General features: G+C 34.8%; 2 protein-coding genes and 2 long non-coding RNA genes across 6 annotated transcripts in view; 2 read left to right on the top strand and 2 right to left on the bottom strand.

Moving 5' to 3' along the window:
* Positions 1-26,836: 26,836 nt before the first annotated feature.
* On the top strand, positions 26,837-38,467 carry LOC114305653 (Protein kinase superfamily protein). 2 transcript variants are annotated; one of them, XM_028250781.2, is made up of 17 exons: positions 26,837-27,326; positions 27,711-27,805; positions 27,895-28,107; positions 28,347-29,591; positions 30,550-30,722; positions 30,807-31,059; positions 31,287-31,379; positions 31,685-31,825; positions 31,902-31,994; positions 32,693-32,885; positions 32,962-33,047; positions 33,997-34,085; positions 35,892-35,943; positions 36,095-36,151; positions 36,243-36,389; positions 37,423-37,497; positions 37,982-38,467. In XM_028250781.2, exons 1-17 carry the CDS (start codon positions 27,143-27,145, stop codon positions 38,048-38,050), a joined length of 3,258 nt encoding a protein of 1,085 aa, XP_028106582.1. In that variant the 5' UTR covers positions 26,837-27,142; the 3' UTR covers positions 38,051-38,467. The 2 variants fall into 2 exon arrangements, with proteins under 2 accessions (XP_028106582.1, XP_028106583.1); XM_028250782.2 differs by having other exon boundaries at positions 26,858-27,326; positions 37,426-37,497.
* An 866-nt stretch (positions 38,468-39,333) lies between these two features.
* On the bottom strand, positions 39,334-47,271 carry COP8 (Proteasome component (PCI) domain protein). 2 transcript variants are annotated; one of them, XM_028250785.2, is made up of 15 exons: positions 45,416-47,271; positions 45,176-45,327; positions 44,452-44,555; positions 44,276-44,336; positions 43,869-43,961; positions 43,670-43,770; positions 43,285-43,393; positions 41,631-41,675; positions 41,433-41,501; positions 41,239-41,330; positions 41,093-41,135; positions 40,850-40,909; positions 40,250-40,309; positions 39,652-39,767; positions 39,334-39,525 (listed from the first exon to the last, which is right to left on the bottom strand). In XM_028250785.2, exons 1-14 carry the CDS (start codon positions 45,543-45,545, stop codon positions 39,693-39,695), a joined length of 1,194 nt encoding a protein of 397 aa, XP_028106586.1. In that variant the 5' UTR covers positions 45,546-47,271; the 3' UTR covers positions 39,334-39,525; positions 39,652-39,692. The 2 variants fall into 2 exon arrangements, with proteins under 2 accessions (XP_028106586.1, XP_028106584.1); XM_028250783.2 differs by having other exon boundaries at positions 39,334-39,767.
* On the top strand, positions 39,764-41,134 carry LOC145823084 (uncharacterized). Its single transcript, XR_014365207.1, has 2 exons — positions 39,764-39,998; positions 40,231-41,134. It is a non-coding gene; the product is annotated as an uncharacterized LOC145823084 (long non-coding RNA).
* A 21,031-nt stretch (positions 47,272-68,302) lies between the features above and the next one.
* LOC114319607 (uncharacterized) overlaps positions 68,303-72,089 on the bottom strand; it is a 4,221-nt gene continuing 434 nt past the window's right edge. The window contains exons 2-4 of the long non-coding RNA XR_014365205.1: positions 71,017-71,108; positions 70,666-70,728; positions 68,303-68,555 (exon numbers count right to left, since the gene is read on the bottom strand). This is a non-coding gene — a long non-coding RNA (uncharacterized LOC114319607). The remainder of the gene's footprint in view (positions 68,556-70,665; positions 70,729-71,016; positions 71,109-72,089) is intronic.

The following is a 72,089-nucleotide window of genomic DNA, read 5'->3' as shown; positions in this document are numbered from 1 at the left end:
AAGTGGTAGAGGTGATAGTACAGTGATATTTATAAAATGTTAAAAATTATGAAAAATATTTCAGAGCACAAGTCTCTCAAGTGTGCGTGGAGAGCGAAAATGTATCATTTATGGATCTGAAAATTTTGAGTTGCTTTTGGAAAAGGGAAAATGGGGAAAAAGAGTGGTGGGAAAATAAAGAGAGGCTGCTACAGAAAGCTATCTTATCTGCCTTCTAGGAAGGAGTGTAGATTAGCATCAACCCCACCCTCCATGATGATATGAACATCGCCTATGTGGGAAGATGGAGACACTAAGGGCTTGTTTGGTTTGTTTTTGGAAAAAAAAATTGGAAAAAATTTTTTATAAACAAATTTTTAAGAGTAATTAAATCAAATAAATTTTTTCAAAAAAAATCTCAAAATTTTGTTTGGTTTGCTTCTTTCCAAAATCACTCTCTCTTTCATACACATCAAATCAATCACTTTTTTTAAAACTCTCTCTCCCAAAATAATTTTCCAAAATAATTTTAAAAAAAAGGCAAACCAAATAAGTTTTTATACTTTTTATTTCAAAAACTACTCTACAAATACAAACCAAACAAGCCCTAAATTTGCCGTCCCACTTTAAAAAAAAAATGGATAAATTATATTTTGTTCCTTTAAATTTTTATCAATTTTTTGTTTTGGCTTTTTAAGTTAGATTTTTTTTTTCATTTTAATCTTTATGTTTATAATCATTTTCACTTTAACTCTTTTAATTTGATTGTTTTCACTTTGGCTCTTCATGTTTGTAATCATTCTCATTTTATTCCTAAATTAACTTTTATTCAAAAAATTAACAGAATTTGTCACATCACCAACACATCAACTCATGTGATGTAAAAAATTCACTAAAGATGCAAAGAATGAAAAATAGAAAACAAAAAAATTGAAATTTTTTTTTAGTCTTTAGTGAGCGTTTTTTTTTCAAATTTATTCATAAATATTATTATATTGTAGATGGATCTACATTAGATGCACCTAAAAAAATAAAAACAAATTTAACTAAAAAAATATAAAAAATTACCAAAGATGAAAACAAAAATGAAAATATACTAACTTAAACACATGTATTGTCAATTCTGAAATGAAAAGTTTATTATTATTATTTTTTTGTATTTTGTTAACTTTTTTTTTAAATTAAATTTGTTTTTATCTTTTTAGATGCATCTTAGCTAGATGCCTCTATAATGTAATAATATTTATGAATAAATTTGAAAAAAAAATCACTAAAGACTAAAAAAAATTTCAATTTTTTGTTTTCAATTTTTTATTTTTTCGTCTTTAGTGAATTTTTTACATTATACATGAAGCTGGTGTATTGGTGATGTGGCAGATTCGGTTAGTTTTTTTAGATGGAAAATAGTTTAGGAATAAAGTAGGAAAAATTATAAACATTAAGGGTTAAAGTGAAAAAAATTATAAACATAAAGAATTAAAGTGAAAAAAATCAAATTTATAAGATCAAAATAAAAAATGAGTGAAATTTTAGGACGCAAGGTGTAATTTATCCAAATAAAAAAAGGACCAAAGGAATTGCAAGGGGATGAATGGATGGATGTCCTCCGAGAAAGGAAGCTACCTTTTCCTCGTTTTTACTCGAGAGGAGGGGTATCAAATTTTATGATTTAATAATTTAAATTTGTGGATATAATTCTTATGTCTTGACAGTACCAAATTGTTTGTGTACTCGCAGGACCTGTGTGATCTAATACAACGAGACAGAAGGTAATAATGGATTAAGACAAAAAGAGATACCATAATATAAATAAATGTAATTTGTCTTTGGAGTGAACTGAGTGGTGCAGTTAAGGCTATGGGCACACCACATGTTTCGTTTTGGTGTTTTCATAACCACAAAAAAAAAAAAAAAAAAAAAGATTAGATTAATTTAATAATTAATTATATATTACCTAAAAAAATAATTAATTATATGTTTTTATCATATTTTAGGCGGTTTATTTTTCAAAAAATATTTATTATTTATTTTTTCGTACACAAATTTATTAAAATATAAAATTTTACAAGATAAACAATTTAAATTTTTGAAATGAGAATAGTTTAATGCACTTAAATGGAGTAGAAACAAGTTATTTCTTAAAAATTAGTGGAATAAAACTAATAATTGATTGATTTTTTGTTTTTATTTTTTTTTAACTGCTAAGAATTGATTGATGACCTAACAAACAAATTTTTAAAGATTTAAACTGGGTCTTACACAGTGGTGGAGGACATGGGGACTAGAGAGTCACGTGCTCCTAGATTTTTCATTTTTTTTTAATTTTTTTTATATATGTATATAAATAAAATTTTAAACAAAAATAATATTTAGAATAAAATATTAAGGACATTTTAAATTTATGAAAATAATAGTGATTGTTTTATTAAAAATGAAGTGAGTACAACAAATTATATTTTTATGTATGAAAATTTTGTGAAAAAATCTCAATATAAAGGTTATATTTATTATTATTGATATGCAAATATAATTAATTTCACTATATATATATATATGTAAAAATTACTAGAGTGTTAGTTTTATTTGCATGTAGAGTTCACCCTTTATATATTGTTTTATTATTGGTTGGTAATATCATATGTCAATAATGACGTAATATTACTATTATATGAAATTTTTATTTAATTTTTGTAAAAAATTGATTTATCTTACCGTTATATGATTTATTTTACGACTTAAATATATGAATTTTTTACATTGTCCATGATATACTAGTTACACGCAATACTTTCTTTTCAATTTTACTCGAAATTAATTATAAAATTTTATGTGAAATACATTTGTAACAATTTATTTAATTTTTTGTACTTAATATTAATTCAAAAATTATTATTATCTTATTTTTGTTGGTTATGAAAAAAAAAATTATAATTAATGTCCTTCCTAATTTAATTTCTTAACTCCACCACTTGTCTTACATGACTTCATTGAGGGAATAATGAACTTAGGCAAGGATGTTTAACTCGACTTTTTATTTTTATTTTTTTTATTATGTTAAATGTTACGGTGGTGTTACATATATTAATTAATGTATTAATTAGTATACCAATTAATATTATAATATTATTACTGACCACATTTATTATACACATTACAAATATCCAAAACTTCTAAAATGATACCACATTACCTATTAATACATTAGTTAGTGTACTAATTGATATATATAATATTATTCTAAGGCCCCGTTTGTTTGGGTTTATAGGGAGGGGATTGGGATTAATAGTGAAGTGAGACTACTATATAGGGTGTTTGTTTTGAGAGATGGGGAGGGGACTCCTAATCCCTTGGTATTAGTAAAGGCCTTGGAAGGGGGATTGGAATAGAGGAGGTAGAGATGGTATTAGAAAAATAGTGAGGGGATTAGAAATTTTTTTATTTTTTTTATTTTTTATATATTGAGAATTTTTTTTAAATATTAATGTTTAATTTTTTATATTTTTTTATTTATTTTATTATTTTATATAAAAATAATTTAACAATTCCTATACTAAGGCCCCGTTTGTTTGGGGTTATAGGAAGGGGATTGGGACTACTAATACCTTGATATTACTAATACCTTGTAATCCCGTTTATTTGAATTTATAAGAAGGAAATTAAAATTAATAGTGAGTTGGGACTATTATAATATTAACCAATGCCCCACGCTTGAGGTGAAGATATTTTAAAACTAGTGAAAATATTAAAAGATGCTCAACCACCCATGGGCCTGGCACATCACTAGGAATATCAACCATACGAAATCTACCTTTCCTTATCGTTTTCCATAAGCTTAGTCCGTTTTTAGAATGAAATAAATAGAGTGGAAAAAAAAAAATTTAAAAATTAATTTTATTGTACAATGTATATTAGTATTATAACTAATTTTTAATTTCTTACAAAAAATATATATGTAAGAAAACACAAGAAAATTTTAATGTATGAATTATCCATAATTAAACTTTTAAATTTTTTTATCTTTTTTTTGCAAAATTTTCATTTTAATCAAATACTTACAAGAAAATATGTTTTATTTTCTATTTCCATTTCTTTTATTTTGCTTTCACTTTTTATCAAATTTTCTTTTTAATCAAAAGTAGCCTCATGTATCATTTGTGAAACACCACTCATATCCAAGAGAAGGCTAGCACATAAGTTATTTTTTCATTTTTATTTTTTGGGTTGTTATATATATATATATATATCTTATATTTTGTAACTTGAGATGAGGTGACTTCATATATTCCTAGGAGTGTGGTCGCGGTTGTCATCACAGACAAATAATAGAAAAATAAAAATATATATAATTTCTTAAACGGGTTAAATATCAATAATGTTAAAAATAGATAAATTAAATACATAATGAGATATAGATGGGATCCACCTAATGTAAGAGGGTTGCCTTCAATTATGTGTTTGGTTTCTATGCACATAAATTTACTCGTTAAATATATGTAAGTGTTACAATTATTAGGCACTAGTGAGATTTAAACTGTTAGATAAATATATAATTTTATTTTTATAAATTAATAAATTTTACAAACTCCGCCAGGGTTGTTAACAACTCCGCCGATCCCAAACCCGAGTTAAGGAGGAGGGTTGTGTGTTAGGTAGCCGATAGCCAACACGTAAAAAAAGTTGCTCGGACCCCTTATGACAACGAATCCTACTTTGAATCATTTAAATGCTAGGTCGTTACCCTCAAGTGACGCGTTGCACTTGCTTCCGGGTGTTTCAAAAAGTGAGCAAGAAGCGCCGCATCGACGCCTGGGCGAGGTGAAAAATGGGCAAAGGTATCCGTGTTTTCCTAGACGTGCGCGGATAAATAAGCTAGTCAAAGACTATAGGTTTAGGGTAGCCACTTGGAATATAAGAACCATAACTGGTAAGACGATGGAGTTGGTAGATGTTATGATTAAAAGGAGAGTTAGTATAGCTTGCGTACAAGAAACTAAGTGGACGGGTGAGAAAGTTAGGAAAATTGAGGATTCCAATTTAAACCGTATTATAGTAGTAAGGATAGACGCAGGAATGGGGTATGAATCTTAATTGCCAAGGGTGTTATGGAGAATGTAGTGGCGGTCATTAGGAAAGTGGATAGGATTATGTTAGTTAAACTAGTTTTTTGAGAGAATATAGTGAACGTTATTAGTGCATACGCCCCTCAAGTAGGATTAGATGATCAGACTAAGAGGGATTTTTGGGAGCAAATGGATGAGATCTTACAAGAGATACCCGTAGGAGAGAACCTGGTTATAAATAGAGATTTTAATGGCCATGTAAGCATAGATAAACTAGGCTATGAAAGAGTGCATGGTGGATACGATTTTGGTGACAGAAATGAGGCTGGAGAGAGTATCTTAGATTTTGCGTTGGCTTCTGACCTGGTAATGGCCAATACTATGTATAAGAAGAGGGAGGAGCATTTAATAACCTTTAAGAGTGGATTAAATAAGAGCCAAATAGATTACTTCTTAGTGAAAAAAGTGGACTGTCTAAAATGCAATGATTGTAAGGTGATTCTTGGAGAAAGCCTGACCTCTCAACATAGGATTTTGGTACTAAATTTATGCCTTAGAAGGCAATACCAAGCTAGGAAGGATGGTGGGTGTCGTAGGACGAGATAGTGGGACCTAAAAGGGGATAAATTAGAAATATTTAAGAATAGAATGAATAAGTGTAGACGTCCCCCGAACGCCCCGGGAGGGAATCTCGTTTTGTTTATTTGGGCTCACTACAGTTCAGGACTCAAATTGTCACGGTTCTAAATCTGAACCAAAGAGTCCAAATCCGGCAAATCGTTTTTGAAAACAGATTTTTTATAAAGAAGTGCCAAACATGGACTGTTTTGCCAGATACAGAGTCACCACCTAAATATTTTTTATAGGGAAATTTAGGAAACCCTGACTCGTTTGCCTAAGGCCACGTGTCCGTCATCACCAAAGTTGCTTCGGTTCGGAAACTTAGATACGATTGGGGAAGGTCAGCTATGAGCACCCCCCACTCGTCCAATCCGAAGATCGGCCTTTACTAACCATGATATCTTGTTTTGAAAACATTATGCGTTCTTAAACCGGTTATTAGCCTAGATTTACTACATGATGCGCACAACATACAAGTATAGACTGAATTCCCTGAATTGGAACAAAACATCGCATATCCCTTTGTTTTGAAAATGGATTGAAATTTGCTACTCGCAATGTAGGCTAAAACACAGGTTTCGACAAATTATTCCAACTCAAGCAACCCAACCTTCACCCACAGGCATTCAGGCAGTTATAACACATAAGTACATAGCCTCATGGTAAGCATGCTATCATGGCAACACTTACACTCATGCAAGGATGCTAAAACATAAATGCTTGCCGAGTACTCCAAGCCAAAACAGAAACTAGTTAATAATCATATGCATGATCCTAGTTCATGTTAAGATGGCTAATGCAACACATGCAAGATGCAACTACAATAGGCTCGGCTATTCTAAGATGGCATATGATGATGCTACAACTAACACGTATTCAACTTGGAATTGAAATACAATGCAATTAGTATGATGCGCCGAGCTCGGTGCATGCAAGACAAATGTATGGATGCACGCATGCATAGCATAGCATAAGGTATGCTAATTTAAATATGCCCTAATACTAACCATTGAAAGCAGGTAAGTAAAATGGAGAAAAAAGTGGGGGTTGGAAGACATACACACACTTACACACACTTATTACACAATTACCCTCGCTCGGAGGGTCCGAATAAATATTACAAAACAAGTAGATAATTAACTCTTCTAACTAATAAAGTATTACATATCTTTTATTTAATTAACAAATTAAATGCGAAAAGAGGATGGCCGTAGCCGCGCCTCGGAATGCTAGGATGATGCATGCTCGACTCGTCCCGCCCGGAAACCCATGCCATGCCACTGTTGTCTCTGTTTACACTGTCTTGCCCCTCCAAAAATTATGAAAGTTCCCAGGACTGCTTTGAACTTCCTCCTGAATGCTATGGAGTGCCACCGGCCAGAACAAAAGGTCACCGGCCATGGGAACAAGCTTATCGACCAAAGATTGTGTCATCGGCTGGACACTTCTGGCCGGTCGGCACTGGAGATGGCCGGTCGGCCATTTATTCCTGCAGAATCCTGCAATTGACAGCAGCAGCGGGCAAGTAGTGTATGGCATGGAATTTTCAAGCAAATGTGTGCATGGCCACTCTCCCAATCACGTTATGGACTCAAGGGAGTGTGGCCTTTGGTACTCGGGCCACCAATCACGCATTTCGATGCATGATGGCCAAAGGTACCAAGTTTGCAATTTAATGTAAATGCATGCAACAAACAAATGAATGCCAATGCCCTATCATGTTGAGATCAAGGGTATTGGCGACCGAGGATTGAGACGTGTTTCGTCACTTTAAGTATGAACGGCCCTCAATCCTCATGCTTGGTTTGACACCCCAAACCAAGTAAAATGTAGTGCACGTATGCAATGTGACTCAAATATGCAACATGAGGCTAAGTTACAAGACATGCCAAATGCAAGGTAACCTATCATGCAAGTATGTAATGTGCCAAATGCAAGTGTGTAATGTGCCAAGTATGCAATGCTACAATGCGATGCAACCTAACATGTGATGCAAACATGGTATAATGTAAGCATGTAATTAGAGGCAATATATCAAACATGCAACTATACACAAGGAAGGACTTAAACTGAAATGGGAGGCCTCGGCCACACCCCAAAACAGTGGCCAGAGCGATGGGTGAAGGCAACTAAATGCAAAGTATTCAAGCATGCTAATTGGTCCATTACCTAGGCCGCAATGTCCAACTTTCAAATATAAGTGAGGGGTGGTAAGCATGAGAACATGGCATCATAATAGGCTCTGAAATCACATGAAGAATCATGCCAAATCCAACAAAATATGCAAGCAAGGCATGCAATAGGGCCCAAATCTTGAAGCTAGCAAAGGGGTCATAGCTATACCAACCAAACCCCACCAGACCAAAATGGCTTAAAACAGTCCCTTAGCATTCCAAAACAAGACTAAAGTATGCATAGATCATGGTCAAATCATGCTAAGGAATGGATGCAAAACAAGGGTGGATTCAAGAACAACAAGAGGGCATTGTACCACAACCACCTCAACCACTCATGGCATGGGCTACACAACCAAAAACAGAGTTTCAACATGCAAAATAAGCCGCCAAAACCCACTGATATGGCAGCCTAAAGCCTTAAACCAAGAGGCATGCATTAAGACCTATTTCAAGGCATAAAAGAACAACACTTCAAGGCATGAAAGGGATGATGAATACAGGCATACAAGCATGGATTAGGGGCCAAAATGACATGAGAAATGACTCCAAATCATTGAAACAACCCAACTAAAGCATGCTAATGACTCACATACTCAAGGCTCACAAGCCAAAATACAAAGGGGCTTTACCAAACATGGAAAATATGATCGAATAAGCTCCCAACAGACCTTAAGCATGGTAAGACATGGCTAAGAACTTCACAAAGTTAGGCCAAAACATGAGAGCATAGTAGGCTAAATGCATGATGCACTTCTAGGCAAAACGGGAGAATACAAAGCAAGTATATTATGTATGCAAGGGACCTTTAATCCGACCAAAAACAGAGGTAAGATATGCCTAAATAACACCCAAAAACTTCTGAAATGGAGTCAAGAACAGTTAATCATGCATGCTGCCCTTATGAGCCAAAAATGTAAACAAAAGAGAGACAAAGGGAGAGGGGTGTCCCTCCCCTATACAAGACTTCAAAACCCCTTCTTCACCACTGAAAATCCACCGGATTTCAGTGGTGAGAAGGCCAATACACAAAAGTCCCCAAAGCTTATCAAAAAGAGCACAAAATGGCCAAACAAGGCCTAAGAGGGGGAGGTCGACCCCCAACACCAAAAGGACCTTGAATAAAGCTTTGGACCCCCAGTGGGGGTACTGGGGGTCCCTTCCCATTGGTCCAAAAAAACAATTTTTTTTTTTTTTTTTTTTGAGTTTCCAGCCACCCCAGGCCGACACGTGGCACTGGGGGTCACCCCAACTGGGGGTTTGTAGCATTATTGAAGGACCTTAATGAAAAATCTTAAGCATGCAAATACAAGACTTTTTTTTGTTATACACAAAGCTTGAATCAGTATGCAAGATAGGTTAAAAACTAGTGCAAGATTGGGGAATATAAAGTAAATAGTGTTACCCTTGAAGAATACTTCAAGAACAGCAAGCTCAGGCCTCTTCTTTTGATCAAAACAGACCCAAAGCTCCAAGAACAAACCCTCAAGACCTCCAAAGTTGAAGTATGGTGTAATAGTAGGTGACTTAGTGCAAAACTAAGAACTAAATACACTTTTAGGCCCTCAAAAACACACAAATGAAGAGAGAGGGAGAGATACATAGAGAGAGAGAGAGAGTGATATATATCAAATATATATCATATATGGTCTGGTTTTGCTGAACCCCTCTAATGGAGAAGAGAGGTCTCCTTATATAGACAAGGGGAAAGGCCAAGTTTCCAAGAGAAGCTATCCTAAAGGGGTCAAGTCTTCCAAGGGAAACTAAGCTAAGGGTGCAAGCTTCTTGAGGAAGCTAAGATAAAGGGTCAAGCTTCCTCAAGAAGCTTGAGCAAAGGGTGCAATCTTCTCTAGGAAGCTTGGACCTAAAAGGGTGCAAAGGTTCAAAACAGCCACACCCGTGCATGGGGGGCAGGGTCCGTGCATTCCAGCTGGCATAGCTGGCATGCACCATGCCTGCAAGAGGCAAAAAAAAAGTGGTACCGGCCAGAAAAGGATGCCATCCGCCAAACAGAGTACCAGTCGACCACTCAAATAACCGACCGGCCATCACCAATGGCCGGTGGCAATGATACACGACCGGTGGTCTCAAGACATGGCCGGTGATGTAAGGGGAGGACCGGTGAGGTGTGGGGATGGCCAACAAGCCACTCCCTGCCCTTCAAAGCAAAAACACAAGTGCTTGGTGCAAAACCAAATACAAAACCAGTCAAGTTGAGAGATCCTGAGGCAAGGCACGCGGCCGAGACCTCTGGGAACTCAAAACGAACACGAACATGGATGATCACCGAGTGTTCAAACGGTGACATCCGAGTCTTGAGGACGGTCAAAAATGGGGTGTCTACAATAAGGAAGGTGTTTAGGACTTGGAAGATGATGCTAAAACTACATGGAACTCGATGGCCAATTGTATGAGGAGAATTTCAAGGGAAGTGTGTCACGATCCAAATCCGCCCCTATGGGTTTAGCACTGTAACAGGCCAGTAATCCGAGATTACCGAAGGCCTGCTTAACAGTAATACAGAGTACAGGGGCATGGCAGAAGCCAAAACAGTAAGTAAACAGTGTCTAATAAGCTGTGACAGTCTGTATGCAAAAAGACTTTTCATACATATATACAATCAGTGTAAAACAGTATGTACAACATTTACAATCATTCAGGACAGGGACTTAATCCCTGTTAAGACAGTACAGTATAGTGTTATCAGTCTATACAACAATACAAAACAGATACAGAGACAAACGGGGGAAATTAAAACACCCCTAAGCCATAGCTTGGCAGGCTCGGAACCTCGCAGTGAGGCACAGTGGTTGGCTTGACAAAAAGAGGAGTCTAACCCACGCTCCTAGCTCCGGTCTGGTGCCTGAACACCTACCTATATATATAAACAGTGAGCTAAAGCCCAGTGAATAACATAATGCGTAAAGAGGTTAAAAATGAATGTCCTTTCAGTATTGAAAACAGTCAATTGATTCAGTATAACAGTCATTCAGTCATAACAATCATATGTGGTACATCCATTAGCAAAAACAGTACAGTAAACAGTAGGTCTTGAGAGACCGAACAGTCAATGATGGCCATCAGTAATGGTTCCAAACATAGAAACTGACAGAGATCTCTATAACAGTAGCAGTAACAGTAACAGTAGTTGCTAAGGATGCCACAATACAGTTCAGAATAGAGGACAAACATTCATTCAGTTAACAGTAAACAGTTCAGAAAACAATTCAATTGATCATTCAGAAAATATTCACTTTCGAACATATCTTTACAACATTGTTACTCATAGAGTTCTGGGCTACAGTTAAGCTAGAGCGCGTCTCCGGATGCCAACCCTACACAGTTTACAGGATGAACACAAACTAAGTTCACATTCGGGAAACAAAGACTTAGTCTCTACTTAGACTCGGTATGGTTCTACATCTATATCCTCATTAAGATGCCATAAACTAGGCCTAAGAATGCCTAGGATGAAATGAGGATGCAAAGATGCACTTTAAAAACATTTTCAGAAGTTTCAGAAAATAGGGGTCATGCTCGAGCGTAGGTTACGCCGCTCGAGCGGACATGCAGACAAAGGTTTCCGCTCGAGCGTATAATTACCCGCTCGAGCATACTGCAAAACAGTCAAAAGTGCTGGATAGGTGAAATTCACGCTCGATTGGGCGCTCGACACCCGCTAGAGTGTAAGACACAAGGTCCCGCTCAAGCGTAAATTAACCCGCTCGAGCGAACTGCAAAACAGAACAAACTGCTGGGAGCACAATTTCCACGCTTGAGCGCCAGTCACCCCGCTCGAGCGTGAGTTCAAAATTTGGAATTCCCAAATTTGAACCTCAAGCTCAAATTCAACTTCAAATGTATCAAATTCGATTCCTTTGGGCCCATTTCCTGGAAAACACTTCAAAACTCATAGTTTAACATGATTCAAAACTCAATTGTAAAAATCAAAGCCCAAAGGTAGTTCAAATAAATCCAATTTCAAACCAAAACTCAGGAACATAACTCAAACATGACATGCATGAGTTTGAACCAATTCAAAGCTTCAATTACTTGATCAAATGAGCCAATTCCTTCAAAACCAAGATGAGTTCATGGTCCAATGCAAAAATATGAACACGCATGTGTCAAATTCCATGTATTCAACCTCAAAATGCTAGGATATAAGCATGCATGCATGCATGATTTATGCTATAATTCAACACATTAAGCCAATTCTAGACTTAGACCACTCATTAACCATGGACTATGCAAAATACAACTCAATTACACAAATGAGAGGGTGAAACACCAACCTTAAATCTTCAAGCTTAAGAATATAAGCTCAATAGCTCAATTGCAAAGAAACCTTCAATTCTTCAAGTCTTCTAAGCCAAACTCTCAAGAACAACTCAATTCCTCTCACTCTCTCACTCTAGTCGGCTAGAACAAGGAAATTGGCTGAGGAAAATGTTGTGTGATCAAGTGTAAGGCTCAAGTGCATTAACATATTGCCCCACTAGCAAGGCAAGATGGTAAATAAGACCAACTCTTATAATTTAGCTTTATTTAATCTAATTTAATCGTTCTAAATCATATTTTGGATAAATACACCATAAATCGCATAATTTCTAATGATCATAAATCATCAATCAATTTCAGATTCGGCCGCCAATAAGGCCTTCAATTCGCAATTTAAACATAAAACATGGACAGATAGGTTTAACAGTCAACAGATAGATATGCATTTAAACTAGCACATTCAATCGATCAGTTCAGTATTTCAGTCGATTCAATTACTTTTCATAATCAGTCTCAGTTTAGCAGTAATCAGTAGCGTTATCAGTGAACAGTGGTGAGGGCTATTACAGTCTCCCTTCCTTAAAAAGAGTTTAGTCCTCTAAACTCGAGTTACCTTCATTCTGGAAGAAAACAGGATTCAGTGGAAACAGTTCAGGATATCTCTTGGCCATGTCGTCTTCCCTTTCCCAAGTGGCAAACACGCCACCATGGTTTTGCCAGTCAACTTTCACTAACGGAATCTCTTTGTTTCTCAACTTTTTGATCTATTTGTTCACAATCTAAATAGGTCGTTCTTCATAAGTGTAGTCATCACTTAGCACTACACGGGTCGGCTCTATCACATGAAAAGGATCTCGGAGGTAGTCCCTCAGCATAGAAATATGGAACACGTTGTGCATATGCTCAATTTCAGGAGGAAGCGCTACTTGATAAGCCAACGGATTGATTTTCTCAATAATCTCATACGGTCCGACGTATCTCGGCGCTAACTTACCCTTGACTTCAAAACGAGTCTGGCCTTTCATCCGTGTCACTTTCACAAAAACGTGATCACCTACTTTATACTCTCTGTCTCGCCTTCGGACATCTGCATAACTTTTCTGTCTGTTCTGTGCAGTTTTCAGTCTCTGTTGTATTAGTTTTACTTTCTCAGTCGTTTCATATACAATATGGGGCCCAAGTAAAGGCCCGTCTCCAACTTCTGCCTAAAAAATCAGAGATCTACATTTTCTGCCATACAATGCCTCAAAAGGTGCCATACCATTACTTGAGTGATAACTGTTGTTGTAGGTGAACTCGGCTAATGGCAAGTGGCTTTCCCAATTTCCCTGAAAATCAAGGACACCCATTCTCAGTAAATCCTCCAGAGTCTGGATGGTTCTTTTTGACTGACCATCTATTTGAGGATGATAGGCACTACTCAGTTTCAGTTCAGTACCCAATGCAGTCTGTAGGCTTTGCCAAAATCTCGATGTAAACTTCGAGTCCCTATCAGAAACAATGGACACAGGCACTCCATGTAGTCTAATAATTTCATCATTATAGAGTATAGCCAATTTGTCCGCATTATAAATTGTTTTGACAGGTAAGAAGTGAGCAGATTTTGTCAATCTATCAACTATAACCCAAATTGAGTCCATACCTTTACTGGAGCGAGGCAAACCAACAATGAAATCCATGGTGATATGTTCCTATTTCCACTCCGGTATCGGTAAGGGTTGCAGTAAGCCTGCAGGTCATTGATGTTCAGCTTTAACTTGTTGGCAATGAAGTCATTTTGATACAAAATCAACAATTTCCTTCTTCATTCCCGGCCACCAGAAATTCAATTTCAAGTCTTGATACATTTTTATGTTTCCTGGGTGGATAGACAGTTTCGAATTATGACCTTCTTGCAGAATTCTTCTTTTCAGTTCAGAATCATTCGGTACACACAATCTTTTCTGAAATTTCAGTACATCATTCTCCAATTTGAAATCCGGTCTCGGTTTAGATTCTCGTTCATCGATGGTCTTCTTCAAGAAGTCATCCTGTTGCTGCCTCTCTTTAATCTCTTCAATCAGTGCCGGTTGAGCAGAAATAACAGCTATTGTTCCGCCTTGTTCTCACAAAACAATCTCAATTTCAGATTTCTCAAGGTCACAAAGCAACTCTTTCTGTCCAGTGAGTAAACAAGCTAAGTTCCCAATCAATTTCTGACTCAATGCATCGGCAACGGTGTTGGCTTTCCCTGGATGGTACAAAATCTGTAGGCCATAATCTTTAATCAATTCTAGCCATCTCCGTTGTCTCATGTTCAGTTCTTTCTGTGTGAAGAAATATTTCAAACTCTTGTGATCGGTATATACTTCACATGTCGCCCCATAAAGGTAGTGACGCCAGATTTTCAATGCAAATACTACTGCAGCAAGTTCCAAGTCATGGGTCGGGTAGTTCTTTTCATGCGGTCTTAGTTGTCGGGAAGCATAGGCAATTACTCTCCCTTTCTACATTAAAACACATCCCAAACCCTTATGAGAAGCATCACTAAAAATGGTAAAACCATCCGTACCTTAAGGTAGGGTAAGAACCGATGCAGTCACAAGTCGAGTTTTCAACTCTTGAAATGCTGATTCCCTTTGGTCAGTCCAATCAAATGATATCCCCTTTTGAGTCAATTAAGTCAACGGTAAGGCAATTTTGGAGAAATCTTTGACAAATCTTCTGTAATATCCAGCTAATCCCAAAAAGCTTCAGACTTCCGTAACATTGGTTGGTCTAGGCCAGTCTACTACTGCCTCCACTTTCTGCGGGTCAATTTCCCTACTAATAACATGTCCCAAAAACATAACATGATCAAGCCAAAATTCACATTTAGACAGTTTTGCAAAAAGTCTCTATTCTCTTAGGGTCTGTAGGGCAAGTCTCAGATGATGTTCATGTTCTTCTCTACTCTTGGAATAAATCAGAATGTCATCAATGAATACAACAATAAAGTCATCGAGGAATGGTTTAAAGATTCTGTTCATGAGGTCCATAAATGCAGTAGGTGCATTGGTAACTCCGAAAGGCATAACTAAAAATTCGTAATGACCATACCTCGTTCGAAAAGCAATTTTATCAATGTCTTCTGGTTTAACTTTCAGCTGATGATATCTAGATCTAAGATCAATCTTAGAGAAAACTTGAGCACCTTGTAACTGATCAAATAAGTCATCAATACGCGGCAATGGATATTTATTTTTCACAGTTACCTTGTTCAATTCATGGTAGTCGATACAAAGTCTCAGTGAGCCGTCTTTCTTTTTTACAAATAAGACAGGTGCGCCCTACGGTGAAGTACTAGGCCTGATGAACTTTTTGTCTAACAGTTCTTGCAGCTGAACTTTCAATTCTGTAGGTGCCATTCTGTATGGAGCTTTAGATACTGGCTGTGTACTCGGAATTACATCAACAGTGAACTCAATCTCCCTATCAATCAAATCCCCTGGTAGACTATCTGGGAAAACATCTGGAAATTCTCTGACTATAGGAATACTATTCATATTAGCATTATCATCAGTAGGTACAGTCAATACATAACACAGATACCCTTTACACCCTTCTTGATCAATTTACAGGCTTTCATGGATGAAATCAGATACGGGGGAGGTACTACTCCAACCCCATTAAACACAAATTCGGGTAAACCAGGTGGACGGAAAATCACTTGTTTAGTTACACAGTCAATAGTAGTATGATATTTTTGTAACCAGTCCATCCCCAATATTACATCAAAATGGTCAATATTCAATGGCAGTAAGTCAATATACAGATGCATATCCCCAATAATAATTTCACATGCAGGGTACATATAAGCACAAGTCATGGATCTCCCAACAGGTGAAGATACAGCTAACAGATAATTCAAGGGTTCTAATGGTCTATTCAATTTTCACGAAAAGGCATGCGACGCGTATGAATCTGTAGACCCCGAATCAATCAGTACATAAGCATTTTGGGTACAAATAGAGAGGATACCTGACACGATGGTCTCGGTATTTTGTACGTCTCCCGGTACGAGTGCGAACACTTGGCCTTGCCTCATGGGCTCTTTCCCAGTAGCTTTGGGGTTGGGTTTCGGTGGAGCAGTTGATGCTGCGCCGCTGGCTGCAGCTTTACTATTGCCCCGAGGAGCAGAGGGGCAATCTTTTTCCATGTGGCCCACCTTGCCACACCTGTAACAAGCACCAGATAACTTATAATAAACCCCTTTGTGTTTCTTACCACATCCAGAACAAGGCGGTATGGAACCACTTCCCTGACTGGAGCTGGTGGTTGACCCTGAGTTTTGCTTTTTGTTCAGTGGGTTGTTCCTGCCTTTCTTGAATTTAAAACCCCGTTTCTTCCCGCGCCACTCAGTTGCGGGTGTTTCAGTCTGTTTTAAAGCTTCGATATTTGCTTCGGCCATGATGGCCCTGTCAAGAACATCTATATATTTCAATAGTTTCAGTACATTTATTTTGTCAAGAATTTCCACATTCAGGCCACCTTCAAACTTCCTGGCCTTTTTGTAATCTGTATTAACCATGTGTGGTGCATAACGGGCAAGTTCTGTAAACTTTGTCTCATACTCTTCTACGGACATGGTTCTTTGTTTCAGTTGTTCAAATTCAGTCACCTTTCTGTCCCTGACACACTGAGGGAAATACTTTTCAAAGAAAGACTCCTTGAATTGAGCCCAAGTTACAACAGTGTTAGTGTCACGGACTAGCATCTACCACCTTCTCGCTTCTTCTTGCAAGGTAAAGGTGGCCAACAATACTTTATGTGCTTCAGAGCACGGAAACACTTCAAACAATTTTTCTGTTTCAAGAACCCAAGCCTTAGCCTTTAAGGGTTCAAGGCCTCCCTGAAAGGATGGCAGTTTCATCTTGATAAATTTCTGTGTGAGAGCAATTATATCCCCATCATTAACATTCGGTTCCAGCTGTACCGAGGAGGAGGTGGGGGTTATTGGTTCTGTTGTTGTTCTAGTCTTGCGGTTAGTAGTTCCACCATTCTCTCCAACCTCGCTGCATTATCCATTTCACTATATGCAACATAGTAATAATAAACATAGAAAGTTGCATACTTTAAACATTTAAACATGAGCAGTTACATGTTTCAACACATTAACACATATTCATGTCATGTCCATACACACTTTTCATGCTCATGTGATGCCCTAATTTCTTTTCTAGGACACCCTATAGCTCCTTTGGACACGTGTGTGCGGTATAACTCGTGGTTAAGTATCGCTCTGATACCACTCGGTCACGACCCAAACCCACCCCAATGGGTTTAGTACCATAACCGGCCAGTAATCCGAGATTACCGAAGGCTTGCTTAATAGTAATACAGTAATACAGAGTACAGGGGCGCGGAAGCCAAAACAGTAAGTAAACAGTGTCCAATGAGCTGTGACAGTCTGTATGCAAAAAGACTTTTCATACATATATACAATCAGCGTAAAACAGTATGTACAACATTTACAATCATTCAGGACAGGGACTTAATCCCTGTTAAGACAGTACAGTATAGTGTTATCAGTCTATACAGCAATACAAAATAGATACAGAGACAGACGGGAGAAATTAAAACACCCCTAAGCCATAGCTTGGCAGGCTTGGAACCTCGCAGTGAGGCACAGTGGTTGGCTTGACAAAAAGGGGAGTCTAACCCATGCTCCTCGCTCCGGTCTGGTGCCTGAACACCTACATATATATATAAACAGTGAGCTAAAACCCAGTGAATAATATAATGCATAAAGAGGTTAAGAATGAATGTCCTTTCAGTATTGAAAACAGTCAATTGACATTCGGTTCTGGCTGTACCGAAGGAGGATGTGGGGGTTGTTGGTTCTGTTGTTATTCTAGTCTTGCGGTTAGTAATTCCACCATTCTCTCCAACCTCGTCATTCTTGCCTCAGAGGATTCAGTTTCATTAGCAGTGCTTGTATTATCCACTTCACTATATGCAACATAGTAATAACAAACATAGGAAGTTGCATACTTTAAACATTTAAACATGAGCAGTTATATGTTTCAACACATTAACACATATTCATGTCATGTCCACACACACTTTTCATGCTCAAGTGATGCCCTAATTGCTTTTCTAGGACACCCTATAGCTCCTTTGGACACGTGTGTGCGGTATAACTCGTGGTTGAGTATCGCTCTGATACCACTCAGTCATGACCCAAACCCGCCCTTATGGGTTTAGCACCGTAACCGGCCAGTAATCCGAGATTACCAAAGGCCTGCTTAACAGTCATACAGTAATACAGAGTACAGGGGCGCGGAAGCCAAAACAGTAAGTAAACAGTGTCTAATGAGCTGTAACAGTCTGTATGCAAAAAGATTTTTCATACATATATACAATCAGTGCAAAACAGTATGTACAACATTTACAATCATTCAGGACAGGGACTTAATCCCCGTTAAGACAGTACAGTACAGTGTTATCAGTCTATACAACAATACAAAACAGATACAGAGACAGACGGGGGAAATTAAAACACCCCTAAGCCATAGCTTGGTAGGCTCGGAACCTCGCAGTGAGGCACAATGGTTGACTTGACAAAAAGGGGAGTCTAACCCACGCTCCTAGCTCCGGTCTGGTGCCTGAACACCTACATATATATATAAACAGTGAGCTAAAGCCCAGTGAATAACATAATGCGTAAAGAGGTTAACAATGAATGTCCTTTCAGTATTGAAAACAGTCAATTGATTCAGTATAACAGTCATTCAGTCATAACAATCATATGTGGTACATCCATTAGCAGAAACAGTACAGTAAACAGTAGGTCTTGAGAGATCGAACAGTCAATGATGGCCATCAGTAATGGTTCCAAACATGGAAACTGACAGAGATCTCTATAACAGTAGCAGTAACAGTAACAGTAACAGTAACAGTAATAGTAGTTGCTAAGGATGCCACAATACAGTTCAGAATAGAGGACAAACATTCATTCAGTTAACAGTAAACAGTTCAGAAAATAGTTCAATTGATCATTCAGAAAATATTCACGTTCGAACATATCTTTACAACATTACTACTCACAGAGTTCTGGGCTACAGTTAAGCTAGAGCGCGTCTTCGGATGCCAACTCTACACAGTTTACAGGATGAACACACACTAAGTTCACATTCGGGAAACAAAGACTTAGTCCCTACTTAGACTCGGTGTGGTTCTACATCTATATCCTCATTAAGATGCCTTAAACTAGGCCTAAGAATGCCTAGGATGAAATGAGGATGCAAAGATGCACTTTAAAAATATTTTCAGAAGTTTCAGAAAACAGGGGTCACGCTCGAGCGTAGGTTACGCCGCTCGAGCAGACATGCAGACAAAGGTTTCCGGTCGAGCGTATAATTACCCGCTCGAGCGTACTGCAAAACAGTCAAAAGTGCTGGATAGGTGAAATTCACGCTTGATTGGGCGCTCGACACCCGCTCGAGCGTAAGACACAAGGTCCCGCTCGAGCGTAAATTAACCCGCTCCAGCGGACTGCAAAACAGAACAAAAGGCTGGGAGCACGATTTCCACGCTTGAGCGCCAGTCACCCCACTCGAGCGTGAGTTCAAAATCTGGAATTCCCAAATTTGAACCTCAAGCTCAAATTCAACTTCAAATGTATCAAATTCGATTCCTTTGGGCCCATTTCCTGGAAAACACTTCAAAACTCATAGTTTAACATGATTCAAAGCTCAATTGTAAAAATCAAAACCCAAAGGTAGTTCAAATAAATCCAATTTCAAACCAAAACTCAAGAACATAACTCAAACATGACCTGCATGAGTTTAAACCAATTCAAAGCTTCAATTACTTGCTCAAATGAGCCAATTCCTTCAAAACCAAGATGAGTTCATGGTCCAATGCAAAAATATGAACATGCATGTGCCAAATTCCATGTATTCAACCTCAAAATGGTAGGATATAAGCATGCATGCACGTATGATTTATGCTACAATTCAACACATTAAGCCAATTCTAGACTTGGACCACTCATTAACCATGGACTATGCAAGATACAACTCAATTACACAAATGAGAGGGTGAAACACCAACCTTAAATCTTCAAGCTCAAGAATATAAGCTCAATAGCTCAATTGCAAAGAAACCTTCAATTCTTCAAGTCTTCTAAGCCAAACTCTCAAGAACAACTCAATTCCTCTCACTCTCTCACTCTTGTCGGCTAGAACAAGGAAATTGGCTGAGGACAATGTTGTGTGATCAAGTGTAAGGCTCAAGTGCATTAACATATTGCCCCACTAGCATGGCAAGATGGTAAATAAGACAAACTCTTATAATTTAGCTTTATTTAATCTAATTTAATCGTACCAAATCACATTTCGGATAAATACACCATAAATCGCATAATTTCTAATGATCATAAATCATCAATCAATTTCAGATTCGGCCGCCGATAAGGCCTTCAATTCGCAATTTAAACATAAAACATGGACAGATAGGTTTAACAATCAACAGATAGATATGCATTTAAACTAGCACATTCAATCGATCAATTCAGTATTTCAGTCGATTCAATTACTTTTCATAATCAGTCTCAGTTTAGCAGTAATCAGTAGCATTATCAATGATCAGTGGTGAGGGTTATTACAAAGTGCTTGGAGAGTCGAAAGGAACAGAACCCAGCTCTAGGGAAACTTGGTGGTGGATGGAAGAGGTTCAAGCGGTAGTTAAAGCAAAAAAAGAGTGTTTTAAAAAGTGGCAAAAGAATAAAACTGAGGAAAATCTTAAGAAATATAGATTGGCTAATAAGAAGGTCAAGAAAGTAGTGAAAGAGGCTAAGTTAAAAGCTTATGATAACCTATACACTAGACTAGATAGTAAAGAGGGAGAGAAGAGGGTATACAAACTTGCTAAGATACGGGAGAGGAAAATAGGAGATTTTAATCAAGTTAAGTGCATCAAGAGCGAGGATTCTAAGGTATTGGTGAGGGATGAAGAGATTAAAAAAAGATGGAAGAACTATTTTGAGAAACTATTAAATAAGGAACATGGAGATTTGGAGAAAAACTCTTGAATTTAAAAGATTCCGAATAAGCAGAACTAAGACAGAGTACATGGAGCGTAAATTTAATAACAGTAACAACGAAAGCAGAGGATAAGTGAAGATTGAAAACCAAAAACTGCCTAAGAGTGAACATTGTCGTTATTTAGGGTCGTTATCACAACAGCGGGGGAGATTGATGCGGATGTGGCCCATAGGATTAAGACGAGATAGTGTAAGTGGAGAAGTGCGTCTGGGGTACTGTGTGATAAACGAATACCCACTAGACTTAAAGGTAAGTTCTATAGAACGGCTATTAGACCAATGATGTTGTATGTGACGGAGTGTTGGGCAACCAAGAAACAAAATGTAGATAAGATGAGTGTGGGTGAAATGAGAATGCTAAAGTGGATGTGTGGCAAAACTAGACAAGACAAAATTAGGAATGAATGTATTCGGGAATGGGTAGGAGTAGCACCAATAGAAGATAAGTTGAGAGAGAATCGATTCAGATGGTTTGGTCATATTCAATGGAGACCAACAGAGGCAGTAGTGAAGAGATGCGATACTGTAATGGTAGATGGAAGTGTTAGGGGATGGGGTAGGCCTAGATTAACGTTGGTTAGCGTTGTAAATATAGATATGGATCTACTTAATTTGACTAACGAAATGGCCTTTGATAGGGTCGCGTGGAGAAGAATGATTCATGTAGCCGACCCCATTTGATGGGACTTAAGGCTTGATTTGGTTTGGTTTTAAATTAATAAATTTTACAAAAAAAATCTCATAACCTATTTAAATATTATTTAAAATCATGTATACTAATCATATAAATCTCATTTATATTATTGTTTTTAAAATATATAAATATTAACATTTGTGAGACTTATAATAATAAAGAGTTTCCAACATGTACTAATAGTTACATTTTCATAAATTAATAACAAAAATATTAGAGATCTCAAAAATTCTATTAAAAATTCTACTAAATGTCTTACATTGGTGTATGACTCACATGAGACCTACATTGTGTGGATAACACACCCATGGAAAATATTTGGTAGAATTTTTAGGATCTCTATCATTATTCAATTAATAAATTTTACAAATCATATACTAATAGTAATATCATGACATATGTTGCTATATTAATCGGTATACTAATTGGTATATGTAGTATCACCATTCTCCTAATATATCACATTTTTTTTTATTTTTAATGAAATGAAAGAGAGAGAAAATGATATAAAAAAGTTGAAGAGTAATTAGTGAAATTCATTTTACATCATTAAAGATGGATTAAGAATGTTGAATTAAAAATTCTCAAGTTTTTTCATCCTTTTATCATGGATTGGTAGTGTTACATGTACATATACTAATTAATGTACACATTAATATATCAATTAATGTTATGTCATTATTATTTATCCAACCTATTATATAAATTATAAATATTTAAAATATCTAAAATTATATATTAATATACTAATTCATACATATAATATCATTCTTCATGCACTCGTTATTATTCCAGTTTTGACCAATTTGTGATTTTTGTGCAATTTCTCCATGGCTAGTGGCCACACTCTGATGGTGTGGAACGAAACCCAATACCATTTAAAATTGTCTGTTTGGATATTTTTGAATGGACGGTCAAACCACCCATTTGCCATTTTCTTTATTTTTCTTTTAGTATTATTATTAATTTATTGTCAATATGTGAAAGTTTCAGTTGCAACTGCCAAACCGACTGCTCCATTATTGAATTACGCAATTGCGAACGGGTCTACCCGCATTAGCTGCTGCCACTCTCCATCCATTTTCGAATGATATTTTCTGCAATAGATATCTTCGTAATAATGATTTATTTTTTAAATTAAAATAAAATTTCATTATTTTAAGATGAAATTGTAATAATTAGGACATCCTGTTTTGTTTAGCACATTTTATAATGTAAGGTATCAGATTTCTCGCCTTTAGATCATATATGCAATTAGTGCTGATTATTGTGTATGGTACGGTGACGCATAACTAGTGTGTCAACATTAGTTATAACATTATTATTGATCTTACTCATTAATCACATTATAAATGTCAAAAACTTTTTAAATTATGTCACATTATCAATTGATATATTAGTTAGTATACTAATTAGTGCATATAATATTATTCCTTGAGGGTATAATTATTAGAGTCGATTAACTTTTTAATTATTATGAGGTAACTGTGTGTTTGATAATAAAAGCATTTTTTATAATGTAACTATTTATAATTGGCAATTTTTTTGTTGTAATTTTAATATTATTTTATTTTATTTTTAATTTAAATTGTTAAATTATATATTTTATTAATAAAGAACACAACAAGATAATTACATAAAAGCCATAAAAAAAAAATAGATATTGGACCCATTCATTTCACACGTTCCTTTTCCATTTTCCTTATTTTTTTATTTTATTTTATGATTTATCGGATCTTGGTTTGATAAAACTTATTTATAACGTCTGATTGCATTTTCCAATATTTATGTGTCTACCCCATCTATTACGTCACTTCCTTGCATCCAAACCCCGTGTAATGGAGTATAATGGGTTTTTTAATAGTTATTATTTTAATATGAAATTATGAAATAAAATAGGGTAAATTACACTTACCTCCCCTGGGGTTTCTAACAAATATAGAAATTTTCCTTATAGTTCTAATAATTACATAAATCTCATCTACTTTTGAAATTATTATCAAGATTCTCTCACTGTTACCCTCCGTTAGATTATTTGTTGATATCATGTTGATGTCACGCTGATGTCATACCAATAATAACGAAATTACTCCTTAGATACCTCATTTATTCAAATGAGTAATTTCACTCACAACCCTGAGGTTTATATATTTATTATTAAAGACCCACATATATTTTAAAATTGTTTAATAAAATTCTTAAAATCCATGCAATATTAAATAAAACTCCTAAATTATTAAAATATTATTAAATTATTTAATGGAAAAAAACTTAATTTTTATTGATAAAATATTTAAAAATAAACAATCTCTATAAAATTAATGTTAGATAATATCTTAGTAATTTAATGTAACACTTATTCTGCACTACATAAATAACATAAAATTATCATTTTAAGTAATGCATTTATTATTTGAATTTTTTTTTTAAAGTTGAAGTAAATGGATTTATTTTTTTGGACAATTTGCATTACTTATTTATTCATATGTACACGCATTATTATTTTATATTTTCTCAACCATATATTATTCTTAAATTTTAATTTTTATCTTTGGATCATTAAACTTCTAGTTGATGCATATTTACAAAGGTTAATATTTTTACATGAATAAAAAAATTAAAAAATAAATATAAATGTAAAAAAAATATAATTATTTCACAATAACTTAAAATTAGTTGATAGGAAATGAAGGATCACGAAAACTTAGAATTAATTTCTCATATTCATTAATGGTTAAATTTTATTTTATTTTTTCTATAAAAGTTCAAAAACTTGTGAAAAAATATAGAGTCAAGAAATTACATTTATATTTTGAAACAATTACGAAAAATAAATAATAATTTCATATATATATTTAATAAGGTAAATTAAATTTAGTACATATATGGTTAAGGTTAATGTTGATAACCTCAAAGGAGGTTACTTTTTTTTTACTACTATATTTATATTTTTAATTTTTGTAATCATGTAAAAAATATTAATTTACGTTTTTTTTAAACATGCATCGACTATGATTTTAATGGTGCAAAGATAAAAATTAAAATTTAAGAATAACATTGAGAAAAGATAAAATAATATTTTTTTTTACATATGAATAAATAAGTAATGCAAATTGCCGATAAAAAATAAATGCATTTATTTCAAATTTTTTTAAAAAATTAAATAATAAATGTATTACTTAAAATGATAAATTTTACGTTATTTGTGTAGTATGGAATAAGTCTTATATTATCTAACATTAATTTTAGAGAGATTATTTATTTTTAAGTATTTTATCCATGAAAATTAAGTTTCTTTTATTAAATGTTTTAATAATGTCTTAACAATTTAGAGATAAATAATTTTTTTACATATGAATGAATAAGTAGGACAAATTGTTGGGAAAAAAATCAATCCATTGTTTCAACTTTAAAATAAAGAAAAAAAGAAAAAAAGAAATTTAAATAATAAATGTACTCAGGCACCGTTTGGGAAGAAGAATATGGGACTTTTTTGACTATTTTAGCCACAAAAGATAAAATAGGCTATTTTAGTCATAAAAGACAAAATATCATATCCAACCCATAATCATTACACGCTTCTCTCACAAAAAAAATCAAAAAGCTAAAAAGCCCTTCTCAAACCAAACTTTTTAGCCCATGCTAAAATAACCAAAAAAGCCAAAAAGCTAAAAAGCCAACCCACTTCCCAAACCAACCCTCATTAAAATTGATAAATTTGTCATTGTTTATATAGTGTGAAATAAGTCTTATATGTATTATATTATTAGGATCTTATATTAAATTATTAAGGTATTATGTTAAAATATGCATGGATATTTAATAATATATATATATGAAAAACCTTAGGGAGGTGAGTGAAAGATTTCTTTTAAATAACTTATTTGTTGATTTGATAATTTTCATCTTCCCGCTCAATTCAAAGGGGTAATATAGTCATTTTGAATAGTCAATTAACGCCGTTTGTGCTAAATTAATGGAGTGGGAGAATCTTGATATTATCAACATAAGTAGATGATGTTTCTATAATTATTAAAACTACAAGAAACATTCCTATATTTGTCAAAAATTTCAGTAAAGATAAGTGTAATTTACCCAATAAAATATGAAAATGGCTTATTTAACGCCTATAAGTAGGTCCTTTATGGTTTATAAGCAGATTGGACTTGTGCAAATTTGACTGTGCTCCACCACAAGTTTTATAAACTTTTTTTCATAAATTATTCATAAAAATATTAGATCGATTTAATAATTATATCACATAATTTTATTATATTTAATTTTTTAAATAAGTAACGATTTTGTAAAATTATAAGTTCATTTATATTCCTATACTGAAAACTACATAACAATGGTTCAAAAACAATATAAATTATACCCTTATATAACTTCGACTACTCTTGAAGTATTGGTTTTCATATTTTATTTGCAAATATTTATAATAGATTTGTTGTGGAAACTGCACATTAGAGTTATTAGTATATATCATTATTAGAATACAAATAAGAAAAATTATTATAAGATTAAGGAGTAAGAAAATGAAATTAACTAAACAAAATATTTAAACAAATCAAATTATTTATTAAAAAAATGTACAAATTTGATTGCCTTAAAGTAAAACTAAAATGGAATGAAGTTCTCATATTCTATTTTGATGAATACCACTTTTCTAAAACCAATTATTTTACCATGACAATGTCTAAATTCAACATTTTACCATATCAACACCACCTAAATCAAGGCTACCAACAACCCTACAAGTGAGGAGGAAGAGGATGTAATATTATTTAGCTCCTCTCCCTCAAATTGATTTTTGACAAAAAAAATAAAACAATAACATCCAAAACCAGGGGCATTCATGCAATAAATTCACCTAACATGGGTTCCAATACAATAAAAAAAAATTTGGGGCAACAAAAAAAATAAAACAAAAAGGCATAGATTTTATTTTTATTTTTTTACCGTTTTATTTATTGAACATATCCTCGTCAGCCTTTTCCTCAGCAGCCACGGACCAAACACCATCTTTCTCTCTCAATTTGAATCCAAACCCGCAATCACAAAAATCACATTATATATATACATATAACGTGTAACTACACGTTATATGTATATATATCTTCATCTTCACTCTCTTGATCCGCTTTTCAGCAATCTCAGGCTCGTTCTTTGCGTTTCGATTTATGTTATTGATTTTGAGTTGGTGAAGAAGGTATGAAAACGGAGAATTAGGGTTTTTATTTGGGCGTGAAAACGGTTTTGTGTGATGGACGGAACGCGTCGAACCGGGGGAGAGTCGGTGTCGGAGATCGGTATTCCGACGGGGTTGAACCGAATCAGGACTCGCCGGGAGTCTCCCAAGGACCCGCCGAGTTCAATAGATGATGATGTCGATAATTTGACTCCTGGTATTCCAATGCCTGGAAAGCTCCATGGCTCTAAAAAAGAAGGTTCGTCTAGTTTTATATTTGAGATTTGAGTATTGTTCCAAGGATTTATTGGTATTTACTTTTGTTGTCTCTAATTGTTTAGTAGATTTATCTGTATTGACATTTGAGTATTGTTATATTAGTTTGAAGAATTTTTAAGTTTGAATTGCAAATTCATATCTATATATGTAATAGGTGTATGTGAATTACTTTCCCAAAAAAAAAAAATTAAAAATTAAAAATGGTGTTGTGAATTTTAAAATTCACCTCAATCATGACTCATGAGGTGGAAGCACAAGTATTCATTTTGTTCTAAGAAATCATCTGATTAGATAATATTGAAAGGAAAAAGAAAGAAAGTAGAGAGGAATTTGAAGAACTTATTGGAATTCATTTACCTCGCAGGACTCCATAAAAGGAAGAAGATAGGTCGGTGGTTCAAATCGCATTTTTTCAGAGATTCCACTCATGATTTCAATGATAATTCTCCAAAGTCCGAGGTGAGGTTTGGTTAATGTTAGAGAGTTTTTTGATGTATGCTTTTGCACTTCCTTGCGTGTAATAATAAGTAGTGCCACTAATTTGGCAGACTAGTGACTCGGAAGGTAAAGGATTTGGCAAGGAGGGTCCAAGAACTAAACTGCACAAGGTGGGGAAGCATTCAACTGTAGACCAATCTTCACCGGAAAGCATGTATGTCATTGAAGTTCCAAAAGGTGTAAAAAGTTTTTCGCATGAACTGGGACCGAAAGGTGGCATTCGTCCTGTGTACCATCGGGCTCACAGCTATAATGATTTGAAGGTATCAGTCAACTTTGACCGCCTCTTTGGTTTAATATTTGCAAGTGGGAAAATAAGATGCTAGTACCATTTTCTAGAAACAGATACAGTTAGTTAGCATTCTCAGATGCTTAAGCATAATTTGAATGAACAATGCTTAACTTCTAAAACTGTTTGGCTACATTTTTGGGGGGACATAAAATTAGATTTGTTTTAAATTATTAAATTATTATTATTTATTTTCACTGAGTTGATAATCAGGAGCTTCTGGGATCATTGCGATCAAGATTTGATGCTGCAAAAGAAGTCATTAATGAGGAGCTGGCTTGGTTTGCTGGGGAGGTGATGGAACTCTTGCAAAAGAATGAGTTCTTATCCCCAGAAGCACAGAAATTGGCAGAGGATCTTCTGATTCTTTGTCAACAGTGTGTTGAAATGACATCCTCCGAGTTTCGTGCCAAGTGTGAAACAGTTGTTCAAGATCTGACTGAGAAGAGGAAGCAATGCGAAACAGGATTGCTGAAGTGGTTGTTGACACGCATGCTTTTTATATTGACACGTTGCACAAGATTGTTGCATTTTGAGAGGGGCAGTGAGTCAATTGATGAGAAATCTCTTCATAAATTTAAGAAATGCTTAGACAGAGTCCCTTCTGTTGAAATGAACTGGGATTCTGATCCAGTAAATGCTGATTCTGGTCCAGGTTATACTTTAAACCTGATGAAAGATGCCAAACACGAACTGCAGGAACAACGTAAGGTATCTAAGTCACCTGCAACTTCAGGCAGGTCTAAGGTGCCACCTGATGAGTGTAACATGACTTCCAGAAAGGATTTCATGGTTATTGATCATAATTCATTTAATCGAAGTTCCCAAATTGATGTGTTATCAAGTGTTCAAGAATATCATCAAGTTAATGGTAATGATCTTAGAGACTCGGTAGACAAGGCTAGTTCTTGTTCACTTCGTCAGCAAGGACGGAGTTTAGATGAATCTGATTCAGTTATTTGTAGGATATGTGAAGAAGTTGTTCCAACCTTGCACTTGGAATCTCACTCCTATATATGTGCTTATGCGGAAAAATGTGATCCAAAATGTTTCGACTTAGATGACCGCCTGTTGAAACTTGCAGAGATGCTGGAACAAATCATAGAGTCATTCAATTTGAGTGTCCATGCATCATATGATAACCCTCAAAATTCAAAAATTCAAATCCCCAATCCTGCAACCCTATCTGAAGGTTTTTCTCCAAAGATAAGTGAGTGGCGAAGTAAAGGTGTGGAAGGAATGTTTGAGGATATTCATGAGATGGACACCGCCTGTATAGATGATCTCACAACCCCTAATTTGAGGGGTCACTTGAGCATGAAACTTGGCCTCTGTGGCCCATCCTCCTCCGCTGGAAGCATAACATCAGGATCTTCCACAAATACCCCTAGAACAGCACATTTTGACTTTTTCTGGCTGGAGCATAACAATACTTCTGAGCTGGAGGACGTGCAACAAGTAAGTCATCCAGTTGTGGTTTACTTAATTGTTACTTGTGGTTTCTGTTAAAATCAATTTTTATTAAAATTTCACTTCAAGGAATTTGATGTGGATTTATATTGAAATTCAGAAAATGGAAATACATGGATTTGTTCCATACTAATTATTTTCCATGGATGTTTGAAGAGACAAGCAGACGAATCAGAATATGTGTGTGTGTGAGAGTGAGAGAGGGGGTGTGAAGATAAAATTCTTCATGCGACATGGCATTGGAAGTGAAAATATCACTAGCCATCATTTGTCCCTGTCAGATTGCTACCAAACAGATACAATGCTGTCCTTTAACCAGGGAGAAACTCTCAATTCTTCTTCAAGCAACATGTTTTGAACAGCAGTGTGGCTCTAAGTTCTTTCAAACTAGAATATGTTGCTTAGGCATGATACTTGATATATGATAATTAGGTGCTGCAGCAATGAACTTGTCTTTGGTGAGTTCGGGCCATGGAAGGCTAATAGGCTATGTTGTGCCTAAGTTGACTTTCCACTTAACACTTTTGGGCTGAAGGATGATGATACCAACAATTGTTTGGTCCATAGGTAACTTTTCTAGGCCAACAACATGCCAATGTTATACCTAGCTTGGAGAAATTAGGGCTCAAATTGCCATTTTAATATGATGGGAGAGTGTGCTAAGATTAATTTTTCAAGAAAAAGGAAGCGGAGTAGGAAGAGAAGAAGGAAAAAGATCAAAACATACACTTTCTATTCTCCCAATTTGCTAATATGTTCACTTTGTAGTCTTTGTTTCATTTCTTTTCTTCTGTTTGTATTCTTGACAAAAATTTATGATGTTTATTATGCATTCATTGATTGCCTTCGTCTATATTCTCTCTCTTCTTAATGATATGCATTTAAAACTCCAGAAGAATTTTACATATGCTATGCTAACAACATAAATTGAAGTTCTGTTCTGCAGATGACTGAACTTGTTGACATTGCTCGCTGCGTAGCTGGCACAGATCTTTCAAAGGACGGGTCCCATGAGTTTTTACTTACTTATATGGAAGATTTACAGGATGTGTTGCAACATAGCAAGATCAAAGCTCTTGTAATAGACACATTTGGAGGCCGAATAGAGAGCCTTCTGCGGTAATTTCTAAAAGGATGTAAAGCATATATATGCAACTCTGAAGTGACCTTGAATCTAACCTTGTATTTTTAATTCATATGCAGAGAGAAATATATACTTGCTTCTGATCTATTGGATGTGAAAAGCCTGAAGACTAATAGTAGACATGCTGAAAGCTCTAAATTTTTGCTGGATACTGCATCTCAGAGTAGTACAACATCAACTCCTGTACATCCCTCACATAAAGAACGAACAAGCATTGATGACTTTGAGATTATTAAACCAATTAGCAGGGGAGCTTTTGGTAAAGTCTTTCTTGCACGAAAGCGAACAACAGGGGATTTATTTGCAATAAAGGTAACCATTGAATAATTATGAATTCATGTGTACTTTCTTAGAGTTAATGCTACTAAAAATTCTTTCCTCATGCTCCATTTCTCAACCATATCCTGACCGGTGTTGGTAAAAGTTACTCACAGTTGAGTATAGTTATGCGATTTGTTTGAGTTATTTTTAATTCAACTTTACAATATATGCCAAATTTGCTGTAGATTTTGTGGTAATTTAGTCTGTTACTTATGCAGGTGCTGAAGAAATTGAATATGATTCGGAAAAATGATATTGAGGGTATATTGGCTGAACGTAACATCCTGATAACAGTTAGAAACCCTTTTGTGGTAATATTCCAACTGAAATTTATTTTCAGCTATGACAACTGCCACTGTACATGATGTTTGATGTGCATGAATTGAATATCTTTTTATTTTTATTTTTATTTTTATAAGCTTCAAAATCTTCATGATTGTGTTTCTGCTCATGCTGCATATGTTGCATGCAGTGAGGCTTTGATCCATGCATTGATCAATAACTTCATTGTCATAGAAATTTCATCTTTAAGAATCATTTTTGGCATTGTCATTCCATAATATTAGTTATTCTAAGTTGGCTTCTAGTTGGTATGACTGTCATCTTGTTACTGCAGGTTCGATTCTTTTATTCATTCACCAGTAGAGACAACCTTTATTTGGTTATAGAATATCTCAATGGTGGTGATCTATACTCTTTGCTCAGAAAAGTTGGTTGCCTCGAGGAGGATGTAGCTCGTATCTATATAGCAGAACTGGTTTGTTTAAACCCATTTTGCATGCTCTTTCTTTCTTGTCTGACTTTTTTCTTAAGGAAATCTTCATACATTTCAGGTTCTCGCTTTAGAATACCTGCATTCTCTTGGAATCGTCCATCGTGATTTGAAACCAGACAACATATTAATTGCACATGACGGGCATATCAAGGTTCCGTGTACTAACTCTAATTAAATCTGAGCTTTTATTGAGATACTATTAGGTGCTGCAGTATGCCATGATGGTACTTAACTAATGCTCCATATGATTTAGATACAAATTCTCCATAGTTAATCTAACAGTCAAACAATTTCTTCACGTGTATAGTTTCCATGGTTTCGTATTCAGTGCATTGTCTTGAAAGACCATTTCCAGCTAAGAAATGGGAAGTTTTTTTTTAATTATTTTTTGGTTTGCACTTTTAAATTAAATGACTTTTCTGAAGCTAGAAATTATTTTGTAATGCTTCTCTACTGATTTTTAAAAGTTCAGAAGGCAAACTTCTTGTAAATGTTTTACATCTATTGACCTGAGTACTGTGGGTGGTTTGCAGCATCTGAATAGTAGAATGGATAAAGATAGCTATTATGACATTTGTGTTTAATGGAAAGAATACATTTTGTTTTAATCATTGAGTAATAGTCCATACAAAAGAATCATATCAAATGGACAGAATACATTTTGAATTAATCATCGAATACTAGTCCAAAAAAAGAATCATAGCAATGTTTGTACCTATGTAGCTCCAGTCAATTATGTGTCCCGTTTAATTTTGTTGTATAGGCCCATGTATGTCTCAACCTTACATTTTCATCATGTTTTGTTATGGTAGAGATGATGTACTAACTAACCACTGCTTATTCTGCCAGCTTACAGACTTCGGCTTATCAAAAATTGGACTTATGAATAGTACGGGAGATTTACCTGGACCTGACACAGATGGAATTACTCTTTTAGATGCACATGATCAGCATGCTCAAAAAACAGAGGATAGAAATCAGCAGTCAGCTGTTGGCACACCAGACTACTTGGCACCTGAGATTCTTCTTGGAACTGAGCATGGTTTACACTCAACCTGCATTTAGGTATCTTTTTAGTGTAGTGAAGAGTTGAAATGACCTCCTGAGCATTTCTACAGGTTATGCTGCAGACTGGTGGTCAGTGGGGATTATCCTATTTGAATTTATCACAGGAATCCCACCTTTCAATGCCGAACGTCCGGAGGTATCAAACATTTTTTAAATTTTTTGCAAAATTACATACTTTTGAATTCCAGTGCATGATAAACAACTGAAGGCAAGGCACTTACACTTGAACACTCATTCTCTATTGATTATATATTTCTTTATGGTTATGTGGTTGCCGGTTCTGTAGTCCTCTTGGTGGTGAGCAACATATGTAACTAGTCTGATTAAGCAGAAGACTGCTATTTATTATGTGTATGATTAGACAAAAACATTAAGTCAAGTGCACTTTAATATCTCATGAGGCTCGTGTATTAATTATTTGTTTATAAGGTTTTGTAAATTTTCTTGAGGTTCTATTCGTAACTAGTCAATTTAAATACAAAATGTGTAATTTGTCGTTTATAGAAGTGAATGAAAATAGCAATTCTAACTTCGTTAGGGATGTCCAAAATAGCATGAAGTATCATGCTGTTTAAAACTCCTACTTAAATATCGATGTAAAAAATAATCGGGTTAAAAAAGAAAAGCCTGGTTTTCTTTCAGCAGCCTGCTATTTTGCACTTTCTAGCATATCTTTATTCATCTTCGTGATTCTACCACCAGAGTTGGAAAAGCTGCAGACATTCAGGGATTCAGTGTTTTATTTTATGAAATCATGTGGTCTTTGCCTCATTGATTTTTTTTTTAAAACATTAGTTACTATTTATCTATTAGAAGTTAGAATTTTGCCATGTGGAAGCGTTTATTTTTGTAAGAGCAGAACTGTTCGCATATGAAAATTGATTGGTGGACAACCCCCATTTTTGGCTTAATTGGAGGAATTAGAAGCTTTGTTTCACTGACTATGGTTATTAACTAATTGTTCATCCTTATCGGTCAGAAAGTTTGGTCAAGCTAATAATTATACTAGATGCAAAAAAAGTTTTTTTATTGCAGAGGAAAAATCATACTCTTCTAACATTTGCGCCATCTTGTTGGCTACACAGATAATCTTCGACAACATTCTTAGCAGGAAAATTCCCTGGCCTTCTGTTCCTGATGACATGTCGTATGAAGCCCAAGATTTGATTGACAGGTTGGTCACTACATTTAGGAGTCCTTAAAGGTTCTATTTCATGATTTGCAGTTTTAGCTCATCAGGTTGAATATCGCTTGCCCTTTTTCCAAATATCTTTTGTATTCTGCGTCTCATGGTTCCAACATTAAAGTAGTCTACAGAGTTTACCTTCTCTGATTATGATATTTCACAAGCACAAACAGAAAGTATGAGCGTAAAACAGTGAAAGTCACTGTCTTGGAGAAGAATTGGGAAGGAACTGAATATTTAGATGTAAATAATTCCGTTAACTTTGGGGAACAAATGCTACAATTTCTGTTAAATCTCTTGGGAATTGTTTTTCGATCAAGTAATATCATATCAACCAGTCTTGCTCTGTTAGCAACAGTGGTTGTCTTTAGGGATGGCAATTTGAAACCGGCCCGACGGGGATCCTCGATCCCAACCCCGATTTAAGCGGTTTTTCCCCGAAAAAGACCCCCGACGGGGAGAAGACGGTATCTGAAAATCAATTCCCGATCTGTTTCGGGCCGGGGACGGTGATCAGTGTTTAAGCCCCGGCCCGGCCCGATCCCTGGCCCCGGCCCCATCCCCGAATTTCCCAAAGTGAAATTACTTTTATACCCCTTATATATATATATATATATAAACAAAACCAAAACGTATATTTAATAAACCAAACCTGTGTTGAACTCTGATATATCTCTCACACTCACTCTCTAACTCTGATATCTCTCTCTCTCTCACTCTCATCTCTCACTCTCTCGTTTCAACTCTCTCTCTCTCTCGTTGTTCTCTTTGGCCCCGACCCCCCCTCTCTCTCACCGACGGCGACATCACCACCACCGCTGGTCTCTCTCACTGACGGCGACATCACCACCAGCGCTGGTCTCTCTCACCGACGGCGACATCACCACCAGCGTTGGTCTCTCTCACTGACGGCGACATCACCACCAGCGCTGTCTCTCTGTTAGATCTGTCTCTGTGTGTGTGTGTGTGATCTGATCTGTGATTACTATTTAGATTTGTAATTTTTTTTTTGTAAATTTGTATCTGTCTCTCGTTGTTCATTTAGATCTGTGATTATTGTTTAGATCTGTAATTTTTTTTGTAAATTCAGATCTGTAAATTTAGATCTCTCTCTCGTTGTTCTCTCTGTAAATTTAGATTTGTAATTTTTTTTTTTTAAATTTAAATCTGTGATTTGTTGTTCTGGTGTTGAAGCTCGGGGAGTTTTTGGGGCCGGGGAAACCCGATCCCCGTTAGGGGGTGGGGGTGGGGGCGGTAGTGGGTTCCCCGTCGGGGATGGGGACGGGGACGGGGGGAAGTTCTGCCATCGGGGATAGGGGACGGGGAGGGTGATCCCCGGCCCCGCCCCGCCCCGTTGCCATTCCTAGTTGTCTTTTTCATGCTGCAGTGTTGTGGGGCCCCATTTTTAAGTTCTCAAAGTTGAGTTATTGTGTCTTAACACACAACAGGACCAATTCTATATTTTCTTGCAAATGTATTTGAGATGGGACGAGAAGAAAAATGGAAACTCTTGCACCTTTTGGAGCAGTTTGATTATCAATATCATAAGTTCTCCCTTACAGTTGTGCATAATATATGAGAGTATTGTTTCTCACATTATTCTTTTTTATTTAAAACATATTGATTAAAACAAATTTGTCCCGAATCATGTACCAAAGATTTGCCCCAAATACTTGGGAGGGGTTATACAAATCCTTTCTTGCAATTGGTGTCTGCTTCTGTAATTTTGTGTGCCTAAATGTCAACTTTTTTTGTTGAAAAATTTCACTTACACATCAATCTCCCTTTATGTAGGTTCCTTGTTCTTGATCAAGATCAGCGTCTTGGTGCAAAAGGATCTTCAGAGGTTGTATTCTGCTTGTGTAGAAATGGTTATTGATAAATTAATGATTTCTCTAGCTTTAGGATGATCATAAGATGGACATACTGGTTGTGCCATATGATTACTTGAAAGATAAATGCTAGGGTGACTCTCATTGCCTTCAACTTCCCTACAGGTAAAAGCACACCCATTTTTTAATGGAGTCAACTGGGACACCCTCACCTTACAAAAGGTTAGGTCACACATTTCCATTAACTACTTTTCTTCTTGTTATGGTTGTGATGTCTACAATGTTGACTTTTCATTACTTGATGCATTCACAGGCTGCTTTTGTTCCACATCCTGATAGTGTAGACGACACAAGCTATTTTGTGTCACGGTATACGCAATTTTCAGATGGAATGCCACATGATCGGGTCTCTAGCGATTCTGCTTCTGACATTAGTGAATCCTCGAGTTCTGGAGTCGAGGTAAATTTACTTATTCATCTAGATATAGCTTTCTTGTATGGTAGTTGATAGTTGGAGTTTGGTTGGATGGCAACCTTGAAAGGCTACTTTGTGGTTCATTTAACAAAAACAAAAAAGAAAAAAAAAAACAAGATTAATAAGAGAATGGCTGGATGCTTATTATAAGAGATGGGGGTAGTAGTTGGTGAAGATGATTTGCTCTTAGGCAGAGAGATTCAAACCCATCTGCGGTACAACATTCAGGAGACCTATACACTATGGGGTTGGCATTTTTGGCGCTCATTTTATTATAAAAAAAATAATTATAATTATAATATGATACTAGTAATCCGCAACACCTAACTAGAATCAATGACACACGAATACAAAGAAGCACGAATACACAAGAACGATAAATCACACGCACATACAAAGAACACAAGAGTGACGTAGTTTACTACAAAACTAGGGCTACGTCCACGGTTGTTGCGATTTTTACTATAATCACCCCCTCAACTATAAATACATAGAAGTTAGTGTAATAAGTCACAAGTACAGAAATACCAAAAAAATCCGTACTCTGTTGTTAGGTGGTTAGTCTCTAGTGCTCATCAAGATCCACACTACCCTAATAACTTTTCAATGATTTGTATGATATCCTTATTGGGATTCATTTAAGGTTCTCCTTATTGAACTTGAATTTTTGGGATGGAAATCATTGTTCTATTTGGAGTAGTGGGGTAGAAAGATATGATGCACACCAACCACCAACCAAACAAACATAAGTCAGGGCTTACCACCAACCAAACAAACATAAGTCAGGACTTCTATATAGAAAGGTATTTAGCAGTGACAATAGTGTTTTGGTGATTAATGATCACTTGGGAATTAAGTGAATCATATGATTTCTAAGCAGCCTCAAATGACGTTGGCAAAGCAAGACCATTGATATTAAATAATCAACTACTCTCACTCTCTCTCTCTGGTATATGTAGATTTGAGCAGTTGTTGGAGAGATCTCATTCGGAATTCATATTTTTCTTTCTTTGTTCAGAAGATGGATGAATGTACTGACCTTGAACGATTTGGCTCGGCTCTCGATCTCTCCTTGATAAACTTTTCTTTTAAGGTAAACCCACTTGCTCCCCCCCAAACGTTCAGTCTTGACTGTGGATGCATTGAATAAATCCCAGTGCAACCTAAAGTGATATATCTGCCTAGGTTTTTGCTCAAACAATAGCATTCACTCTTTGAAACTACTGAATTTGAAGAGAAAAAAATTAAAAAGAAAAGAAAAGAAAAAGTCTTTTCAATTGCTGAGAATTTGAGCTTGCTTGGTTGTGTTTTTGTTTTCATTTTTCAGAAACTTGTTGGTGAACTGTTTTTTGGATTTTTTCCTGAAAAAAGCTCTCTTCATAAAACACCCAAAAAAAATTTTGAATTTATTTTTGCACAAAAAGATGAAGATGGTAGCCATTTATGAAATTTCATTATTTTGTTTCCAAAAATACAAAAAGGAAAAACAGATTAAATTTTTTTGAGAACACAACCAAACAAGAATGTCTTGGTATGATCATAATAGCAGCAGTTGCTGATTACTGTTTTCTTTGCAGAATTTGTCAGAGTTGGCAACTATCAATCGTGACGTGCTCTTACAAAATTGGAGAGATCAACCGAAATGATCATCTCTGTGCTCATCTCTGTTCCAAGTTCGAGACTCCCCCTTTTCATTTTTTAACTAGGGGTTGTGGATATGGGTTCTTTTTTTTTATTAAAAAGAGCATTTTTTTCTACACAATTTTGTTTAAGGGAAGAAAGTTCTGGGGGAACAGCACCAGGTTTGTGAAGGTTGTTTTACTGGTAACCATTGTGATCGTTACAATGTATATAGAATAGATAAAGACGGGAAAATAAAAGAGGAAAATTCTATACAAAGTAGGGGCTGAAACATGTTAATCCCTGTCATAGGTCCAGATCATAGTTGATTGCTCTGAGAGCTCACAGCGCTTGAGATTTTGAAATGTAAATGTTTCCATTAATTTATTTGTATATTTCAAACTGTTGACATGGACATGATAAGGCTTCGCATTGTTGGGGAAGACCGTTCTCAAAGTACATAATGACTCTGCTTAGTAGAGTTTATTTTCAGTTTATTTTAATTTTTAACTTAATTTAAACTATTTTGATATATTTAATTCAGCTTAACAATACAATTTATAACTTTTTATAAGTCAAAAATTAACTTATTCTGAGTGGGGAAGGAAAAACTTAATTTATAAATCAAAAATCAATTTATATTCACAGTTATAAATTATAATTACTTTCTCACCGCTCTATTAAACGGGATCAATATCATTATCTCAAAAGCAAATAAAATCAATCAAGAAGTCTTTTACTCTGGGAAGTGGTGTTTTGAGTGTATTTTTAAATTTCTATCACCCAATTAGCTGAATTGTTCTGAATGATTCTCAGGACAAAAATAAGTTTGCATTGTATGCCTCAATTAATCATATTTTCAGTTTATTTTAATTTTTAACTTAATTTAAACTATTTTGATATGTTTAATTCAGCTTAACAATACAGTTTAACTTTTTGTAAGTCAAAAATTAACTTATTCTGAGTGGGGAAGGAAAAACTTAATTTATAAATCAAAAATCAATTTATATTCACAGTTATAAGTTATAATTACTTTCTCACAGTTCTACTAAACGGGATCAATATCATTATCTCAAAAGCAAATAAAATATCATTATCTCAAAAGCAAATAAAATCAATCAAGAAGTCTTTTACTCTGGGGAAGTGGTGTGTTGAATGTATTTTTAAATTTCTATCACCCAATTGGCTGAATTGTTCTGAATGATTCTCAGGACAAAAATAAGTTTGTATTGTATGCCTAAATTAATCATAAAACCTGGCTTGAGATTGTCGCTCCTACCTTACATGTTGCCAATACTACAACCAGATGTTACCAAACCTGACATTAACAACTAATAGAATCAATCCTCGTGATCACTAATAACACGAGTACCAATACATTGATTTAACTTTGCAGCCTAACACGTAATTCCGACATCATCCCAACAACGGACACACCCTGCCTATGGAAGTATACAACACACAACGGATTCCATATCATGATCAAGTAGCTTAATCAAGACTGCCACCAAAAATATGGCATTTTAATAAATCTCTTCAAAAAGAACCATGGGCAATTCGGAAGCAAAAAAGAGGAAACCAAAAAGAAAGAAAGAAAGAAAGAAAGAAAGAAAGAAAATAGAACCACCTAATTAGCAGAAACAATCAGCAAAAACAATCCATTGATCATCAGACTGGAATCGACAATCCCTTCTTTGCCATGCTATCAAGTACGTCATTCAGTGCTTGGCAGAGGCCAACAATCTGCAAAAACCACAACTGGTAAAAACTAGCTGAAAACAAATTAGAGCACATAGTTTGTTAGAACTATTAAAAGTGAGTTTAATGGTGTTCTCGTTCATAGTACACATTATTCAGCAGATTCGCAACAATGTGCACCTAAAACACGAGCTCAAATGCATAAATTCATAGACTGAAATTTAAATTCTACTACTCAATGTGTCAGTTGTTAAGCTAAACTTAATCGACAATAAGGCCTCGTTTGGGAACAGGCTAATTTAGTAACTTTTTGGCTAATTGGCTAAAAAGGTAGGTAAAAAAAACTTGTATGTTTGGGATGACTTTTTGACTAATCACGAAAAGCTGTGCAAAAAGTAGAGAGAAGCCGTAATTGTTGACTTTTTGGTATGACTAATTGGCTAATTGGCTAATTTAGTAACTTTTTGGCTTTTTGGCTAAAACAGAGCCTTCCCAAACGAGGCCTAAGAAGGGGGATGAGCAGTCACCTGTTGATCCCACTGTTGCAACTCTTCAGTGTCATCCTCAAAATGTATTACAGCTTCAACCTGTATAGTAGAATTTTTACATAAATGCAATACACAATCAATTAAATTTTTAAGGAATCAAGTCTTTTGTCAATATGGTGCTCATGAAATACAAGAGCTGTGCCTTTCATTTCTGGCTAGGTAGGATAAAATAAAATACACCAAAATAGGCACAAAAAAGGCGACTGTCGCACAATCACTGGAGGATTATATCCAGTAACAAGATATAAAATATATGGCACCTAGCAACACAAAAAGCCACGAGTAGAGAAACCAACTACCAGAAAAAACCACCACCACCACCAAACATCAGTCAACTTTTGTGCGAGAATATTCCTTGTGATAGAGGTAACCCAATTCACAAGAGAAGTTTATCCAACCAACAGTAAATACAGAAACAGACTACTAACATCTCAGATAACTCATTAAAAGAGAGAAGGTAGTTCAGCCTGGATTTAAGCAAAGAGGTTACACTGAACTCCTATCTTCAATTGCAAAGTCACATTATAATTCAGACAGAAATGAAAAAATGTATAGCAATCAACAAGATGGACACTATACCTGATCAATGGATCCCCTCATTCTATCTTCATAGATCATTCTTGATGCTATCTTCTCAGCCTGAAAGCATATTCAGCCCAAGTTTTAAAGAACCTTAAGGAAGGTATAAGCTCAAAGTACGCCATGAAAAAAGAATCTATCAAAAAACCAAAGGTGGCAGGCCATAAAGAGAAGATGACAATGGTCAAGAGTAGAAACTTCAATCTGGATAGTGTTGGGAGGATTTTGGAGATAGAACTGTACCTTGTGAGGAGCAATTCCCAGCAATGTGCCCAATTCATCAAAGCTGGAAATCAAACAAATATAAATAATTAAATATGTATCAGTAAGAACATAATATTGACATATGGGGAAAAGATATATGAAAAGCAACAACATTACTTGCCAACCTTATATTTGTGTAAAGTTTGCTCGCACTCAAGAGATTATGCTCAATCATAGCACGATCCAAAACAGTAAAATTATCTGGCAGAAGTGCTTTCTGTTGAAAATATAGATCAGAAGGTATAGTGCTCCTTTCAAAAAAGTGAATCATATGATATATGAAAACAGTTCTTCAAAGAAGTGAATCAACATGTAACACCTGATGTGCTTTTAGTTCTTCAGCAAATGCATCAATCTCTGGTTTCCTTAATATTCTCTCTAAATACACCTGAATAATTCCATATTAAACTTTGCATTAAATATAAATGTACCAGTCCAACTAAATACATACATAATGGGTAAAGTGAGTGTGTCTGTGTGTGTGTGTGTTAGAGAGAGAGAGAGAGAGAGCACATACCTTCTGCAAGATTGGGTAAATCTTCAACTTAGAGCACCGTTCATCCTGAAGCAAAGTCCAATGTTTCAGTTGTAGGAAATAATCAGCCTTAAAAACCAATTCTAGCCAAGTCCTAACATAAGTCAAATATTCAGCCAGAAGCATCTAAAAGTAGACAACCACCCGCTAATAGTCAAGGTCACAGCTATAACAAATTATAAGATATGGCACAAAAAGACACAACGGAAATGAATCTTAGACAGCAGCAACAGCCAACGTTTCTAATCCAAAAGCATGTCCCGTCAAAAGCTGGCTGTAAAGTTCACAGAAGAAATATCCTGTGTTACATGGACTCGGCACTTTGGGGCAAAGTACCCGTGTTGACACGACACGACACGGGTGTGGGTGTGGGATCTGTGTCGGATTCGGCTGTTCTCTCTCGGACACGGCTCTTTATAGAGAGCAAAAGAAATGAAAGAGGAGAGAGCAAGAGAGAACCTGGTTGAAATCGATCCAGTGGAAGTCAAAGATCGACGACCTCCAGTCAAAGCTCCATCCGATCGATCTAGTCGAAGATCGAAGCTCTATAAGTCGATTAAACAGTCGAACACCCCCAGACGACTCTCTCTCTCTCTCCCTCGCGATTGCAATCGTGATCGATCGATCGCTTCCTTCGCTTCGCTTCTCTCCCTCTCTCTCTCTCTCTCTATCCCTGTCTCTTGATTCACATCTATATCCATTCGTATATATCTATATAAAATAATAATAGTTAACAACTATTATTGTAATAACTATAATAATATAAAATAATAATAGTAATAACTATAATAATATTAAATAATAATAGTTAATAACTATTATTGTGATAACTATAATAATAACAATTATTATTATATATTATATAATAATTATTGTATAACATATAATATATTTATAAGATAATATATACTTATATATATTAATAAAAATAAACAAACACATATATGTAAAATAATTATTTGTTATTTATATAATATAACTCATCTTAATAACTATATTTAAAAAATATATATATATATATATATATTTAATGTATCCCCGTACCCGTATCCAAATTTGGATACATATCCACGTATCCTTAATTTTTAATTTTGAAGTGTCCGACCCCTAGATATGCACCCACACCTCCCGTACCCGCATCCGTGTAACTTAGGAAATATCAAAAGCATTCATTTCATGGATAAACATTGTAGCCACATTAATCATAGAAATGAAGTAATGAAATATTACAGATGAATTTTATGAAGCACATAAGATCTACTGCATTTCAGAGGTTTATTCCCATTTAATTTATCATGTTGTCATTATCTGATTCATCAAGAAAGACATGGTTACAACGTTAGCTCTTTCTTTTCCTTGTCTTTTAGTTTTGGATGAGGACTACACACAACTGTGTTCCAACCACAAAGGAAAACTACTCTAGCAAACAGATGTCATGAATTGATTAACTAACTTGAATTGTAAATGGAACTTGTAGATGGTGACTACCACATCTCCTTGAATTGCAAACAACATAGTTATCAAGATACATGAAATACGCATCTAATACCAAGTTATTGAAAAGAAGCAATCGAGAGGCAATAATGCAGATTAATTTCTCAAACCTAGCTTCTATTCATCTAGTGAAAATATTTACTTTGTACAAGGTTGCAAGAACGCGAGAACGCTGAGGACCTGCAGCAGCCAAAATCGTACATGTGACTGCAGCAGATAAGGCTTGTTCCAGAGCTTCCTCATTAATGACTCTGCAATACAATAAAAGGAAAGAATCTCCAAATTAAAGTGAAAGAACCTAGTTGTGAACTAAGTGCAGACAGTAGGGAGTATAGTGCCATTCAGCAGGACTTTCCTACAATTAGGAAATAAACATAATAAGAATTATCTCAACTTGGAAAACAAAGACAAAATCAACACTTCCCCACATGGGTTCACTTGCACATCCAGAAAAAAAGGAGGGGAAAATACACACCAATAGAAAGCAATTTTACAAAAATAAATTGAATCTTTGTTCCTGTACATACTCATCTCCGATTTGCCGTTTCTCAATTTGAGAAATATCATAATAACGGAGTGCAGCTTCCAAGAACTTCCTTTTTAAATCCAAAATCCTTGCATAACAAACCTGACGGTAAGGAAACAGAAAACAAAATGTTCAGCAAAAATGATAAAGCTTCCAAATTTCAACACAATAATCCTCCCAAACTGTTGCAAGGTGCCAACCTTGTACGTCCAATTCAATGCTTCATTCTGACTGTTGCTAACCAAGAATGAAGCTTTATTAATAAAGGCTTCTGCATTTACAGCATCATCGTCCTGCCAAATAAGCAACCAAAGTATTGAATACCAATTGCAATTCAAATTTACGGTACTTCAGATTAACATTCTTAATTCTTGCATTAAAAACATAATGATGGTGCAAAGGAGACAGAGATGCCTCAGCTGGCAATAACCTCACTCGACAACGTTACCATAAACTAGACATAATAAATCTGCTTTAAATATGACAATTAAAACTATTCTTCTGTATTAACGAGAGATAATGTGAAAAATGGTTAATTTTAGAAACACATGTGGCATCTTGTCAATTTTAGAAGATTGTACGTTTAAAAATACATAACAAAATATACCTCAAGGTATAGGCTAGCAATCTTCACACATTTCGACAACCTGAATGTATCGTCAATCACTCTGACACAGATAAAACAATAGTTAAAACAAAATAATTATATATTGAAGGGTGTGTAAATGTGTAAAAGTAAATCTGGTTGAATAACTAAAAAAACAAAAAAGATTACTCACAGACCTCATGGCGGAGTCCAGATCAATGCCACTGAGCATTTGAGCTGCTTTTGACCATTGCTGTTCAGACTCATATAAATCGGCAACTTTCTCTCTGATGATCAACACCTGCAACTCAGCAAATAGATTACAGAACTTGATCAACAAAATATATAGATAATATGTCATTTTGATCATATGTAAGATAATCAAACCTATAATTGCTACTTAATACACAAATTTTGCAGATAAATGCATGTACACAAATAATAATAATAAAGCTAAAACTAAAACTTTGAAAAACACCATTTTCTTTGCAACCATCTATTGGTTTGCTGTTCCTCGTATGAATGTATAAAGCCAAAAACCACTTTCTTCTTCTTCTTCTTCTTCTTTTGGGAAATTTACCTTTCAGTGGTAATCTGCAAAACTTATTACAGATTCATGGAAAAGTCTGCAGTTTTAATTATCAATATTTATAAAGTTGACCACTTGTAATAATTTTTCAAAACATGGACTGAACTGAAATCCAATGACTTGATAACAAAACTGTAACAAACCCATAGTGTGTATCTATATAAAAAATATTTGTCCAATTTAGATCATGTGGGTTGTTCTGAAACCATACAAGTATGTCAAGCACAATCACACAAAAGAATAATTCAATGCACCCATCAAAATCAACCATTCTCAAGCCAACAAACTGTATGTACTAAACTGATGAGATAAAAAGGGTACTTGAAATTGACCTGTTCTTCGAATGACACAACCCTAGGCTGAATCTGGTTAAGAATATAATGTCCAATTTCCTTTTGTGCCTCCGGCTCCAACCTCCCCAATTCCTGTGCAAATGTCTGCAAAAGCTGTCGTGATACCACCAATGGAACATCATCTGACAACACTGTGGATCCAAACAAAAACCCAAAATCTCAATCAACAATTCAATTTCAAAGAAAACAACACCAAACAAAAATCAATAAGAGAGTAACCATGGTCGATGAATTTCTTGGCTTGTGAAACATCGTTGGAAGCGATAACTGTGGAGAGGATGAGTTTGTACTGTTCGATCTTTTGCCTCTGATCAGTAATCGCAGATGCAGAAGCAAAGGCACTCTCCATTGTGAGAGAATCGACTGTTCGTGAAAGAGAGTGTTTTAGGGTTTAATTCGAAACCCTAATTTTTGAGTAAACGAACACAACCTGGTTATAGCAGAGCGCTGTCTCTCTCTCTCTCTCTCTCTCTCTTTACGCTCTTCTACCGTTCACTGGGAAGTTGCCCAGAGTCATCAAGTCAAAAAGTTTAAAATTATCACTATTTACTAAAAATTAAAAATCATGATTGTATAATTTTTAATCTTAATTTTTTTTTACATATTAATTTATATAATTTTTTAATACATATTTTTTCATAAAAAATTAAAAAGTTAACTCAAATAATTATATTTTTTTCCTTAATTTTTTAGTTTAAAAAGATAAAAAATACATTTATTTAGGACATTCTAAACAACCCCTTATACAAATATTTGTTTTTTAAGGTAAAATGTAATGTACTTTATAATTAAATGATCAAATATAACATTTTTATTTTTATTTTATTTTTTTTTGGTTAAAATAGCAGCAAATATATTATGAATGCTTTGGAAAGATAGTTAAAAATTTATTTTTTGTCTTTTTTTTAAAAAAAAAATATGAAAATTAATATAATTCAAAATTAATTAAAAGTTAGGAAGTGAAATTTAATTTACTTCCAAAAAGAGGCCTATATATTGCAGGTAAATAGTCATGGCCCATACAGCATCAATGAAGGCCATCTAGGAAAATCTGTAAATCATTAGTACAGTAACTAGAATTGGCTAATGTTAGAAAAAAAATAATTTTATGGTGATTTCAATGTGAAATTAAAGTAGGTCCAATGTGGGATCAAATGGCTGGCCTTATGTGGCTGAACCTGGTGCAGAAACATGGTTAGCTTATCTTGGAAGGATTGGCTTTTGTCTAATTCCAAGAATAAAAAGCCTTTTAATGAGCAGGCTACTTGGTCTTCTGTCTTCATTATCACTTTATGAAAAATTTGGAAAAATAGAAATGTTTTTGTTTTTGAAAAAAAGTTGTGTAATGGCATGTATAGTGTTAAATTCATTCTTGACTACTCAAGAGATATTGATTTGGCTTTCAATTTGTCCATTATTAATCCTAGGCTTGCTTTTAGATCGATACAGTGGATGTTACCTCCTGCAGGTAAAATAAAACTAAATGTTGATGGCAGTAGGAAGCTGGAGGTGGAGGTGATTTTGGCGGAGTTTTCAGAGATGAACGCGGCGCTTGGGTGTGTGGCTACTATGGAAGGCTGGACAGTGGAACAAGCTTGGAGGCGGAACTGTGGGCTCTCTACAAAGAATTGACAGTGATGCTCCAGAAGGGTATGCACGAGGTGATCATTGAGACTGATGCTAAACAAGTTGTGCAGCTGATGGAGGATGCCATAGATGATAAATTCCCTTTTAAGGGACTGTTGGAGGATGCAAAAATAATTTTCAGAGGATGTGAATGCACCATCCACCACATCTATAAAGAGGGGAACTTGTGTGCGGATGCCTTGGCCAAATTTGGAGTGGAGCAACCTGAAGATATCTTAGTGGTTAATGATCCACCACAGGAAATTCAATGTTATCTTGTTGCTGATATGATCAGCCTCTCTAGGGAGAGGTCCTAGTTTGTTTGTATTTTCTGTTGTACCTAAAAAAAAAAATGTGGGATCAAATGGGTTTAGATGATTTGTAACAAGATCTTTATACCCTAAAAAGAATAATAAAAAATTATTAAGAATTGAATGAGAAATTATCTCATAAAATTGACCTCATGAATGAGGTATTGAGAATTGTGTATAACCACCAATCTCACATTGATTGAAGAGGAAAACTTTGATGGGTATTTAAATCTCAAGATTTTGATAAGGGCATGAGTCCTTTGGGACATCTAAATTTTCTGAAAAAAAGGAGTTACTAATACTTTAAGGATGGATTTTGGCAAAAACTATGGTTTAAGTTAGTTATGCAAAAATTGTCACACACACTCTACCTGCTTGGGTTCAATATCCGTAGGTCATAGATCTTGGGACATAGGTTTGGGCCAAAACTATGGTCCAAGTTGGTTATGCAAAAATTAACACACGTGTGTCGCTTGCCTAGGTCCAAGATCCGTAGGTTGTAGATCTTGGAATTTGGGCTTGAGGCTTGCTGGAATGGGTTAGGTTTGAATTGGGCCGGATTGGTGGCCCATCAACCTAATCTTTTTGTGTCAGGTCTGTTTAGTGGTTACAAATATACACACATGTGTATATAGAGTGTGCAACTCACACACTTATTTTCCATCAGTTTTGCAAGAGTAATTGACTGTATTTGTTGCTAGACTTCATGGCTAGGAGACTCCTCCTCTCTCTTCCATTGTGTATAAAATGAGGCCATATTCCTTGATTTCTACACAAAATTTTTGGCTTACATATTATATAATCAGTCTGTTGCTATATTCTTCTTCCTGTATGAGAAAGTGCTGCCATTGTTGGTTCGCTGGAGCTAAATATAAGGCATTTCTGCATTAGCGAGTTTTAATTGTCTATATTAACAATCAATCTGCTCCTATATTCTTCTTCCCGTGTGAGAGAGTATTGCCATTGTTGGTTCGCCGAAACTAAACAGAAGGTACTTTTACATTAGCAAGTTTTAACCGTTGTATATTGGGAGACAGATACCGACATACCTTCAACACCCACGGTGAGGCAGCAAATCTATTTTAAAGAGATTGTGATATCACACAAATTTCAATTTGCTTTCTTTTCTTGTCTTGTTATGTATTTTTATTCATCTAATTGTAATTTTCGGCATGACTTCTTATTCTTTAATTTAATTTATTAAATATGAATCTAATTTTTTTTGTTTAGTTACACAATTTGTACAATAGCTAGGAGTTTAAACTCCTATTCTATCCATGAAGTACTTGCAATCAAAAATGAAATTATTGAGGTGGTGATGATTATCAACCTTGTTCGAAAGTAAATGTTTCATCAAATGCGAATCGGTTTCTATACCAAGGTCTGGGAAATTTTTATTGACAAATATCCTTAGTCCATTTCTCAATGTCCAAAGCTCGGCTTCTATGCCATAAGTAAAGCCAATGAATTTGCAACAACCCATAAACCAATTGTCTGAACTATCTTTGAAAATGTCTCCTCCACTTGCTCTTCCTAGGTTTTGTTTTGTCGTTCTATCTGTGTTTCCTAGGTTTTTTTTTGTTGCTCTATCTGTGTTAAGTTTGATATTATGGTTGTCTAGATGGAAATGAGTTGGGATTTGAGTCTGTTTAATTTTTTTTGGGCAAATTATCAACACCCCTTCGAGATTTGACTAAAATACGAATTCCCCCCTGAGGTTTGAGAAATTACATCCCGCCTCCTGAGATTTATATTTGCATAACAAATTGTCCCATGAGGTTTATATTTGCAATAGGGGTGCTCGCAGATCGGTTTTGTGCGGTTTGCGGTTCGGTTTTGACCCGCCCACATCTATGCGGTTTAGGAAAAAGTCAACCCGCAACCGCCCGCAATGCGGTTTTCGATTTGTGCGGATAGGGTTTGCAGATGTGCGGGCGGTTTGCAGTTTACACTTTTTTCTTTAAAAATTAATTTTTGAGTTTTTTTTTCCCATCGAATTTAGGTATCAAATTCATTTTATATATTTGTGATCATTTGATAACAATTTTCTGATGAGTTTACAAATAAAAATTGAATATTAATGCATTAAATGAAAGTATCCAAAACAAAGATACCCTACACTAGCATTTTTGCCATGAAAAAAATATATATCAATGCATTAAAGGTTGTACTCAATTAGAATTGCCAGTTTAGTAATCAATAATCAAACTAGAAGCTCCATCGACCACCAGAAGGAAAATTTTATTAGGAAAAAGTGGATGAGCCACCAATGAAAATCATATAAGAAACCAAGTTTAGGACTTGATAATTCTACGACATTAAGAAAGTTAAGAAATACTTAAAAATAAGGATCTTAGTGTCGTAGAGAACATAATGGTGCTCCTGTTAAAGTTACAAAGTTGGTATATAAATAATAATAATAATAATAATTAAAGTGTGGACGGTTTTTACTGGTTTCGGGTTTAACCCGCGACCCGCCTGCAACCAGCAAATTTGTCATATTTCAAACCCATCTGCCCGTATTATGTTTGCGAAACCGCACATTTATATGCGGATTGGGCGGTTTGAGCGGTTCGGATAAACAGTTGCCCACTCCTAATATGCATAACAAATTATCCCCTCATTAATTTGTTATGCAAATATAAACCTCAAGAGACAATTTGTAATTTTCTAAAGGCAGTGGCTTCGGTCCAGTCCAAGATCGGACTGGACCATGCTGTTGGGCCCGTGGAGGCCCACCATGGGTCCGTTTTGATAATCCGAACCATTCAATGTATAGAACTCGTCGAGTACTATAGGCCTGTAAAAAATCACATTGATCGGATATCGATAGCTATGTGAACAAAACAATTTTTATCAACTGTTAATTGTTTCACCGTCCATTTCTTTTTATACAAAACTGATTTGATCACATAGTTATTGATATTTGATCAACGTGATTTTTTAGAACCATGTAGTACTCGACGAATTCTACACATTGAACGGTTCGGATTATTAAAACAGGCCCAAAAAATGGACCCCATGGGCCGAATTGAACGGATCCAGTCTTGATCTCAACTTGAGATAAGCTGAACTCTTTTCTAAACCTCATGGTAGAATCCGTATCTTAGTCAAATTTCAAGGAGGTGTTGGTAAATTATCCTTTTTTGTGTGGATATTATGATAGAAAGTTAGCCTTGTCCAGCGCAACTCACACATTTATAAAATATTAATATTTATAATATTTAATTACATGATAAATTATAAAATCATAAAAGATAATAAAGTGCATACCCTTATTTCTATGATTTAAATTAAACAATTGTTAAGAAAACCAAGACTATTGATTTTGTTAATAACTTAAATTCAAACAATTCTTTAAATTATTTAGTATCCATTCATGAATAAAATAAAATAAAATAAAAGATATTTAGTCTAATATTCCTTCCTAACTTTTAGAAATAAGAAAAGTTCACAATATTTTTTTTGTAGCATAAGGTCCCTCACCCATACTCATAAATCACACTTGCTTTCTGGTAAGAGTAATGCTAGAGACTCCAAAAGTTCTACCAAAATTTTTATCAAAGGTCTCACATGGGTGTGAGACCCACATGGGACCCATGGAGTGGGTCCCATGTGGGTCTCACATCCATGTGAGGTATTTAGTAGAATTTTTGGGATCTCTAGTATTTTTGTTTTGGTAAACCAAACAAGATCGAAAATGATGATGAAACGAAGCATAACAAAAGTCTAAGCTCCACATCAATGGCGATTGGGCCTCATCTTCTCCCAATCTTCTCAAGAATCTCTCTATTCTCTTTTCACCAGGTTCATGTTCATATTCGTATTTATATATATATAGAACAATGATTCGTAGCTCGAAAGTTGCACGGCTCGAATGGCTCGAAAATGCAAAACGACGTCGTTTTGCAATTTTTTTTTTTTGTTGTCCTTATTCTCCTTTCCATCTTTGTCTTCCTTTTCTGGCTTTGTCTCTGTTATCTCTCTTTGCTTATCTTCTTCTACTTCTTTTGTTGTTTTCTGAAGTTAAATCTTCATTTGGGTTTAAATATTTAATAAATTTATTTCTTATTTCTCTAGATGTTTCGATTCAAACTTGGTTGAGATACTTGTGGAGGTGGAGACTCCTGACCATCATTATTGTCATGTATGGATCTCAGATACTTCTACACATCCTTTTGCCTCTGGCCAAAACCTCCTTCATCTTCATCTTCTTCTTCCTCTACTTTTTTTCCCTAAAAACTACCAAACCCATCACAAAATTGAAGCAAACCCACTTTCTCTCTCTAAAAACTATGAAACCCATCACAAAACTGAAATCAAAATCAAAATCAAACCCACTCACCCACCGATCAAACACAAAAATCAAGCCCAATCAAACACAAAAATCAAACCCACTCACAAAAAAATCAAACCCACCCACTGTGAGAGAGAGAGAGAGAGAGAGATCTTCCCAAGAGATACACACACAGATACAAGAGGGATCTTCCCCCTCCATCATCATCAACACACACATACACGAGATACATACACAGATCTTCAGAGACTGCTGAGCGAGGTGAGCGTGGATGAGAGATTGCTGAGCATGTGTGAGCGTGATCTGAGATGAGAGAGCAGAGGTGATCTCAGATGAGAGAATGAGAGAGCAGATGAGAGAATGGTTTTTAGCTTCGAATAGAGGTAGTTGTTAAAGAAGAGAGAAGAGAAGATATGTTTTTCGGGCCACTCTTGAGCCAAATAATTTCGAGCTACGAAGCTTTTTCCATATATATATATATATATATATGTATGTATGTATAGTCTATTTGTGTTTGGATATGTTTATTTTAGAGTGGTTTATTGGCAGATTGAGATGGTGAAAATATTGTTGGAGATGGGCTAGAGTCATCTGTTCGAGCATTTCCCTAAGCTTGGTACTGAAGATGATGAGAAGCGGGCTTTCTTCGATCAAGTTTGTGGTTAGTTATTTATCTAAGTTGGCCCATATTTTAGGGGCTTTTGAGTGCTGATATGGTGGATGAGGTTGTATATATATATATATATGAATATGATTTATCCATGAGTTTGTCTCTATTCAATTTTGTAGTTTAATTTTCTATAGTTTGGTCAAAATACAAAAAAAATTGTGAACAAATTTGAGAAAATTGGTCAAAACACGTAGAAATTTGTAAACAAATTAGAAAAATTTCAAAACATAAAGAAAATTTTAAAACACAATGTTTTGAAACTTCTCTTGATTGAAATTTCTCTAAAAAAATTTTGAGGGACCCCAACCATTATGAAAATATTGCATGTTCTTTATTTTATAAAATCTTAATAGCAAGAACTTTTAAAAAAAAAAAATTCCCAAAAAACACATATAATTCGGGTTAAGTAAGTTGCGTGACATTTATAAATTATTTTTAAGACCGAACTTGTAATGGTAAACTGAGGTCTCATTTGATATTTGGCTAGTATAAAAAAGAAAAAATTAATATAAATTGTCATATCGCTCTTTTTATAAATTTATATATATTTTTATAAAAAATTAAAATAATCAATTTTTAAATGAGGCATAAGGGATTGTTTGATAACTTAATTGAGTTCTTAATACTAATATATTAAGTGATTTATTAATTAAGTTTATTTGATAATGCGAGTATGGTATCATTTAAAATATTAAACTTCACTTAAAAAAGAGCCTATATTTTCAATCAAAAGAATTCTACTCAGAGGTACTTACGTGTAGGTTATAATAAGTGGACTTATTATCTAATAGGACCTATGGTAAAAATTTTTCATAAAAAAGTCACTAATTGTAAGTTTTAGCGATAATTTATAAAAATTATGACAAAAAAATCACTAATTGTCAATTTTTAGCGACGTATGTAAAAAATTGTCACAAAAAAATTATTTTAGCGATAATTTTACCAAGACTTATTTCTAATAGGATTTGATGGGAATTAAGTCTAACTATTAAGACCTATTGGTAGTTACTTACGTGTAGGTTCTAATAAGTGGACTTATTGTCTAATAGGTCCTATAGAAAAAATTTGTCATAAAAAAATGTTACTAATTGTAAGTTTTTAAGACAATTTATAAAAATCATGACAAAAAAGTCACTAATTGTCAATTTTTAGCGACATATGTAAAAAATTGTCACAAAAAAATTATTTTTAACGACAATTTTATCAAGACCTATTTTTAATAGGACTTAATGAGAATTAAGTCTAACTATTATGACTTATTGATAGTTTACACTTCTACACTTATTGCTTAACACTGAAAACGCTCAGTCCTTCAAATTAAAAAAGAAAAAAGAAAAAGAAAATCTCACTTCCTAATATGCCGCAAAATAATGCTCTTTCTTCTCTGTCAACAGTCTTTGCATCTCTCTCAATTCCATTGGGCATGAAAACGCAAGCTCTTTAATTGACAAGTATAGAACTAATGGACTAAATAGTGATGAGAACATTTTTTTTTTTCTTTTTATTGTGTTGGCTGCATTTTTTTTTTTTTTAAATCATTAATGCCCGCTAAAATAACAAATATATTTTTGTAAATTTGATAATTAAGTGACACTTCGTAATCGCATGATTCATACAAATAAGATGATCTGATAAGATTCAAACATGAATTAAACACGTATAGAACAAACCTGACCCAACTGATGGTATATATATTTATGTGTATTCGCTTGTGCATAGCATAAATGTTTATATATTTATGTGTTTTGTTTCATCCTTCTATTTATCCATCGACAAGATTCAAACGTGAATTGCACGTGTGGAATAAATCCCAATCGATGGTATATGGTTTCGTTTGGAAAGTGGATTGTCTTAGTTTTTTTATTATTTTAGTTTGAGGTAAAAAATCTCGTTTGTGTTGGATTTTTTGATTTTTTTTACTTTAATGAGAAAAAATTGAAATGATTATGAATTGAATATGACATTTTGTCTTATTAATTTTTTAGACTATTGTCTTTTTGTGACTATTTTAACCTAATAGTCTCATGCCAAAACAAAAATTATATATGATACATGGTTTATAAATAACTTACCTAAAATATTTGATTATACTGCGGTTGATTATTCATATCACACACCACCTACATGTTGAGCTTACCCAAACTATAGATGACACAAGATATCAACATATACCCAGCCCATTATATGTGATCATTAAGAAAAATTAGAAATTTGAATGAGATTTTTAATGAAAATATCCTTAAAAAGTTCAAAACTCTCGTACTATTTTTTTAAATTTATTATTTTTTAAATAATTAAAAAAATTCTATTGACTAGTTATTATTGATTCATTCTTTGTATAAAAAAAAAAAAAAAACTTACTATGCCTTGATTTATACATTTCAAAAAGAAAAATTAATTAATATATTTTAAAATTTAAATTTAGAAATTTGAAAAAAAAAGGTTCACTAATGATTGAAATTTTTTTAGTTATTATCTCAAAAAGATTAGTGATAAGAGTTAAAGAGAGAATGTGTAGGTCTTAAAGCAAAAATTTTATGTTAGAATTTGTTCAAATGTAATTCTTTTAATATTTATAAATATTTTTTATTAACTGATAACAAGCACTATAAATATTAAGATTATTTTTTTAATGATATTAAGTTATTAAAATATGATATATTATACCAAAAATTGAACTCGAACTAGATTTTCTAAGCTCATTTTTAATATTTAATCCAATATCAAAACCTCCAAACTAGCTCATACTAGTCACAAACTGATAAAGATAATTTTTAATGATTAAATAAATATGTCCCATTAACATAAATATTGAGTCAACTAACTTTTAGCTCACTTCTAATGTTTAGTTGAATACCACAAATCAATCATAATGCATTTTCACGAAAGAATCATGACATAAGACACTTTACAATTTTGAGTAGACGAATTTTTAGGTTTTACAAAATAAAAAAAGAGAGTATATTAACAAATGTAATTTACTACTACCATATGCTAAATTAAAATTATGAAATTCATAAAATGAAATATATTCATATTTTATCATAAATATATTTTTTTGTAATTTTTACCATTTAACTTATGGCATGCAAATTTTTTATTAAGAATTTATAAAACACAAGTAATGATATCAGAATAAAAAACTTTATCTTATGTGTAACTCTGATAAAAATGAATAAAATCTAATTGATTATGAATTATTTTACTACATATTTTAAATAAATTTTATATTATTATTTTAATTTTAAAACTAATTTGTTATTATTTAGGATAAATTACAAATACACCCCCTGAGATTTGCTTAAAGTACAAATTGCCCCATGTGATTTGAAAAATTACAAATACCACATTGTTAGAATTTTTTATTTAACAGAATTAACTAAAAAAATGAAATTCATAATTGCTCTCCTATATAATAATAAAATTATCTAAATTATTAATTGAAATATATTTCTAACATCACAAAATATTATTAATTGACTTGATGATTTATTAATAAAAATGATGATTTGTTATAAAATTAGAAACTTTAGGGGTTAAAATGTAATTTCTAAAATCACAAAAGGCGATTCGTATTTTAATTAAATCTCAAAAGATATATTTATAATTTACCTTGTTATTTATTATACTAGACATAACACGAGTAATTTGCTAATATTATATTAAAGTAATTACAAAAACTATTATGCCATTATTCCATTAATGCCCCTTTCAATGTATAGTTTTAGAAACGTATTAGCAAAAGCCTGGAGGCTCCGTATCAGTTCCGCTCCTGCAAAACTCCTATAAAAGCCATGCGCACATACATACACATTAGGGCTGTGCAGCGAATCCACCGACCCGCCAAATCTGCCCTACCCTACCCGACCACTAATAGGTAGATGCGTGACAAGTGGCGGACGGATGCGAATCTAGATTCCATGTTTTCTCAGGTTCGGGTCGGATTGCTGGTGATCTGTCATTATATCCAGAAAACCCAACCCGACCATGACTTTTTTTTTTTTTTCTTATTTACACCTTGGCCTTTTTCTTTATGAGATATCTCAACTTACCCTAATTCTTCGATAGACACAGACACAGACACACACACACACACACACTCTCTCTCTCCCTCCCTCCCTAAAACCTTACCTATTGTCTGACGGTCTACACCGAACGGCCAATTGACAATTTACACTGAACGGCGATCGGCGATCGATCTACATTGAACAGACTGAGGTATTCTCTTATCTTCTTCTCTTTTTCTTTCATCTTCTTCTTCTCTCTTGTTTTGTTTTTCTCTTATTCTTTCCTTTTCTTCTCTTTCCCTCTTCTGTTTTTCTCTTCTTCTTTCCTCTTATTCTCTTCCAATGTCATACAGACTGAAGAAATTTCCTCTCTCTCTCTCTCTCTCTCTCTCTCTCTCTTATGCTCGCACTTTCACTTTCCAACCTTTCCTCTTCTTCTGGGTCTTTCCAATTTTGGTCGGTCAAGATTACCCACGAACCCCTTTTTTCTAGTTTTGATAAGAATTTGCACATGGTTGATTTTTCTTATTTCTGGGCTGGTAGATATTTTTTTTTTCTTAGATAGATATCCACTGGTAGAGATTTGGTAGAGAATTTGCACATGATTGATTTTTAGCATTTCTGGGTTGATTTTTTTTTTCTTAACATTTATGGGTTTCGATTTCTGATGATATGCTTGGAATTTGCAGGAATTTGATTTGGGTACTTGAAAGGGTTTTGAATTCTTGGGTCTTCAATTTCTCATTTGGTGGTTCAACCATTTGGGGTCTATTTCTTTTGGGTTGTTGAAGACACTCACAAGGTAACTGTTCATATTTCTCAGAGAGATGAATACCAGTATTTGAGAATGATTTGAGCAATTTGGTGTTTATAAATTGATAAATTGAAAAATAAACTGATTTAGGAACTCATATACTAATCTTGAGTAATTTGGTGTTTATAAAATAATTTGAGCAATTTGGTTTAGGAACTGCTTATAAATCAATTTTGTTTATAAATTGATTTAGGAACTAATTTAGGAACTGTTTATAAATTGATTTAGGAATTGAACCCTGATTTGAGCAATTTGGTGTTTATGAATTCATATATGATATGCTGCTAAACTGATTTAGTTGATAAACTGATTTAGCAAGTTGGTAGTTCATGTTTTATATGTTGCTAAACTGATTTAGTTGATAAACTGATTTGAACAATTTGGTGTTTATGAATTCATATATGATATGCTGTTAAACTGATTTATGAATTCATATATGATAAACTGATTTAGTTGTTAACGTGTTATTTGGAATCAATGCTTATGCACAGAGGGTATGTCATATTGTTTGAAATGATAGGGAAAAACAGAGCATGGATTTGAAAAGCATATTTTGAATGATTTTTTATTGGCTTTTGGCAGTATATTTGATAATCTTTTGGTCATGGATCCTCCAAGCAAAGAAACATTTTTTGTGAGTCTTAATGTTGAGCCCGAATCATCTTTTATTGACCCCTCTACCCAACCTAATGCTCCTTCTCCTAGACCGCCCCTGGCCAAAACTAGCAGTAGTGGGAGAACAACATCAAAGGCTTGGGATCATTTTGAAAATATTAAGGGTATTGATGGGAAAGATAGGGCTATGTGCAAGTATTGTAAGAAAGAATATATGGTAGGCTCTAAGAGTCACGGAACAGGTAATTTGTTAAGTCATTTTAAAAATTGTACAAAGTATCCATACAGGGATACTCATAGGCAACAAACATTGGGATTTCAACCTAGAGAAGTTGGTGGAGAGGATATTGTTGATGTTGTGGCTATGTCATTTTCTATAGAAGTTGTTAGGAAGTATCTTATCGAGATGATAGTAATTGATGAATTGCCCTTTAGATTTGTGGACGGGGTTGGTTTTAAGAGGTTTTGTAATGTCATGCAACCCAAGTTTGAGATCCCATCTCGATATACCGTTGCTAGGGATATTGTAGACATATACACTAATGAAAGAGAGAGGTTGAAGAAAATTGTGAAGGGGCGTAGAATTTACTTTACCATAAGCACATGGACTTCCATACAAAATTTGTGTTATATGTGTCTAACTGCATATTTCATTAATGATAATTGGAAGTTACAAAAGATGATCATAAATTTTTGTCAAGTTGAAGACCACAAAGGAGAAACTCTTGGTAAAAAAATTGAGGCACTTTTAAAAGAGTGGGATATTGATGGCCTTTTTACCTTAACTGTTGATAATGCGAGTTTCAATAATCTAACCATTAGATTCTTGAAACGAACCACAAAACTATGGAAGGGAACTGTCTTAGGCCATGAATTTTTACATATGCGTTGTTGTGCTCATATTCTAAATCTCATTGTTAGTGATGGATTGAAGGATCTTGAGTCTTGTATAACGAATGTGAGGCATGCAGTGAGGTATGTGAGGTCTTCTCCAAACTGCCTTGACACTTTAAAAAGTATGTGGAAAGTTTGAAAATTGAGAGTAAGAGTCTCTTGTGCCTAGATATGCCAACACAGTGGAATTCCGCATATCTTATGTTGGAGGCGGTTGAAAAATTTGAGAGTGCTTTCAAAGAATGGGTGAGGAGAACTATAATTATAAACACTACTATTTGGATAATGAAGGGGGTGAGAGGAGAGAGATGCCTACAGCCGAGGATTGGGATAGTTGTAGGGTGTTTTTGAAATTTCTTAAAATGTTTTACAATGCAACAAAGAGATTTTTTGGGTCTTTATTTGTTACTTTAAATGCATTCTACACTAAAATTTTTGTCATTGAAAATATGATTGGACAATTAATCAAAGACAATAATCCTATTTTGTCTTCAATGGCAAAGAAAATGAATTGACAAGTATTGAGGAAATGGGGATACAATCAATCTCCTTTTGTATGTTGCAGTTGTGCTTGATCCTTGAAAAAAAATGACATATTTTTGGTGGAGATGTGGTGAAAGTGAAAAAGATGTTTGACAAGGTGAAAAATTATTTGAGTCAATTGTATGATCATTATGCCACACTTGATTCAACAAATGTAAATGAAACAGTAGATATGGTGATAAATGAAAATGGCCCAAACTCTATTGTGAACTTTTAATTTAACTCATTTTTTTAGGGCAATTTTCTAGAAGTGGGAGTATGTCTGAATTGAACAAGTACTTGGGTGATATTGAAAAAGGTGGGAAGAATGCTTAATTTGATATCTTGAAGTGGTGGAAGGTTAATGCAACAAAGTATAGAGTATTATCACTTATAGTACGAGATGTGTTGGCAATGCCTGTTTCTACTGTTGCTTCTGAGTCGGCTTTTAGTACAAGAGGTCGTATACTTGATCCATTTCGTAGTTCACTTGCTCCCAAGATGGTGAAGGTTCTTGTTTGTACATAAAATTGGCTTCGAAGCAACATTTCAATATGCCTTCAACAAGCAATAGAGGATGTTGAAAATTTTGAACAACAATATGATTCGGGTTATAGATACAATGATTTTTTTTTTTATCCATTTCATTTATTTTGTATTATTCAAAATTCAGTAACTTCACCTTACATGTTTTTGTTGTGTTATGTTTTATGTGTAGTTATTTCGGAATCAAGTTCATATTCAAGCCTAAGGTCGGAGAGTAGTTTTATTGAAGTTTGATATCATTGGTAAAATACTTCCTCTTTGTTAAATGTTGTTAACATATGTTTACTTGTTTTTTAAGTTTAAGACTTTTTAATGTTTTCCTTCTTAAATAATTTCTTTTTTGTTTTTATGCAGGTTTAGATGGCTCATGGTTTGGCTTAAGGAAATGAATAACTTTTTTGCTTCTTTTTGGATGACTGTAATACTATTGTTTGGATGCACAATGTTTTAGATGATTGTAATTTGTTTTTTTTTTTTTTTGAATTTTGGATGACTATAACTTGGATGATTGTAATTGTCACGACCCAAATCCGCCCCTATAGGTTTAGCGTCGTAACCGACTAGTAATCCTTGGATTACCAAAGGTCTCAGAACAGATCATGACATAATAAGGGGCTGCGGAAGCAAACATAGAAAATATACATAGTCCATTGAGCTATGTTGATATACAGGGGACAAATTTTCAAAAAAAACTTATATAAATAAACATGTGACGTCATAATTACGGTAGTCTTACGTCAACCATTTACAAAAATAAATTCGAAAAGGAACTTAGCCCAATGTACAGATAAACAGAAAACTTGTTCATATACCAAAAGAAAACAAGTCTTATACAATCACAAAATATGACCGCATGACTTTCGAAACCTCCTCGGGAGGCACAAGGGTTGGTCGACAAAACAAACTTTAGCCGATCATCATTAAGCCTGGTCACGCGCCTGATCACCTGTATGCATAATATAAATAGTGAATGGAAGCTCAGTGAATAATAACAGAGTAAAGAATTTAATGAGTGATGTCCCATAGCAAATTTCAAATCAGATATAATTTCAGACTCGCATACTTAACCAGAAATCATAACAGTTTTATGTGGTACATCCATTTAGCTATCAAATCATACCATTTTTGCTTAGTCGGTACCGTCGACCACATAAGTCCACATCTTGTGCACAAGAAGCCATGGTATTGTTACCCCGGGGCCAGAGCCATGTGAACATAAGCCTCGGTATTGTTACCCTTAGGCGAGGGCCACATGAATACAAGACACAGTATTGTTACCCCTGGGCAAGGGCCACGTGCATATTGGCTACGGTATTGTTACCCCCGGGTGAGGGCCGTGTGAACTAAGGATGCCACAAATACGTTTAAGAAAAATGGACATTCATTCATGATTCATAAAATAACATTTTAGAAAACAGATCGTATTATTTAGTCAGAAATACTTATAATCAAACATACCTTTACAAAGTTATTACTCACAAATGGCTCTAAAAGCAAACAAACAAAGTAGACAAATCAGATAGCTTACGGCGCATGACCTACACAAACATAACAGATATACAAATTGAAACACACACTCGGAATATACTTAACTCATTATGTTTCGTTCTTAGTGTGTTTCTAAGTCTTATCCTCATTATTATGTTTTAATCTTGGCTTGAGAATGCCTAGGATGCAATGAGGATGCTAAAATGCACTTAAAAACACTTAGTTAAATATGCTGGAAACACAAGTCTCACTCGAGCGCAACTTCCTTCGCTTGAGCGGATGTCTAAACATGTGAGTGGTTACTTGAGCAATCTATAAACTCTGTAAAAGTATTGGTTACTTGATTTTTTCGCTCGACGCTCGTTCGACACTCGCTTGAGCGGATGTCTAAACATGTGAGTGGTTACTTGAGCAGTCTATAAACTCTGTAAAAGTACTGGTTACTTGATTTTTTCGCTCGACGCTCGCTCGACACTCGCTCTAGCGTGAGACTGAGGTCATCGCTCGAGCGCAACTCTTGTCGCTTGAGCGGTCTACAGAATGTGTAAACTTCTGGGAGCATGCATTTTATGCTTGAGCCAACTTCTGGTCGCTCGAGCGAAAGTGCAAAAATACAGAGTGGTCGCTCGAACGTAGGTTCTGTCGCTCGAGCGGAGGAGCAGAATTCTGGAATTTCCAAATTTGTTTCCAAGCTTCAAAACTCAAATTCAAAACCATTAAAATCAACCTTTGGGCCCCAAAACTTGAGAAAACAAGTCTAAACTTTGAAAACATTAAGAATTCAAGATCATTTCATGAAATCAAGCCCCAAAAGCATGTCATTTGCTCAAAACTTGAATTGTGTATATGTAGAACATGCATGAGTTGTTATGGATTTAACCTTTCAAAACATGATCAAGCAAGATAAAATGGCATGAAACTTGATGAATTCTCAAAACAAAGGTAAGATGGACACATGCATGAGAGACTTCTTGAAATTAAACTCAAATTGTGATGAAATTGGACATGCATGCATGGTATGATCTATACTCCTTCATTATAGCTCAATTTCAACTTAATTTTCTTGTATTCATGAACTCACCAACTCAAAAGCAAGATCAAAGGCTTAAATTCTTACCTTATACCTTGGATTCACAAGTATAGAGGCTTAAACTTCTAAACTCTCTTAAATTCTCCAATAATTCCTAACAATTCTCTCATTCTCCCTTGTTGAATTCACTTTGATTCTTGGTCTCTCTCTCTCTCACATGTTTGTAGCTCAAGAAGGATGAAATGAGAGTGAAAAATGTATACAACGGTCCACTAGTGCCTTATGTAGGCTTGGATTAAGGAATTCATTAATTAGGCTTAATTGAGCATTAGTTATTCTAATTATTTTGTTCCAAATTGAATTCCAATTGAACCTACCATAATTTTCTCAAAATCGCCAATAACTCATAAACCAAATCAATTTGATGATCAGATGCCGATAAGGCCTTTAATTCGTAGAATAAAACAAAAATACAGACATATATTCCTACCATAAACAGATATAAACACAAAGAATGCAACATACAAGCAATTCATTGATAATTTCACCTTAATTACTCATTAAGCATTCTTAATCATGGTTTAACGGTTAATCATAGGTCGGGGTTGTTACAGTCTCCCCCCTTAAAAGAGTTTGGTTCTCCAAACTCAAATTATCTTCGTTTTATAAGAATGCCGGGTTTAAAGGGAAAAAATTTGGATATCTCTTCATCATATCTACCTAGGTCTCCCAAGTCACATAAGTCCCTCCATGGTTTTGCCAATCAACCTTCACCAATGAAATTTCTTTGTTCCGTAATCTTTTGATTCGACGATTAACATTCTGTATTGGTCGTTCCTCATAAGTAAAATCATCTTTCAGAAGCACATGAGTTGGTTCAATCACATGGAATGGATCTCTCAAATATTCTCGAAGCATAGATACATGAAAAACATTATGCATATGTTCTATGACCAGCGGTAAGGCAACTCAATACATCACTGGATTAATTTTCTCAAGGATTTCATATGGTCCAACATATATTGGTGCTAGCTTGCCCTTTACACCAAAACTTGTATGGCTTTTCATTGGAGTCACTTTTATGAACACGTGATCTCTGACTTCTTATTTTTATCTCGCCTTCGGACATCTGTATAACTCTTTTGGCGACTTTGTGCAGTTTTTAATCATTGTTGAATCAATTTCATGTTTTCAGTGGTTTCTTGCACAAGTTCCGGTCTTAGCAATGGTTTGTCACCTACTTTAACCCAATAAATCAGAAAATGACACTTCCTACCATACAAAGCTTTATATGGGGCCATACCAATACTTGAATGATAGCTATTTTTATATACAAACTCGGCTAATGGTAACTAGGTCTCCTAACTGCCTTGGAAATCTAGGGTACACATGCATAATAAGTCTTCCAATGTTTGAATGGCCCGTTTAGATTGGCCATATGTTTGTAGGTGATAAGTACTGCTTAGTCTCAATTTAGTCCCCAAAGCTTGTTGTAGACTCTGCCAGAATCTTGAAGTGAACTTAGGATCTCTGTTAGATATAATAGACACTAGCACACCGTGTAATCTCACAATCTAGTTTACATATAGGTTAGCTAGCTTATCTGCATTATAAAAAGTATTCATAGGTAGGAAATGGTAGATTTAGTCAAACGATTAACTATGACCCAAATAGAATCCATACCTCGGGAAGAGCGAGGTAGTCTAACAATGAAGTCTATCGTGATATGCTCCCATTTCTATTCCAGTATTGGGAGCGGCTAAAGTAATCCAGCGGGCCGTTAATGTTCAGTTTTAACTTATTGGTAATGTAAGTATCTAGCCACAAAATCAGCAATGCTTTTCTTCATTCCCGACCACCAGAAATTTTGTTTCAAGTCATGGTACATCTTTGTATTTCCCGGATGCATAGCAAATTTAGAGGTGTGAGCTTCAGTCATAACACGTTTTCTCAAATCCAAACGATTTGGTACACAAAGTCTATTATGGAATTTCAGTACATTGTTCTCTAACACAAATGCTGGCTTCGGTTTTGAGTCTATTTCATCCACAATATTTTTCAGAAATTCATCTTGCAGTTGTTTCTCTCTAATCTCTTTAATGATTATAGGTTAAGCAGAAATCGCAGCCAAGATCCTGCCCTGTTCACGCAATATAATTTCAATCTCATTCTTCTTCAAGTCATATAATAACTCTCTTTGACCGGCGAGCAGACAAGACAAATTCCCAATTGACTTTCTACTCAATGCATCTGCAATGGTATTTGCGTTCCTTAGATGATACAAAATTTGCAAGTTATAATGTTTGATCAATTCTAACCATCTCTGTTGTCTCATGTTCAGTTTCTTTTTGGTGAAGAAATATTTCAAACTTTTATGATTCGTATATACTTCACAAGTTACTCCATACAAATAATGGCACCAAATTTTCAATGCAAAAACCACAGCTGCCAATTCAAGGTCATGAGTTGGGTAATTCTTTTCATATGGGCAGAGTTATCGAGAAGCATAAGTAATCATTTTCCCATTTTGCATTAATACACACCCCAAACCTTTGTACAAAGTATCGCTGTAAATTTGAAACCCACCAGTATCATTTGGCAAAGTTAAAATTGGTGTAGTTACTAACCTGGTCTTTAATTCTTGGAAAACAGACTCTCTTTGATCAGTCCAATCAAATGGTGTAGTTTTCTGTGTCAATTGAGTGAGTGGCAAAGCAAGCTTGGAGAAGTCTTTTACAAATCGGCGATAATAGCCTGCAAGTCCCAGAAAACTTATAACTTTTGTCACATTGGTTGGTCTTGGCCAGTCCACAATGGTTTCAATCTTCTGTAGGTCTACTAATAAATCGGCTTTGTTGATTACATGTCCTAGAAATGCTACATTGTCAAGCCAGAATTCGCATTTGGACAGTTTTGCATACAGCTTCTTTTCTCTTAAAGTCTGTAAAGCAGTTCTTAGATGGTTTTCATGTTTTTCCTTGCTTTTGGAGTAAATCAAAATATCATCAATAAACACAACAACAAACTCATCAATAAATTATTTGAACACCTTATTCATTAGGTCCATGTTTTTCCTTACTTTTGGAGTAAATCAAAATATCATCAATAAACACAACAATAAACTCATCAATAAATTGTTTGAACACCCTATTCATTAGGTCTATAAAAGCTGCAGGTGCATTAGTTACCCCAAACGGCATCACTAGAAACTCATAGTGCCCATATCGAGTCCGGAAGGCAATTTTCTCTATGTCTTCGGCTTTAACTTTTAATTGGTGGTATTTGGATCTAAGGTTAATTTTTGAAAAGACTTGGGCTCCCTAGAGTTGATCAAACAAATCATTTATTCGGGGCAATGGATATTTATTTGTAATAGTCACTCGATTCAATTCTTGGTAATCTATACATAACCTCAAGGACCCATCTTTGTTTTTAACAAACAGCATTGGAGCACCCCAAGGTGAAGTGCTCGGTTAGATAAATTTCTTGTCTAGCAAGTCTTGGAGTTGAACTTTTAATTCTTTCAATTCAGAGGTTGACATTCGGTAAGGGGTCTTAGAAATCGGTTGCATTCCAGGTACAACATCAATGGTAAACTCAATTTCCCTATCGATTAAGTCTCCGGGAAAATCATTTAGGAATACATTAGGAAACTCGTTAACTACAGGGATGTTCTCAACATTAGCATTATCCACATTCATAATCAAAACACAACATAGGTAACCTTGACACCCTTTTCGCAACTGTTTATTGGCTTTCATGACAGAGATCAGATACGGTGGAGGAACTACCCCATTCCCAGTAAACACAAATTCAGGTAACCCTGGAGGTCGAAACACAACAAATTTATTCACACAATCAATAGTAACATAATACTTCGTCAACCAATCCATACCTAGTACGCAATCAAAATAATCAATACCTAATAGCAATAAATCAGCATATAGTTTCACATCACCAATTACTATTTCACATGTTGGATAAACATAAGTACAAACCATAGAACCCCCAGATAGTGTAGATACAGATAGTAAATAATTCATGGGTTTTAAAGGTCTAGTCAATTTCTGAGAAAAGGCATGCGACACAAATGAGTGTGTAAAACCAGAATCTATCAAGACATATGCATTTTGGTTACAGATGGAAATTATACCTGACACCACAGATTCAGTGTTCTGTACATCCCCCGGTACTAATGCGAATACTCTCCCTTGTCTTAGTGTCTTATTTCCCGTGTTTTCCCTGGCATTAGCTCTTGCGTTTGTTCTCACTACAGAAGTAGACCCAGTCGAACTTGCTGTAGGACAGTTAACATCATCAGATCTCAGTGGACAATCCCTAACCATGTGGCTAGTCTTGCCACACCGAAAACAAGCACCGGATGCACGGTAATATGTGCCTTTATGCTTTCTTCCATAGTCGAGGCAATTTGAAATAGATCCACTATTCTAACTAAAGTTACTAGAGGATCTTGTATTCTTCCTTTTTGAAAATGACCGACCTTTCTTGAAATTAAATCCGGATCTTTTATCCTTCCATTCAATTGTTGGAGCTGGAGCTTGTTTCTTTGCTGCCAAAATGGCCTTTGCCATCAATGCTCTATCAAGTACTTCCACATATGTAGGCAACTTTAGAACGCCTACTCGATCAAACACGTCCAGATCTAATCCCCCTTCAAATTTCTGAGCCTTTTTGTAATCTGTGTCAACCATATGTGGAGCAAATTTGGCCAACTTGGTGAACTTAGCCTCATACTCGGCTACGGACATCTTGCCTTGCTTAAGTTCTTGAAATTCTGACACTTTACGATCTCTGAAGCATTGAGGGTGTTATCCCAAGTAGGCAACCCAAGAGGGGGGTGAATAAGGTTATGAAAAATTTTACAATATTAAAAAAATAATAAACACAATATTTAGAATTTTAACAAATAAAAAAAAAACAGAACAATAATTGTCAACATAAAAGTAAGAGAGATAGGAAAAGAAAATCAATCACTTGAGATTTATAGTGGTTCGGCACGCCGGGCCTACGTTCACTCCCCAAGGAACCTCCTTGAGAATTTCTTTACTGTCAAAATGAATCAATACACCATCAAGGCTTCACCAAGCCTGTGGATTTTGCACAAGTCTTATTTTTATCTAATGAGCCTTACACAATAATAAATTCCTCACTCTTACAAAATTCCTTCACAAAATAATAAATAAGGATAAGAGGTACTTCAACCCTCTTTTAGAATAATTCTCTCACAAAGAGTAAATATGAAAGTGTAAGAATAAAGACTACACTTAGATTTGAAAGTGACATCTAACCCATAATCATTACACTCTTCTCTCACAAAAAAATTAAAAAAATCAAAAATTCTTTCCAAACTAAAATAATAAAAAAACCAAAAAATCAAAAAACTAACCTTCTTTTCAAACGAAGCCCACATTTCAAACAACCACTAAAAAGCACGGTATTTGTGTAAGTTTAGGACAAGGCTTACGTCATTAATGCTGACGTGGGATAGTTCAGGTTGACACATTGTAAATGTGGGACCCAAAGGGGATGTGGGATTCACTGCGTTGCAACAGCAACAGTTGTAAGAAACTGTACGTGTCTATCTGCTATTGGAAGAGTAGAACGTTGGTCGTGTAATCCAGTATGTGTTTCCTCGCATTCGATTGTGTGATCCTCTTGTTAAAAGATATTGCCCCCATTAGGCGTGGATCGATTGCGGTGACAAAACCTTTAATTAATCATTCGTTCGTTAAATTCGTAGTTTAAAAAAATTAATTCATATCCGTCTAATAATCTGGCGAATGTGAATGGTGTGGATTGACAAATGAATACGAATTTGCACAACAAAATATTGTACTTAAAATTATCAGGACAGGTCATAAATCCAAAAGAATCTAAAGAAGAAAATAAGTCAACTACCACTGTTAGTGTAGACATTTGCAAAGAAGCTGAACATATATATTAGATTCTTAGCAACATGAAAGAAAAATTTAATAAAAATGATAAGGTGTACAGAGCTTTTCAGTACCAGAGGCATCATCAATCACACAATTTTCTCTGAAGCAAACCCACATGGCATCCAGATCATCAACATTTAGTAAACGATCAGATTGCTTTTGCATGTACGAAATGATGAATTATTGCCAATTCACATCCTAATACTAAACCAAATAATTAGTCACTACGAATGAAATCATATTGAAATCTTGCACAACTCAATAAACTTTGTAAGTGTAACGCCCTCAAAAAAATACATAAAACCCATCACGTTAGATATGCATCGATATAAAAGAAACAAACTATTTCTATTCATCAGAGTAATCCTAACAACTGTATTACATGTTAACAACAAAAGCAAATGCCCTATGGGCTCACAGCTTTCCAAGTTAACACTTGGTTACAAAAAGAAAGAGTACTAACTCAATACATATTAAGCCCTTGGCTTGAATTTATATGTAATACATCAAAATAAACAAAAAGAGTCTTCAACTCTCATCATCATCCAAGCTAAGTCCTTGGAGGTGGCATACTACCTGTACCTGAAAATAATGTCCCATAAAGGGTGAGCCAACGCCCAGTAGAGATATGCTAAACACAGTATGAGCAATGACTAAGACATTAGCAATTGATAAATGTTCAGTTTCCCTAAATCAATTCATAACCCATTTCCATTTCATGACCACCATGTTCATATTTCATTTCAATTTCCATTTCTTATCAATTTCACAATTTACATCAACGGCTCAGAACCTGGCCAACCATTTCTATGAGACAGTGACTCATATTAGACATTTCCCATTTTTCAATAGATAAACATATTAGTTGTATCAACATCTCAACAGATAAGCATACAAGTTGTATCCACATTTCAACAGATATGCATATTAGCTATATCAACACTTCCAACGATAAGTATATGAGCTGTATCAACACTTCCAAAGATAAGCATATGAGCTGTATCAACACTTCCAAAGATAAGCATATGAGCTATATCAATACATTATCTGACAAGCATATGAGCTGTATCAGTGGAGTCCATCTCCTATCTCCTCCCAAACAACATCCGGTTTAGAGGTACATCCCCTATCTTCCCCTAAACCGTGGAGTACATCCCCTATCTCCTCCCGCACACACGACGTATATACACAAAGGTCATATACACAATCAATCAATACATAACGTTAATGTATTCTATCAACCGTCATATTCTATGACATATCCAATTGATTAGTTTTAGTTTGCCTAATCATCATGCATTGTCTACAACAATCAAAACTACCCTCCACCGGTAGCCCAAGCAATTATTTCTAAACAGATAATAAAAGCTCCAACAGATAAAATATCAATATTTTCAAAAGTGAACGATTAACAAATCTAACTCCACTATTCAACCATATAATGAGGTAATGTCATTATTTCCAACTCAATTCCATATAACCACCATTTTCTCGAATTAATCATATCAATTAATTTATACAACCAATTAGGGTTTTCTACCCCATTTTCCAATATTGACCCAATGGTCTATATTTCAACAACCAACATCAATAACACCATTTTGAAACCCAAAATACATATTATGAGCCCAAAATCACAAAACCCTCTTTAACACATTTTGAAACCCTAAGTCCCAAAATTTTCCCAACTTCAACACTTTATCAAAATAACCAAAAATCTAGGTCAAAGACCATAAGAGTGAGTAGGAATCCCTACCTCAAAAGTTGACACCCAACGAAGAAGATGATAAAAACGAAGTTGCTCCAAATCACAAGTTTCTCGGATCAAAGGATAACCCTCGACGATCAACAACCTTTTTGTAAAGGCCAAAGGTGAGGAAACAACTCTAACTAGATCAATACCTAGAGAGAAGGCAAGGTTCTAGAGAGAGAATCTCTCAAATGGCGTTTTGGAAAAGTAAGAGAGAGAATGTGAATGTAAAAAGTGATTTTAAAATGTCCAGCTGTCAACTGATATACGACATTCCCGCTCAAACGGAGAACACAACGCTTGAGCGTCAGGAACAAAAAACTAGGTCCGCTCGAGCGCAATAAGTCCCACTCGAGCGCCAAGACACAAGAATAAAGTACATCCGCTCGAGCGCGAAAACTAGTCCGCTCGAGCGTAGATTTCCCCCTCCCAGAACTTACACCCAAAGGTACTACTCGCTCGAGCGCCAAAGTACCCACTCGAGCGCAAAGAAACCCGCTCGAGCGTAAAAATCACACCTGCAGAAGTTTTGCAGGGACACGAAAAACTGGGAGCGTGCAATCTCCGCTCGAGCGCAAGAAGACCCGCTCGAGCGAACCTCCTAAAAACTGGACAACAAAGAATTGAAACCAAAGCCTAACCAACCTGTAACAACTCTGCCCAATACATCCTAAAACTCAATCAAGTGGAATTAAAGGATGACAACAAGGTATACCACCACCAATATCACGGAACCGAGTCCGGAATACAACAGAACAGTAAAGGGACAACCTGGATCGCTATAGTAAGATTCAATCTAAAAAAAAACAAAAATGGCAATATAGAGTTCCAATATCACACCAAAAGACAGAGATATACGCTTGTTTCAATCTGCCAAAAATGAATTGATTAGGTGATGATGACTAACAACAGTCAACAAACGAGGAAAAGTATAAGTGATACCTTTAGAAAACGATATTTAGCCACCCTCTGGACCCTGTGACTGATGGATCCTTCTTCTGGTTTCTGAACAAAGGGGAAACAGAGAACAAAAAAAAAAAAAAAGGGGCTAAAGCATGTACAGAATATGGAAAAAAAAATGAAAATGGTAAAAAACAATATCATATTAACGAAACCAACAAAACTATGTGAAAATAAGGAACATTCTCCCTTCTGCATTTGCACTCAAGTTCTATCCAAGTACATACCAAAATAAATGGACAAATTTTGTCTGCAAAAAGAGCAAGAAAGAAAGTGACAAAATCACCTGGCCTATATTAACTCAAACACCTAAGCAACAATAACAATGCTTACCTTCTTATAGAAGCTTGGAATTGTGCCAGCTTTAGCACTCTTTTGCTGCTTCTCTTTGAAAATATTAAGCAATATTCTCTTTGTCTCAAGCTCTATAAATCAAAGCACAATGTATACAGTTATAGTACTAGAGAAACATGCACGTGGTAATCATGGCCATGTTTACATCTGCCATGTAATTCATGCACAAAATGCCATATACAAGCCGCCAATAACAGCAGATAAAGAAATCCCATTTTGAGATAACTAACTAACATAAATATATTGTCAGCATGCAATCTTTAATCCATACCCACATGAATTAACATTAACATTACCATCAAGCCTGACCAAAAAAAATAAATCCTAAAAATGTATAATCCATACCCACATAAATAACCCTCCTACTGTGGATGACCCACAAACTCCGGAACAAAATTTTAAGCCTCAACCTCCCCAAATCATTAACACCTAGTTTGGATTGAGTGATTTGGAGAGAAAAGAAAAGAAATCAAATCCTCTGGATCCTAATCACTTGTTTGGATTAATAAACAGGAGATAAATGAGGAGAAATGGAAATATTGATTTCTCTCATAACTCACTTTTTGAATCTCTCCAAATTGAAGAGATTGGGAGAGAAAATAAATAAGAAGATTACTAATTAATCGTCCATCTACCAACAAAAGAAATAAAAACATAAACAGTTATTTTGGTAATATAAACTGTAAGATTTTCTTTTCTTTTATATAGTCTATCCAAACAATTTGGAGTCTTTCCAACTTAACCAAACAAGAGAGAGAGAAATCACAATCATTTTTTTTCTTTTCTCTCCTAAAAATCCAAACATAGTGTAAAAGACTGGCAGCAAGGAATCCGAGCCTTGAATTTTGAGTTGGAAACCACCTTAAGCTGGTTCCAATTCCACCACGGCATTGATTATACTGACAAAATCACAACAACAACAGCAAAATTGTTTTTGTATAGACAACTAAATTCAGATAAAAGACACAAATTTAAACACTGTTAAGATTGCCAAAATTGTGAAACTACATCGTCTATTCAAATTCAATCATGTCATAGCTGCCAATTGGTTT

Source organism: Camellia sinensis, chromosome 3 (genome assembly GCF_055761805.1).
Source record: "Camellia sinensis isolate YWXY chromosome 3, ASM5576180v1, whole genome shotgun sequence".
Taxonomy (NCBI): Eukaryota; Viridiplantae; Streptophyta; class Magnoliopsida; order Ericales; family Theaceae; genus Camellia; species Camellia sinensis.
Note: the sequence above shows the minus strand (reverse complement) of the source record. Positions and strands in the feature narration are given on the sequence as shown.

Bases quoted from the DNA above. Each gene is read 5' to 3' on its own strand.
- COP8 (XM_028250783.2), bottom strand. From the start codon at position 45,545: ATGGAGAGTGCCTTTGCTTCTGCATCTGCGATTACTGATCAGAGGCAA. The intron at 41,331-41,432 runs GTGTTACATGTT...TATTTTCAACAG, and splicing joins AAGAACTAAAAGCACATCAG to AAAGCACTTCTGCCAGATAA. The intron at 40,910-41,092 runs GTACAGTTCTAT...ATATGCTTTCAG, and splicing joins TGGGAATTGCTCCTCACAAG to GCTGAGAAGATAGCATCAAG.
- LOC114305653 (XM_028250781.2), top strand. From the start codon at position 27,143: ATGGACGGAACGCGTCGAACCGGGGGAGAGTCGGTGTCGGAGATCGGT. The intron at 33,048-33,996 runs GTATCAAACATT...TTGGCTACACAG, and splicing joins TCAATGCCGAACGTCCGGAG to ATAATCTTCGACAACATTCT. The intron at 36,390-37,422 runs GTAAATTTACTT...TTCTTTGTTCAG, and splicing joins CCTCGAGTTCTGGAGTCGAG to AAGATGGATGAATGTACTGA.